Below are 72089 nucleotides of genomic sequence, written 5' to 3' on the forward strand. Positions count from 1 at the left end.
CATCTGAAAAATGACTGTTATCTAAAATATACAAAGAACTCTTAAAAATCAACAAGACAATGATTTAGTTAGAAATTGAGTAAGAGATCTGAACAGACACCTCTCCAAAGAAGATATACACATGGCAAGTAAGCATATGAAAAGATGACCCACATCATATGTTATCAGGGAAATGCAAATTAAAACAACAATGTTTAAATATCCATCAACTGCACTCATAGATAATTACCCAAATGAGTTGAAAATGTAAGTCTGCACAAAAACCTGCACACAAATGTTTATAACAGTTTGCTTATAATTGCCAAAATCTGGAAAAAACAACAATGTTCCTCAATAGTTGAATGGATAAAACAAACTGATGCTTCGGCACAATGCAATATTATTCAGTGACAAAAACAAAAAGCAAAAAACAAAAAACTGCCAAACTATGAAAAAATATGAAGAACCTTAAATGTAGATTGTTAAATGAAAGAAGTAAGTGTGAAATATCACCTACCATATGATTCCATTTATATGGCATTCTGGAAAAGGCAAAACTATAAAAACATTTAAAGTACATGCTAGAGGCTTGGGAAAGAAAGGGAGGATGAAAATGTGGAACACGGGATTTTTAACCTGGTAGAAGAATTCCGTATGATACTGTAACGATGGATATAAAACATATGCTTGTCAAAACTAATAGAATGGCACAGCACAAAAAGTGAACTCTGATGTGAACTATAGACTTCAATTAACTTAAAAAATTACATATAATTAAAATTCTACATGGAAAAATACTTATAATAATTTATGTGAAAGTAAATGTGTATGTACATGTGCATACATTAAACAGGATTCATGTATATATAGTTACTGTAATTATAAAGAGAGTTGGGATTATTTTCTTATACCCTTCCATATTGCTTAGTTCTTTTTTCCATTATTATTTCATTTTTATTTATTTATTTATTTATTTTTTAAAGATTTTATTTATTTATTTGACAGAGATAGAGACAGCCAGCGAGAGGGAACACAAGCAGGGGGAGCGGGAGAGGAAGAAGCAGGCTCACAGCAGAGGAGCCTGACGTGGGGCTCGATCCCATAACGCCAGGATCACGCCCTGAGCCGAAGGCAGACGCTTAACCGTTGTGCCACCCAGGCGCCCCTCATTTTTATTACCACAAAATAGGCTAACTTTATTAAACTACCAAAGTAAATGCTAATTTTTATAAAAGATTTGTCTATTTATTTTGAGTGACAGAGAGAGAGAGAGAGTGCATGTGAGTGGGGAAGAGGGGTAAAGGGAGAGGGACAGAGAAAATCTCAAGCAGACTCTGTGCTGAGCCCTACATGGTGCTCGATCTCACGACCCTGAGATCATGACCTGAGCCAAAATCTAGAGTCAGATGCTTGAGCCACCCAGATGCCCCCCAAAACCAAAATAAATGCTAATTTAATGATATTCAGTAAAATATACTGGGCATAGTGTCTGAATCAATTAATAGTTTATATGATGTGTTAACAGACACCTAATAGTGAATCTGTTATGGACTAATTCAAAATGTTTATTGCTCCTGCAATATTTTTCTTCTCCTTAAAGATAAATTTCACTCTATTAATAAATGGGCTTGTTCCTACGATCATGACTTTAAAAGGGAATCAAAAGTCATTCTTTTATATTTTCTCAGTTTGATATATTTATTTTCTGTGAATGGTCTTCATTTCACCTTTATGTAGCAGTTCAATTGAGATTAATAAAATTAATTTTTAGTCATTATTTAATGGTGTGTATCAGGTTACAAGCTCTTCTGGTATTTTCTGGGTTTCAGGATGTGAAATATTTCTGCATAATTTTTATGACTTGTAAGAAAGTGACCTGTTTTAAGAGAGTCAACACTGCCATATTTGTTCTATGCTATTATTCTTATAAGTTAATAGCTTTGTACTGATTTTACTTGACAAAACACCTTTTGTTTCTTTCACATGTAGGATATAATCCAGATAAAGCAATCTTTCAGTTTTAGCATTATTTAATTCCTAACAACAGTTAGTTCAAGTAATTCCATGTGCAGGTGTATTTGTTTTTCAAATTTTCATCACCCCTAAGGGAGGGGCACAAGTGAAGTCTTGTAACATTTCCACAGTGTGTTATTTATACTCCCACTGGGTACCATTCTTCCTCTTTTACTTTAGTCAACTATTTTCTAACACATTTAGAGAGTTTTATAATTATATTCTTACATGGTTTAGTACCTCTCTTTGACTGAATAGGGCCAATTTTCACTTCGGTATTGAAGAAGAACAAAATATTCCCTTTTTTTTGGCTAACCAGAACATATATGTTAGCTATTTAATGTAGCTGTTATGTTGTACGTGTTATGATATCTCCTAAAGAATATAATAATTAATTGTCTTAGGATGAGATATTACCATTGCTATGCTGGTAAATATTTAACAACCAGCCCTCTTAAAGAAAAAAAAAATATGGCCTTGATTTGTAGTATTGTTTTTTTCCCAAGATGTACATATCCCCGTCCTGGCCTATTTCGAACTAACAAAGTGACATCAACTGGTCTTCACAGTTCTCATTTAACAACTGTCACTCCAAGGCCAGTTTTGGCACACATTGGGGGTGCCTATGTTTCAAATGTAATATGAATGTTGGGGGGTGTTAGACTACCCCTATTTCAGCATGTCTCCTTCTTGAAGGAGCCATTTCAACTGGGCAAGGATCTTTCTGATAGTCTGGTTTTATGCTACTCAAACTAGCCAACCTCTTTCCCATTTTCTCTGTTATCTAGGTACTCTAACAAAATCAATGAGATAGGTTAATTATAGCTTTCTATTATGTAAGGAATTTGTTTGTTTTCCAAAAGCATGAGTAGAAACAGAATCTTCGTATATTAATTTGGATTTTGGCCCATGAAACAATTGCATGGGAATTATTATATTCTCATAGATATGATTACAAAAAATTTAAATTTATAGGATTATTGGATACTTATAGGACTAAGGATACTTTGAAAACAAATGAAAATGTTGGAATTTTTACCTATACTACATTTTACTATTACCCCTTAAGATTAAATATGATTATGCCCAAGTTGCTTTTCTTCATTTGAATATAACCAATAATGATTATTTTAGCTTTGCACACATTCAGAATTTTATCTTTTTGCTTGACCCGCTAAAATTAGAGACATTTGTCAGACTACAGGTCTTAGAGATCCATTCCTAATTTGTTCAGGTTCCATGAGACAGAACAAAGCTAATGTTTAACTGGGAATGGAAGGGATAGTAGCTGGACACCGAGTTCACTGATATCCTATCAGCTGGATATCTGGTTTTGCTTAGGGAGATGATTGCTTGTAGCAGCACAGCCTTCTTTATACCTATCTTGTCTAAGAACATTACTGCTGTCTGTCACCTTCTATCCGACATTTATCTTCTATTTCAGTTTTGTATTCCTTAGGGCAATGGTGTTGAAGTGTCCATTTAATAAAGCCCTATAGGTTTTTTAAAAACAGAAACCAGAAATAATTTGGAAGTGTCCCTGTTGGTTTCTGAGATTCTCACCTTCATTTCTGGGTCTAGGTTATTTCTATCAGTCCTTTTACTCTGCATGACATTTCTACTGCATGATATAAATCTACTCATGTGTGACTCTGAACTACAATGACAATCAAACAGCCATGTGAAGAATGGGCAAATAAATGCTGTCTTTCTAAATATAGTATTTCACCAAACTCTCTTAATAAAGTTACTATGATGTCTTAGGATAACAGAAAGTACAGCATACGGATGATATGAGCAATGGGAAGATATGTCCAAACAGATGCATAATAGCAAACCACAAGCCTGTAATACTTTTTTTTTTTTTTGAGGTAAAATGGATAACAAACATTTGTTTACTATAGTTACCAAGGCAGAAGAGAAAAGCAATAGGTTCAAATGTAAGAAACAATACTCAGGTTAAGCAGTAGGAGAAAAAATGGTAGATCTTCTCAAATATTAGAAAGACATTTATAGGAATATCTAGATTGAACTCTTTTAAATTCAGTTTGAGGAATGCTATCCCTCTCCCCTCACTTCAAGCTTATGAAGATGCTAGCTATGAGTTCTCCTTGGGGTATTCAAAAGAGAAAATTTTCTTGACTTTCCCTTGAACCCATGTTCTTACACCAATGTTAGAATAACATAGCAGCTGCTCTCTCAAATCATGCAAATCCCGGGAGATGTGGTTATACTTGGTGATTGTAGCTCACTCAGCTGCTCTGGGGTTAGAGTAGTTTCCTCTTCTTCCTACGTCTGCAAAAACTTTTTAAATAATGTGCTGGGAGAAAGCATAGCTAGGATCTATAGCTGTGTTAGGAACTCCATTCCTTCCTGGTCTGGGGTTAACAGAGCTTGTAAGACACCTTCCTGTAAGAGGACAATACTTACTTGTCACACGTGATGTTTCCTTTCACATAGAGGGATCTACAATTCTATAACACTCTTGGCTTCTCCCAGGGAAAGAAGAGTGACTTACCTCATAAATGAGTTTGAGAGATAAGCAGTGCACTTTTTCTTCCTCCTTTCAGCTCAAGGAATATACCTTCTGTGCTGCTGCACCGTAGCATGACTTCAGGAAGTTTTATTAACAAAAAGAATTAGGGAGGAATTTTATGGCGTTAGCTATGACTAAGAGTATAGTGGGATATAGGGCGCCTGGGTGGCACAGCGGTTGGGCGTCTGCCTTCAGCTCAGGGCGTGATCCCGGCGTTATGGGATCGAGCCCCACGTCGGGCTCCTCAGCTATGAGCCTGCTTCTTTCCTCTCCCACTCCCCTTGCTTGTGTTCCCTCTCTCGCTGGCTGTCTCTATCTCTGTCTAATAAATAAATAAAAAATCTTAAAAAAAAAAGTGTATAGTGGGATATAAAGTCTATCAAATGACGCCTTAATCATTAGGATGATCATTGTTGCAAAATATATCTTTGCCGTATTCTGTAACCTAGCCTTCATGGGTAATCAGTCCTATTTTGGTCTTTATCTACTTTAATTATTTTTCCTATTTAGCAAATGGTTTAGAACTCAGACTGGGAAAACAGTGTGTTATAATTGGACCCTGAGTTCCTTAGCATGAAACTAAAATTTTGGGGAAATTGAACAAATTATTCCTAAGCCTTCAACAAGCACCTAGTAGCACCCCAGGTAGATGTCACCCAACTATGTCATCAATCACCAAAGTTACAAAGGATCCTTTTATCTTGATTTAATATGATTTCTTTTCTAAAGTAATTTCCAAGGCTATTAATGTCCAGAAGTGTTTTAAGTGGTCACTGAGTATCACAATTTACATCCTACGCACACTATAACTGAATCTAACAATCAGTAATAAAGAACAGGAAATTAATATAATATAATATAATATAATATAATATAATATAATATCAATTATCCCTCAATAAAAAAAAAGAAATAACATAATAACATCAATATAGTTTCTGCAATCATTAAAATGCTATTTAGGAAATAATACGAGCCACTTCATATCAATACATTTTATAATTTAAATGAAATAGACAAATTCTTCAGAAACTACAGTTTTCCCAAACTGATACAATAAGAAATCAGAAATATAATTAGCCTCCTATCTATGAAAAAAGTTGAAAGTCTTATTAAAAACACCCATGCAAAGGAAATTCCAGGTCCCTGTGCTTTCTTCAGTGAATTCTTCTATATATATAAAGAAGAAATAATACCAATCTTACACACATTCTTCCTTAGCATATAAAATAGAGAAGAAAGGTCCTTACTTATTATGGATTCCGACAATATACAGAAAGCATGATACATAATGAACAATTGGACTTTACTTTGCTAACACAAGGGTGGTTGCCCATTAAAAAAATCAGTCAGTAATTCAGAACAATATTAAAGAAAGGGTGAGCTCAAAGATTTATTAATTTGGAAATATTCAGATTATTCATAGAAAATGTACAGAACTTGCCCTCAAGTAGCTCATGGTTATTTAAGCAGATAAATTACCATCAATATTATGAAAGGGATATTAAGAAGTGACATGAACAAAGAGCTGTGGAAGCTAATATTTCCTGGAGAAATCAAAGACCTTATCAGAAAACAGCATTTAAATCATGCCCCATTCTTTTACTCAGCCAATAATTATTTACTGAGCATTTTCTATGATTCAAAATGGACTAAGCAACAGGGAAAAATATAAATAAAACCTAGTTTTATAGTAATTCTCTTTAGCTATAATTATCACACATTTAGTATTTGTCTTTATCCATGGAATATAGCTTTGTGAAGACAAAAATTGTTTCTAACTTGTTCCTGCCACAAGTCAGTACCTATTATATGTCTAGTTCATCAAAGAAAATGCTATAAAGATGTTGTACTCCCCAAAATAGGTGTGAACACAAAGTATGGTGGTACACATAACTGAAGATTGGGGACAGGCTAGATGAAATAGTTTATAGATGCCATAATGACTGGTGTTAGAGGTACAGAGGTGGTAGGGAAATGAGAATGCAGTAGAAAAATTCATTCTATGTAGAAGGACCTGAGAAAACAAAATGGGGGTTAAAAAACATCCTATTAGGTACATATTTCCTTGTTTTATTGTTTAATGGTTGCTAGAGTTACAGTATTAAAAAAACAGGAAAAGAAGGGAAACTTCAAAATGAGTGTATGTATGTGTGTGTGAGAGAGAGATGGACAGTGCCTACCATCATTACATTTATTTTCTTTGCTACTCGGGCATGAAAGCCTGTGTTTACCCTCTGGATGATTTGCTATTGGACTACTGTGCCAGTCCTCCCATAATACTGCTCTTGACATATCCTGGATGTTAATGCAATGCTAGACCTTTGGAAAACTATGATGTGAATACACCTTGATAATTCCTAAAGTGGTGATTCTAAACTTCTTTTAGGAGAGTCAAGAATCTTCCCTCCAGGGACAAACAAATAAATAAAAAACAAAGCAAAACAAAAACCACCAAAAAGCAAACATATACATGGACACAAAGATAATCCTTACATACAATTTCAGGGAATTTATGAACCTCCTGAAATCTGTGGACCTGAGTTTTAAAATTAGGCACTTAGACATTGATTAAAGTGAATCCTGGATAAATAAACAGTTGCATTACATGTGTCATTGAAGCCACAATAGACTCTTGAATTAACACTTGGTTACTAAAACAGGACTGATGGCTCTGCTCTTTTCTCCTTTGTCCTTCCATATTTGACACTCCCAAATCATTGCAACTTGACTTCTGGGACTGATATTCCATAGAAAACCGTATCAGCATGTACAAAGGAGACATGTAGGAGATGTTTTTTAAAGTTATGCAGATGCATAGCTCGTGTTGAGATGTAAGGCAAACAAAAGAATGTGTTTACCATGCAAGAGAATATTCTAAAAACTATTGTATGATCATCTCACTAAGAAAAGGACATAGAAGATCTATTATTAATGTTTATATTCAGTGATAGTTTATGCGTCTTGAATTTTATAATCAGAAATTAATTTGTAGTACTTAGTTTTGGCTATAAAAGTTCCTTAATTTCTTTTTTTTAGATTGTTTATTTATTTACTTGTGAGAGAGAGCACACAAGCAGGGGAGGCAGTAGGCAGAGGGAGAAACAGGCTCCCCACTGAGCAAGAAGCCTGATGCGGGACTCGATCACTGGACCCTGGATTATGACCTGAGCTGAAGTCATCTGCTTAACCGACTGAGCCACCCAGGTATCCCAAAGTTTCTTAATTTCTACATATTTGTTACATTTTGTCATTACACAGTACATTACAGGAAACCACTGCTTCTCTCAGCTAATCTAAAGAGAAACTAAACCCACGCTTCATATATAATAGGTTTAATCATACAAGATATGTGGTGCCTTAAACACTATGGGACAAGCTACAGAAAAAATAGTCACACTGGGAATCAAGTTATGTTTTAAGAGAAGTCATTAACATTTCACCTGTACCTGGATATATTCCCCTCATTGAATACTCCTGATAACTTTCCTGCATTAACTGGAGGAGTTTGAATATATTTATTTAACTTGAAAAATTAACCTACCACACTAACCATGACAGTTATAGGAATGCCTCTTAAAAGTAAAACTGACAATACCAAGTGTTGACAAGGTACAAAGCAACTGAAACTCTAATATATTATCAATGGGATTGTAAAATAGTATAGTTACTTTGGGAAACAGTTTGATGATTTCTTGTAAAGTTACGCATACTTATTACATGAGCCAGCAATCCTATTCCTAAGTATTTATTCAAGTAAAACAAAAACCTACCAAAATGAATGGGTAAATAAGTAAATAGGAAATCTATATTCACATAAAAACCTTTAGGCAAATATTCATGTTGATTTTATTTGTAATTGCAAAAAAATGGAAGCAATCTAAATGCCCCTCAACTGGAGAACAGATCAACAAACTGCATGTGGTATACCCATACAATGGAATATGACTCAGCAATAAAAAGGAATGAGCTACTGATACACCTGACAGTACGGATGAATTTCAAATACGTTCTGCTAAGCAAAAGAAGCAGACTCAAAAGGCTCTAAGTGACTGGATCCATTTTTATGATATTCTTGCAAATACAAAATTATAGGAATAAAAACAAATCAGGGGCTGCAGCTGGGAAATAAGGGAGGGGGGTTGGCTATAAAGTTAATATTTTGGAGTAATGGCGCTATTTTATATCTTTATGTGTCAAAACATGGAGAAATATACACTAAAAAGGGTGACTTTAAGTCTATGCAAATTACCTTAATAAAACCAGTCATCTGTGTCCCTATCACATGACTAAAATAAATACTTAAACTCCACTCTGTGTTCTAAAAGAGAGAAGGGGAGGATAAAGAGCTACTTTCAAAACTTTTTGTTTTCTTGTTATAGGTATAATGTTTCTCATTGACAGTTTGATATGCTGAAATTTTCATGCAGTTTTCAAAAAATAATTCAAGGAGAGCATTAATGCTAACTATTATTTTATAATACAAATTTGGAATTTTACTGTATCTGTATTTATACTAAATTTTTAATACAAAAATAACATACATAATGAAATTTATTTGCAAAACATCTTTTAAGTAGGTTTTACCAACAGAAAGAGTACAGAGGTCAATTAATAAATTAGCTGTAAGCTTAAAATAAGCCTACAAGAAATTTTACTCTCGGTTTTTGTGAAGGTCTAGGTTATCCTGCAACATTTACCATAACCTTATGTAGTGGCTGAAGGGTGGATGTTTTCTTAATTTTACAGCTAAAGAACCTGAGGACAATGGGAGTTTAAATAAATGACTCAAGAATATAAAGCTCTGAATAGAATGAAATATGTAAAATGTCCTGGTGCTTTCTGTTCAAATTCCATGCTCTTCTCACTGTACAAATTCTCTTCTTCTTGTTATAGATTAACTTAAAAAAGACAAAACATAAATATACCTGGTTCAAATTTTGAAAACATTTTTCCTTTAAATAGCTTTATCATTTGTTTTTCTACCCTTTCCAATTATGCAGGAAGTTATAGTACCTAAATATTTACTCAGGCATTAACATTGAATCTATTACTTATACAAGGATAGATTTCTTTGAATATATTGTATTTTCTTTTGAAATATCAATGTGGTTTATTTTGTATAATTTTTTAACTTTTATTTATATCCCACTCCCATTCTTTTCAACACCTATTTTATATTTTTACTACTTATCTAAAGACTTCTAAAAATGACTTCTAGCTTTCTTCTTTTACCACTTGATTTTGCCTTTGATTTCTTAAAACATGAGACTGTCAAACTACATCTCTTCAATTGCTTAGTCTTTCCCTACTCCTAGCATTCTGTCCATAGTGCTTCTTCCCTCCTGGCCAGACAAGAAGTGTTCATTGTTCTGTTCAGGATCAATCATTCCAATGGATTTCTTTATGCTAATCTTCCCAGGTACATCGCTCCATCAATGATACCTTCTTTGTACTATATTTTCACCATCTTGCTCCTTTGCTTTGGGCTAAAATCGAGTTTGAGAATCTCTGCTCTTAAAAATAAAGAACAAGGATAACAGCAAGAAAATAACCACAAAACAAAATAAAACCTTTCCTTTCTTTTCTCTCTCTCCACCTATATCTATGTTCTCTTTTGCCACCTAAGCCCTCAGTCCAGTTTTCAATTTTGATGGCATATTAATACTATATAGAGATTAAAAATGTTATAAATTCATTTTTCTTTTCTCTCTTACTTTTCCCTTATCGTAGCATGATTCTTTTTAGCAAGCTCTCGTTATTTGTTGATATAAACTGGCCAATGAAAACAATAAGACTTAGATAGGTTTAAAATAACGATTTCATTGAGTTATGTTGTCATGTTGAAAATATATGAAAGTTTTATACAATAATTTTCTTAAAACCTTAGCATTTTCAGAATTATGAATTTAGTGCCCAACAACCTTTTTACCCCTCCATGTTAAATGAAGTGTGGTGATGAATCTCCTGTGTGTCAACGTTTCATGCGAACTCACTGAGGATATAGCTTGTTCGGGCCATATTTCATAGAAGAACATGCCAGATACTTGTTCATTCCTAGATGATGCATTTCTACCAGAATTCAGACCCCACCATGTTCTTTAGCCTTGCAGTCAACAATAGCAATAGCAGATCCAACATTCTAGCGCTGGGAATGAAGCGCCATGAAAATCAAATTAGAGTTTTGTTTGTACTGCTCTCAATATGTTCAACTGGAAAGATAGAGTTCTAAAGAGTGTAGGAGGAAGATAGCTGAAAGATGAATAGAAAACAAAAACACTTTGCTAGGCTCTTTACTTAATATGCCTTTAGAAATCGGTTATTATGACAATCCAAAAAAAATCCTATTGATCAACGTAATTTTGCTTTGCTTTTGTGATGACTGATATTCCACTTAAAGCGATCAAATTAGACCTGAACTGTTTGAATTTTGTAAGATACATCACATCTCCAAAACTGTGCAATGCATATTTGAATGGGTTTTGATTAAACTAGACAGTAGTGATTCACACCTATTGTGAGCTTGCAAAATAGGAAGGAAGGTGCCAGTACAATGTTGAGTATCTAGGGTACCAATTCACCTTTTTACTGCTTCGATGTATAATCAGCTATTTTCTCAGTTTCAAAAGCACATCAGAACCAGGCATTCATAGATAACAGTAGTAATAACGTTTATCAATTGATACCTATAAGATCTCATTTGGGAAGTATATTAGAATTAAAGCAGCATCCACAATAGGAAGACAAAGAGCATGTTGAAAAGGCTGAGAAACACAAGGCTCACCTTTCTCTCAAGAAGCATATTTCCCCGGGCAAGAGGGCACAGGAGGTCATTTCATTCTAGTGTCAAGCTAGAAAGGCAAGCTTAGGCCATGATGGTTTTAGCAGGACCCTCTGACTTGGGGTAACATGATTATGTAGAAGTTATCATAGGTGTAGTTTTGTTTTCAATAGCTATATCTTAATACCTGTTCTGAATCCATGTGTGTATCTTGATATCTATATCTATATAGATATGTAAATACACAGTTTTCTAGACCATACTAAATAATTTCATTTACCACAATTTAAATGAATTGAACTCACATTGGACTTTTGTTTCCCTATTTTTTGATGAGGTGTTCCAGCTGCAGGTAAATAAAACATGCTTTTTAATTCTTAATAAGACATTATTGCCCATGCACACTGGTATAACTTACCAGTTAATGCCTAGAATCACGAAGATTTTTTTTTTTCAGATATGTAAGTTGCATTTTTCCAATAAGGAAAGAAATCCTTTAGGAAGACATGCTTTTTTCCTGTATTTTGTAAAGGAAATGTATCATTTTCATTCATAGTAAATAATTTACAATGATTAAATTTGTTAAAGTTATTTCACTTATTGAAGCATTTAAATGATTTACAGACATTTAAAATTATTCACAGAAAAATTTAACAAAAATTATAGTGATTTTAGAAAATTTTTTAAAAAAATTTTGGCATATTGGAAGGTCAGAAGAAATGTTTCATTGACAAAATAGTTTATTGATTATTGGCATCAAGATTTTTTTCCTGAGAATTTTAAATTTATTTTAATGTGATAAGTTTATGTTTTCCAAGTGATCGATGTCTACTAATTTTTTCTTTAGACAGCTTTTCTAGATTGAAATTTAAAAAAAGAGTTATTCAAACTACCAATACATTTTAGTTTATTTAATGGTGAAAAACAAACAAAAAAATTAAAAATGGAAAACATGGGTTTGAATTCTCCACCCTATGACTTATTAGTAGAAAAACACATAATTTCTCCTTTTCTTCCACCTTTCTATAGCCTCAGAGCACTATTATAAAACCAAAGGAAGCTATGAATTATGTATTTTTTGGATTATAAATCTGAGGTTTCATTGACTTTTCTAAATCCCACAGCAGTCTACGTGGAGACAGACATGCTCCATGCTCAGACTGTCCTGACATCTGACTGCTGCTGGTTTTAAGAGAGTCCGGAGAGATCAAGCTTGGTTGGCATAGAATTTGGTATTTCCATGATGGGCACTGTGAACACGGGTATTGATAAGTCTTCCCCAAAGTCTTCTTCAGCTTCAAGGGTAGTTCTTATCACACATGGAGGAAAAAGTAGAAATATACCATGGATTTCATGTGGAAATCTTGAAAACCTGCCGGCCCAGCAGGCTTTTCTGAGGCATTCTTTTAGTTGTGCCCAGACATAACTCTGGGCATGATCCCAAATCTTGATTTCAAAGCATCCATTAGTGAGAGAGAGTAAATTGGAATATAGAGACTTGTTTGATCTGCCTTTAGAGGTAAAACTAGAGCTGCTTATAGTAATCAATCAGGAAAGTTGAGCTAAAACTGTGAAAAAGGCTTCAAGAGAAATAATGGCTTTTTTGCGTTTTAAGATATAGAGAAAATATAGAAATTTAGAAAAGTCATTTAAAGCTATGCTTTTATTAAGTTACATCAAATTAGGTTTGGTTCTGTTTTTGACAGGCATCATGGCTTTAGATTTGTTTGGCCAAATTACGTTAAAGAATGGAGGTAGAGGGGTGCCTGGGTGGCTCAGTTGGTTAAGTGGCTGTCTTTGGCTCAGGTCATGATCCCAGGGTCCTAGAATGGAGCCTGAGCAGGGCTCCCTGCTCAGCAGGGAGTCGTCTTCTCCCTCTCCCTCTGCCCCTCTGCCTAGCTTGTGCGTACCCTTTTTCTCTCAAATAAATAAATAAAATCTTTTTTAAAAAATGGAGGTAGAATTTTCTTGAGTTACTGTGAACAATATCATATTTTGGACTCTAAATCATCTCTCTTGGTGATGAGAGAATTTCAGGAATATTGCCTTGATAGTCTTTGAAAGGAAGGATTAAATTGAATTCTTTTATTTCTTTTACTTTAGGATTCCTCCTTCCTTTGTCTTCATGTTGCCTTGCATTTGGTCATTTTCCAAGCACTTATATTTTTGTTCACATGAAATTATTCTGTAACTAAGCAATGTATACAAATATTTAATGCTGGGAATTATTTTTCTTTAGAAGAAATGCAGAAATTAAGTAGCCTTTTACAAAATGTTTTGTTTCTTTTGTACATAGTGATTAAATATCCCATCAATATGGAACATAGATCAAGTGTTTGAATGCTTTGTACCTCAGTCATTTTTACAAACATGCATTATTAAATTTAAAGATAAGTTCTATTTTTTCAAACTAATTAGGATTGCTGGATACATTATTCACTCATATTATCTTTCCATGGCTTACTATTAATCTTTATCTCAGTTAGTGATTATATGATCAATGTAATTTAGGCATATAAAGAAATTTATTCCTGGATTCTGTTTTACTTATGGACAAAGTATTTTTACTGTGAGAGAAACAAATTTTTTTTCCATAAACAGTAAAGGGTTTAATTGATAAAAATATGAATATGTTGTCTTTCAGGCTTCAAAGAAATTGTTTAATGTTTGAAATTCAGGTGAATTTGTGGAATTCTGTTTTGTGTAAAATTTTTTTAATGATTGAAGCTAGCATTTGTTGAGTGCTTATTATGCCAAATCCTCAATATATATTATTATTTTAATTTAATAACTTCAATGATGGAAGTGTTAATTATTATCTCCTTTTAATAGTAAAGAAACTGCAGCTTAAAGAGATTTTGCTACCTTTCTAAATCGACCCAAGATAAATGGCCATTAAGTGATTTATCGACCTTCGTTTGAACCAATGAAGGCTGCTCATGAACCCAGAACTCCTAGCACAGTGCTATGGGATTCCTTCCTTAAACTCTTCTAAGACTCTTTTGATCATCATTAAGCCTATAAAAGTAAATATATTTAATATTCAGTTCTGTATGGTAAGAGATGGTAGTATTTTTGTATATAAATGCAAAAAATAGAGCAGCTAAAACATTCGGATTTGGAACACACAACTATTCTTGTTTATCTTTGGATTTAGATTTGTTTCCTCTGTTTGGACCATTAATAAAAATGACTCAAATTCCATTAGCACTTACAGGTGGGTATAAGCAGGCTGAGACTATGTTGAAGAATGAGAGGTCAGAGAGTGGTTAAAAAATTCTCTGTAAGATATCCACAAGACCCATTAACAAAAATATATCCATGGGTTTTTTTATTGACCATAATTACATATAATTGGATGCTTTTCCAATTGTAAAATCTTTTATAGAAGAGTCAAACATTCCCAGAAAGGACTCTTTGATTATTAAAATCAACACAGATTTGAGAGGAATTTGGTATTACATTATGTTGATTTATAAAGAAACAGTCAACTTGCAATGTAGAAAACCAAATTCAAAAAAGAAAATATTTTTATCCAACTGGAGACATTTGAATCAAAAGGATAAAAATATTGCTAGATAACTAGAAAGTTTGGATTGAGAGGACAAGAAAGTCTAATCAGATGTTTCCTTGATCTGGTCATTCACTTTTCCTCTGATTCCACATGCGGCAGGAGAAGGCACATGGAAAGATGTTCCGCATCAGTCGTCATCAGGAAAATGCAAATCAAAACTACAATGAGACATCACCTCACACCTGTCAGAACAGCTAAAAATAACAACACAAGAAATAACAGATGTCGGTGAGGATGTGGAGAAAGGGAAACCCTCTTACACTGTTGGTGGGAATGCAAACTGGTGCAGCCACTCTGGAAAACAGCGTGGTGTTTCCTCAAAAGTTAAAAATAGAACTACCTTATGACCCAGCAACTGCACTACTACTATTTACCCAAAGGATACAAATTACTAATTCAAAAGGATACATGCATCCTGATGTTTCTAGTAGCATTATCAACAACAGCCAAATTATGGAGGGAACCTAAATCACCATTGACTGATGAACGGATTAAGAAGATGTGATATAGATATATATATATAATGAAATATTACTTGGCTATAAAAAAGAAAGAGTGAAATCTTGTCATTTGCAATGATGTGGACAGAGCTAGAGAGTATTATGCTAAGTGAGATAAGTCAGTCAGAGAAAGACAAAAGATTTCACTCATATATGGAATTCCAAAAAGACAACAAATGAACATAGGGGGAAAAAAAATCCCACAAGAAAACCAAGAAACAGACTCTTAACTATGGAGAACAAACTGATGGTGACCAGAAGGGAGGTGGGTGCAGGATGGCTCAATAGGTGATGGCGATTAAGGAGTGCGCTTGTGATGAGCACCTGGTGCTCTATGGAAGTGTTGAATCACTAAATTCTACACCTGAAACTAATATTACATTGTACACTAACTGGTATTTAAATTAAAACTTACAAAATAGGGGCGCCTGGGTGGCACAGCGGATAAGCATCTGCCTTCCGCTCAGGGCGTGATCCCAGCGTTATGGGATGGAGCCCCACATCAGGCTCCTCTGCTATGAGCCTGCTTCTTCCTCTCCCTCCCCCCTGCTTGTGTTCCCTCTCTCGCTGGCTGTCTCTATCTCTGTCAAATAAATAAATAAAATCTTTAAAAAAATAAATAAAACTTACAAAACAGAACAAATAAATGAATACAAACTTAAAGAAAAAATCAAATAAAATTAAGAAAGAATGTGCCCTTGAGGAAAAGTTAATAATCCTGATCATTTAATCGCTTATTCTCTGTAAATTAGTGCATTCGACTCTTGGCTTTATACGTCAATCTCTTATCAGGCTGGCTAACATGACTTATTTTTCCCTAGGCCCAATATCCTCTGGACGTTAATTTAGGAATACGTTTGTAGATTTGAAAGGCAGAGTACCAGAAACTAGATCATTGTGAGTTCACCACCGGCTGCAATCTCCCAGCTTATCCTGGCATCTTTCCTCTGTCTCTCAGCAGTGACACTGAAATGGTGTGTTTTAACATCGGTGAAGCAAATCAGAAGTCATTTGTTATTAATAATAAAGTGTTGACATTTTGTGAGTGATTTCATTTCTACAAATTAACTTGGGTCCAAGTTTACTTATATAATAACACTACCTTATTTGTGTTTCAATAAGCCATCTTTGAGCTGGAAAGAAATCTGTGGAATTATAACCTATCTAAGATTTTGCAACTGCATGCAAACCTTGCTGTACCCCTGGAAGTATGTCTTTAATATGTACTGGGGCAGAAAACAAATCAGAATTATTATTCTAAGTCTTCATTGCCCTGTCACACTTCTGATCCACATGACAAGCCATTAAAAACATGGAAAATACTTGGGACCAATAACGTAGTGCAATATCATTATTGAATATTGATATCTCCTAATATCACTTTTATAGAAATATTTCTTTATAACATAAAAAAAGAGGGAATAAATTCAGAAAGAAGTCTGCATACAATCTAAATGGTTTCTCTGATTTTGGGTCTTCTGAGTAAGTTTAGAGGACAGGTTCTGTGGGTGAGATAGTGGTGCAGGGTACAGCTCGCCCATAGCAACAACTTCTTTTTTTTCTCATTAGTTGGTTTGTTTCTGTTAGTGTTTTGATCAGACCTCAGATTCTTCAGTGATTCCTCAAGGTGGTATAGATAATGTACTAAAAGACTTTGAGGGTAAATCAAAATAAATTTCTCATCCATTATGAAGCCTTCTTTAATTTCCCTTTGCAAAAACATCCACAAGATGTTTTCTCCTTTTCTTGTGCTACCAACCACATGCTGTGCTGCAAATCAGCCATTGATGAAATTGTTTCATCTGTCCTTTGAACTGTAAAATCCTCAGGTGTAGAGACTGTTATTATTTCTATTGTCTCATATTGTCTTACAAAGAATTTTTCACACAGTAGGCAAACATTAAATCTATTGAGGGAATGGTGTTGTTCATATTAATTTAAATTAAGATAATTATTAAAGCCTGAGGAGAAATAATATAACTGAGTATTTTGGATTTTTCTGATGAATAACCAGAATCTTGAAGAAAGTACATTTTCATTTGTTTGTTTTATTGACTAGATAGTGACTTTCTAATATAAAGTAATGCTTTGCAACACGCACTTTAAATAACTTATTATTAATTTTTAAATTAAATACATTAAAATATATATTAAACCAAATTTAAAATAACCAAAAAAGAAGGAGAGTGTTAATACAGATAATTAAATTTTTTAGAACAGATTTGGCTTTATTGATTTTAAAATTCAGAAATATTCAGAAAATCTTAGCCAATATCTTCAGATGTTTTTCTTTTCAATTTTTTTACTTGGATTGTAATGTGTATACATACATACAGTATATCATATATATGGTACATATACATACATATACATATATGTATGTGTGTGTGTGTCTATTCATCTATCAGTGGACACTCAGGTTGTTTTTATGTCTTGGCTATTGTAAATAATCCTGCAATGAACATGGAGGTTCAGATATCTCTTCAAGATAGTAATTTCATAGTATATAATATATATCATATATATTATAGACATATCATATATAGTATATATATCACAGTTAATGGACTATTGATCAGCCATTTAAAAAAAAAGGAAATTTTGCCATTTGTGATAACACGGATGCATCTTGAGGGCATTATGCTGAGTAGAATAAGTCAGACAGATAAGGCAAATACTCTGTGATCTCACTAATACAGTGGAATTAAATAAAGGGCTAGTATCCAAAATCTATAAAGCACTTATCAAACTCAACACTCAAAGAACAAATAATCCAATCAAGAAATGGGCAGAAGACATGAACAGATATTTCTCCAAAGAAGGCATACAAATGCCCAACAGACACATGAAATAATGTTCAACATCACTTGGCATCAGGGAACTAAAAAGCAAAACAACAATGAGATACCACCTCACATCAGTCAGAATGACTAAAATTAACAAGTCAAGAAATGACAGATGTTGGCGAGGATGCAGAGAAAGGGGAACCCTCTTACACTATTGGTGGGAATGCAAGCTGGTGCAGCCACTGTGGAAAACAGTATGGAGGTTCCTCAAAAGGTTGAAAATAGAGCTACACTATAACCCAGCAATTGCACTACTAGGTATTTACCCCAAAGATAGAAATGTAGTGATCCAAAGGGGCACCTGCAACCCAATTTTTATAGGAGCAATGTCCACAATAGCCAAACTATGGAAAGAACCCAGATGTCCATCAAGAGATGAATGGATAAAGAAGATTGGTATATATCTATAATGTAATACTATTCAGCCATCAAAAAAATAAGCTTGTCATTTGCAATGATGTGGATGGAACTAGAAGATATTATGCTAAGCAAGTCAATCAAAGAAAGACAATTATCACATTATCTCACTCACATGTTGAATTTAGGAAACAAAACAGAGGATCATAGAGGAAGGGAGGAAGGGCATATGATATAATGAGCACTGGGTATCATATAAGACTGATGAATCACTGAAGTCTACCTCTGAAACTAATAATACACTATATGTTAATTAATTGAATTTAAATTTTAAAAAATAAAAAAAATACAAATGAAGCTATAAAAACATTTAGAAAATAAAAACACCAAACTCATAGAAACAGAAAGTAGATTTGTGGCTACCACGGGCTGAGGTGGGGGGGATGTGGTGAGATGTTGGTCAAAGAGTACAAGCTTCCAGTTGTGAGATGAGTAAGTTCTGGGGGTCTAATGTACAGCACGGTGACTATAGGTAATACTGAAAGTTGCCAAAAGAGTAGACCACACACACAAAAAAACACCCTAATTATGTGCAGGTGATGTATGTATTAATTAACTTTCTTGTGGTAATCATTTCACAATATATGCATTTATCGAATTACCATATTATAAGCCTTAAATGTACAGTGTTATATGTTAATTATATCTCAATAAAAATGGTGGAAAACAAAAAGAGAGACTATACTATTTCTAAGTGTCTTATTACACTATTATACTTGGCTTTTCATCTTTATTTTATAATTAATTGACTGATTTCAGGCAGTTTAACATCTCTGAGACACAATATTTTTCTAACATGGATAGACTGTCAATCAATAGTATGTGGTTCTGCAAATTGTGGATGTTTATAAGTGAGGAAGAAGAGCTGTCTGTGATACTAGCTCTAATCTGATGAATATAATAATAGAATAAAGAATTAGAAAAAGATGCAGGAAACAAAGAGATATTTTGCAAAGTTATTGACTTTAAATTTAAATGGAAAAGATATAATCATTACTATGTTTTATTCTAAAAATGACCTAAAATTAGTGTTTTGAACTTAGGATGAAACACCCATATGTAGCAGTGATTGCATATGTACTTTTTTTGCAAATTCAAATTCCTCTAACATAGACTTCTCCATGGTCTTCTCTGGAAGGAACACAGATTTTCTTGACAATTCTTAGCTCTATGTACAATTTACTAAATGGAAGAGAAATCTTCTTCCAAGAGTTTCTGTAATATGAATGTACCACAAATAATATTGTCCTTACTTTCCATTATAAGTTTTGAATCACCAGAAAAGGTTTTTCTATTGTCTTTCAACAAATGTTGCTTGAATAATTCCATGTCCACATGCAAAAAGATGGACTTCACGTTATACTTTGCACCATATTCAAAGATGAACTAAAATAATCATGAGCCTAACTATAAAATTTAAAATTAAAAGCTTCTAAAACTGAAGGTATGATCTTGAGTTAGGTAAAGATTTCTTAGATATGGTACCAAAAATGTGATGCATAAAAGAACAAATTACTAAACCTGATATCACTGAAATTAAAAACTTCTGCTCTTTGAAAGACACTTTTAAGAGAATAGAGAGAGAAGCCAGAGCATGGGATGAAATATTTATATGGTAAAGGACTTACTACAGCATATATAAAGAAATCTCTCAAATTTAATAATAAGAAAAACAATCTAATAAGAAATGAGTATCTTGGGGGTAAAAAGTTAGTAGTGTGATTACGGATCATAATGTAGTTCTATCTTTAACTCTTGAGGAACAGCGGCTACACCAGTTTGCATTCCCACCAACAGTTCCGTTTTCTCCACATTCTTTCCAACATTTGTTGTTGATTTTGGCCATTCTGACAGGTGTGAGGTGATATCTCACTGTAGTTTTGATTTGCATTTCCCTGATGGTGAATGATGTTGAACATCTTTTTATGTGTCTGTGGAGGTGTTGAGTTGTATAATCACCTTATATACTTTGGACACTAACCCTTTATCACATATGTCATTCACAAATATCTTCTCCAATTCAGTAGGTTACCTTTTAGTTTTGTTGATTGTTTCCTTCACTGTGCAGAAGCTTTTTATTTTGAAGTAATCCCAATAGATTATTCTTGCTTTTATTTCTCTTGCCTCAGGAGACATATCTAGAAAAATGTCATTATGGTCAATGTCAGAGAAATGACTGCCTGTGTTCTCTTCTACATATACATACCCAATGGAATATGAGTCACCATAAAAAAGAATGAAATCTTGCCATTTGCAATAACATGGATGGAGCTAGAGAGTATAATGGTAGGTGAAATAAGTCAGTCGAAGAAAGACAAATACCATGTGATTTTCCTCAGATGTGGAATTTAAGAAATAACAACAAAAGAAACAAGCAAAGGAAAAAAAAAGAGAGAGAGAGAGAGACAAAGCAAGAAATGGACTCTTAACTATAGAAAAAAAACTGACGGCTATCAGCGAGGAGGGGGTGCAAGATGAGATGTGGGTTAGGAGTGCGCTTGTGATGAGCACTGGGTGGCATATGGAACTATTGCATCACTAGACTGTACACCTGAAACTAATATAACACTGTATGTTAACTATACTGGAATTTAAAACAAAATTAAAAAAAAAAGAAATGAGTAAAAAGACTTAGACACTTGACCGAAGAAGACATACCCATGGCAAATGCGTAGTATGATAAAGAGCTCAACCTCATTGATCATTAGGAAACGGAAATTAAAACTACAAAGAGCCACACCCACATATCGATTACAACGGTTCCGTGCCAAGTGTTCCCTAGGCAGTGAAGTCATCAGAAGTCTCAGATTCTTCTGACAGGAATGAAATTGACAAAAACCAGTCTGAAAACAGTTTGACAGCCTTTTATGATGTTAAATGCACACGTGCCATATGGTCTAGCCATTCTTCTCCTTAATATTTATCCAGGATACATAAAAGTGTGTCTCCATATGCTACATGTATCTTCATAGCAGCTTTATTTCTAAGAGCCTAAAGCTGGAAACAACCAAAATGTCTGTCAGCAAGGGAAGTGTTAAACAACTAGTGTTATGTTCCTATGGTGGTGTCCTACTCAGCACAAACATGAAGAAGTTGACCCACACTACGACGCAGAGGAAACTCAAAATAATTATGCCGAATAAATGAAGCCAGACAAAAGAAGATTACATACAGGAGGATTCAATTTATCTAAAACCAATATATAAGGACAGAAAAGAGATCAGTGTTGGCCTAGGGATGGGTGGGTGATAATGAGAAGCTAGAATTATAAAAGGACACAAGGAAACTTTGAGGTGTGGTAAATATGTTCATTATCCAAATTGCAATTACGGTTTCATGAAGGTGTATATATGTCAAGACTTATCAAATTAAACATTTTAAATAAGTACGTTGTTTATAGGTAAGTGATACCACAATAAAGCTGCTAAAATGTTTCTAAAATGAATTTTAAAAGATGATAAAACTTTTCTAAAATGAATTTTAAGACATAATAAAAAATGTTAAAAATTTCTTTATATATTTCAACTCATTTTGATTTTACCTTGTGGTCCACATTACTAGAAATATTACTAAAAAAAAATAAAATGAAACAAAATACTGTCCCCCACTTTGGGGAGCTCTTCTAGTTTTGGCTGCAGAGCAAGCTAGATTCTTTAAAAATGTTCTCATGCTGCACCTATAAATAGATTCAGGATAATGTTTTAATTCGCTGCTGTGGTAGGAACAATATATCGGCACTCAATAGAGACCAAAACAAACAAGAGAGCACACAAATAAAAAATTAAGAAGCAGGTGAAATTAGAGCCATGAACTATAGATGACTTTGAAAGCATGAGAAACTGGAGACCAAGCCTTGCAGCCCCTGCAAAGTTGGGAATTCAAGCCTGAGGATCCTCAATTAGGGCGGGACCCCCCAAGGCGCTATCCCTGTAGTGAAGGGGTGGGCTAGAAAAAAAAATTCCATCAAGAAACTAGATCCTAACAGGAAATTTGTCATTTCCAAGGTTGCTACAGGGGAAAATATTATTAATAACACTCTTTACAGACAATTTATAGTCATTAGCCTGCTCTCCTATGAGTCTGGTGTTCAAATGTACACTAACTGTTTAGTCAGGGAAACCTCAAGCTGAGAAATTAAATTAACACGGTGTTAGGCTGGGGACACTATCTGCCATTCAGCAGAGGCCAGCACAAATCCTGTCTGGTGGAAGGGCTCTCCGGATTCCCACAGGTTGTGTTCCACCAAATATGGGTTCCCAGTGAGACAAACAATTACCAAACCCAGAATGAAAGTTAGCCTGATTGAGTTTCAGCAGAACAACACATGAGTTCTCATAATGAAATTATAAGATAAACCATTAAGTACTATTTTTCAAATGTGTACAAAGAAACAACAGAATGAAAGATAACCAGGGCACCGAGAGACTATCTAAAATGATCAGATAAATTTTTTTTAAAGAAACATATACATTTTATGTGTAAAATCTGTAATTCCCAAATTTAAAAAAATCAATGGGTGTGGTGAACATAAGATTAGCCATCTCTAAAGAAAGGAAGAGTAAACTGAAAGATAAAGTTGAAGAGATAGCTCAGAAAAGAAGGCAGAGATAAGGAGATAGAAAATATGAAAAGGAGATTAAAAGACAGAAAGGTTAGATTGGCAAAAGTCATCACATATCTAATTGGAATTCCAAAACAGAGTCAGGGATGAGAGAATAGGGAGGAGCTAATATTCAAAGTGATAATTCCAGGGAATATTATAGAACAAATAGAGATATAGACCAAACATAAAAAGCACAATGTTTGCCAAAAAGTAAAAGCAATTCGTATGTAAGTACAGGAGGTGAAACTTGAAAATATGAGATAGAACAAGAATATTAAAAGAGAGAGAAGAAGATAATGGGCATATTATATAAAAAAGAAATAAGGTATTTGAGTGATGGCTGGCTTTTCAACAGCCACGAGCCAAGGTAGTAATGTTCAAGTTCCAGTGTCCCTAGAAAAAAAAAAGTGCTAGACAAGTTTATAACCCCCATAATCTATCTTTCAGAAATCAGGACAAAATGCAACCATTTTAAGATAAGCGCACCCTAAGAGATCTGACTGTGAAGAAAGAAGTAGGGAGTGATGTGGTCTGTGCCCAGGAGTTAACCCTCTACCATCCGGAAGGATTCTAGTCTACTTCAATGGTAATGCTTTCTCTTTTCTATAAATTCTGGAACAAGACTGCCTGGAATTGGAGAACTGAATTTATATCTATTTGATTCTGAACAAGTTATTCAAACTTTTAATACTTTATATTCCTTATCTTTAAAATTGGAGTAATAGTAATAATAATAATATCTATGACATAGGATTTTTACAAGGATTGAATGAATTAATTAATACATGTAAAGAGCTTACAATAATGTTTGGCACATAGAGCTAGGAAATTATTATTGTGGTGGATATTGTTGTTGTTAATGTTATATATTTCTAAAAAATTTATAGGCCAAATATCCGCAGTTACTCTTATGAGGCTACATTGTTACCAGAAACAGGGAGAAAGTGCAAGAAAGGAAAATTATAGGCCAATCAGACTCATAAAGGTTCAGAAATCTTAAATAATAAAAATAGAGTGAAATTTTTGGCAAATTAAATCTCCCAATATATAAAATATATATTTATATCCTGATGAAGTGGCATCTGTTCCATTAATACAAGGATGGTTTAGCATCTTTTAATGCACTTTATTTATGTAGATTAAAAGAGGAAAAAGTATGATCATCTCCATTGACTAAAAAACTTATTTGAGGTAGTAGAACACACATTCATGCAAAAAGCCATTTAGAAAAATAGAAAAAGGCAGAAATTTCCTTAACCGTATGAAGACTTTTAATAAAAAATACCTAGCAATTCATCATAGGTAGTGGTGAATCCCTAGAAGTGACCTGTTTAATGACAAGACCAAGACAATAGCATCTAGTATCACTAATTCTAATTTATCACTGTAAAACAAAACAAAAGAACAAAGAAATTAAAAAGAGTTATAATCAGTATTGCCACAATGAATAACTATGGCATATCATGTGTAATATGGAATTATGCCTCTGGAAAACAGGCCTGATTTTAATATAGGAAAGAATGAGGTAAAATTGCCATCATTCACAAATAGAGGATTGTCTGTTTAACAATCCAAGCTATCCAGTGCCTGGGTGGCTCAGTCGTTAAGTGTCTGCCTTCAGCTCAGGGTGTGATCCTGGAGTCCTGGGATCAACCCCTTCATGGAGCCCCGCATCAGGCTCCCTGCTCTGCTGGGAGCCTGCTTCTTCCTCTCCCACTCCCCCAGCTTGTGTTCCCTCCCTTGCTGGCTGTCTTTCTCTCTGTCAAATAAATAAATAAAATCTTAAACAACAACAACAACAACAACAAGCTAGCCTTGCTGTTAGCACTAATAATAGACTTTAGCCAAATCAATATGCAAAAATGAATAGCATTACTAGCAGGAACGGTAATTAGACAATTTTAGATAATAGCAATTATAAAACATTCCATTACTCAAAAAATAAGTTTTTTCAGAATATTTCTACCAAAAAAACACAAAATCATCTGGAAGGAGGAAACCATAAAACTTGGTTGAAGGATACTTATTAAATGGAAAGATAAGCCATGCTTACAGATGGGAAGTCTCAATACTACAAATATGTCAGTTCTCCTTAAAATAATGTTTATATTTAATGCAATTATTTAAAAAAATTAACCGAGTTCTTTTTCTAAATAGGCAGAGATAACTTAATCCTGAAATTCATAAGAAAAAGAACGGTACAGTTATTTTTGAAGAATAAAAGAATATTTGCACTACCAGATAGCAAAACTTAGGATAAAGATATAGTAGTATTAGTATAAAGATACACACATACATATATACAGAAATATGCATATATACAGAAATGTGTATTTGTATATATCTGTACTACACATAAGAATGCATATCACATGATAATATATATTCATGCAGTGTATATGCACATATAATGTGTATATATGTCTATACATACTGTATGTGCATATATGTCTCTATATATTTATGAAAGAAAGAGAAAGAGAGAAGCTCATAGAACAAAGAAGCAGAATAGAGTCTATGAAACACAAAAATAAATTAATTTTTGAACTGAAACCTTAAAACATTTTGATATTAGCTGTAATAGAATAACTCTGTTACCTCTGCCTAAGGATAGTTAACAAGCCACAAAATATATAATCCTTAAAGGAATAAAGTTGTATACTTTACTATTGTTAATTTGATTTAATGGCAGAAAAGATATCACAAACTTAAAACATGAAAAGAAGATACTTATATTTTTCTCATTCTCAAAGCATATGAAATAAAATATATGAAGATTCCTATTAATCAATGAATGATAAACAGCTATCTAATAACAATAAAGAGTAGCAACTTAAAGGAAAGGACACATACATAGAGGAGATTATATGAAAAGATTCACATGCATAATCAGAGACATGTCGATTTTGGTAGTTTTAAAATGTAACTACAACTTTTTTGGACATTCCCTCCACCTAGATTTTCAGTCTATGTCCCCTCCCTTGAATCTGGGTGGGCTTATGACAGCTTCAATCAATTAAAAAAATATGAAAGAGTTGTTTTGTTACTTCTGAGCCTAGGTCTTAAAATGCCATTCCATTGGCCCCCCCATGGATCTTCACTGGAGAAGACTGGAGATCTTGGGATTTCTCAGCCTCCAAAAACAGATGAGCCAATTCCTTATAATCTCTCTCTTTCTTTCTCACATCCATCTTGGGTATATCTATCTATCATCTATCTATCTATCTATCTATCTATCTATCTATCATCTATCCATCTATATATTTACCTATCTACTTATTCATCCTATCAGTTTTGTTTCTCTAGAAACCTAGATGAATAAAAGTCATGAAAGGATACAGCAAAATATTGAAGTTTAAGTGGTCTGGTTTTGGCTCAGGAAGATTATATTCTTTTTACTTTTCCTTACATGTTAAAATTAAATCATAACATACTTTAAAACTTTTTAATTACAAATAAATGCAATGTGATCAGTGTTACCGTAGAAGTATATAGAGCAGTGTCATACATGATGGGATAGATTCTAGGCAAAGAGACATGGTGTGCAAAGCAACAGCACTCCGATGTCTTGGGGCATTCAGATCATGGAGGCTTCATAGAATCCTCTAGATCTTGCACAACCACCAAAGCATTTCACCAGGTGAATAACTTGATCAAGTTTACATTTTGGAAAGATTATTCTGGCAGGGCAGTTTGCAAAATAATGAACACCATTAAATTTTAGGAGGCAATCACAGATACCAGGCTTGAACCAACATAGTCAGTGCAGATGGAGAGAAAAATACCTAATTAGAGCTATTTTTAGGAGGTAAAATTAAAATAATTTGATAACCCATGTTTTGGCAAGATAAAGGAGAGGGAGGACCCTGGGAAGATTACCTGGCTTTTTGCTTCGATTCAGAATGAATTTAAGTGTTCTTCACTAGTATATGGCATACCAGGGAAGGATCAGGATTGGAGTAATAGATGATGAGCCCAGGTTTTAGACCTGTCAAGTGGGACATTCAGGAGGCTACATGTGGCTTACAAAGGTACCCATGGCTCAGTGTAGGGGAAACAAATGAGAGGGGGGTTTGGGAATCCAGGGCAGAACAGAGTGATGGTGATTTAAAAGTGTCCATATAACTTACCTGGTATTTTTTTTTTAATAGAAAGTCTCACAATTTAGTTCAAACATTTTCCTTGAGGACCTACTTTATAATATAATCCTTGCTCTGCGCTGCAGTAGAAGCAAAAGCACAAGATTTTGTCCCGTCAACTCTGTTTTCAAGGTGCGTCCAATTTTCTGTGGCGGGAATCATGCTGTCTCAGCTCTGGGAAATTGTACACTTCATTTGCCCTTCCTCTGCCCTGCCATGAACACCCTTTATTTTTCTGATCTCTCTCTTCCCCACCTAGGGTCCCAATGTGTGTGTCACCTCCACAGGGAAGCTTCCTGTTGACTCAGGATTCTCTCCACTAAGGTTAGGTAAGTTCTTCAATAAGAAGGACTTTACCTTGGTTGCTGGCATAACATCAGTGCCCAATACGGTGCCTGATAATCAGTATTTAATAAATATTTGTTAAATATTAAATGCTGTTTATTTAAGACATAGGTCATGCACACTGGGGGCTTATAATCAAATGTTAGTGTAGCACAGTTTGCTTGAAATTCTCTGTTGCTTTATGCATGTCTCTCCAGTGAAATATAAATAACTCAAGGTTAAGGACTATATCTTTTCCTTTTTTGGCATTGTCCATCCTGCCTGGCATAGTGATCATGTAATTTTTACAGCTTTCACTTGAGCAATATTTTAGTCTACAGATGAGATTATCCATCTTGTACTCTGTGCCCATATTAAATATTCTACTTCAAACCTAATGATTTGTTTATTTAACTGAAAGACTGATTTCCCCGATAGGGCCTATTAGCACCTCAAAATTGGCTTTGTAAACCTCATAAAACCTGATGATGAACAGCTAGTAGTAATTTGTTAGATCCTTTAAATAAAATTTATTTTTTTAAAGATTATTTATTTATTTGATAGAGATCGAAAAAGAGAGAGAGAGAGAGCATGAGTGGGGGAGGGGAAGAAGGAGAGGGAGAAGCAGACTTCGCTTTGAGCAGGGACCCCCAGTGAGGGGCTCGATCCCAGGACCCTGGGATCATGACCTAAGCCAAAGGCAGACGCTTAACTGACTGAGCCACCCAGGCACCCCTAAAATTTAAATAGAGGAGAACACTTCAAGTTAATGGCTTTATCTGGTTATGATTTTAGAAAGAGTATAGAAGTTACCAACCTTATTTCTCAAATTTTTGTGGTTGAAAGAGGGCCCTTGTTCATTAGTTCCTTAATTTTGGAATTATTTTAAGTGAATTTTCGTTAAATAAAAAAGATTTGTTTTATCCAAAATGCACGTGGAACTTGAATTTTGAAACCGCTAAAAATGTAACCCTAATTTGTGTTTTGTTGTTAGAACTAGGGATGGCTTGACTTTGTTGATTTATTTTTTTTTTCTGATATATGCCTCTGTGCTTGAGAAAGAGATGGAGAAAAATGGGAGGGAGAGAGAAAGAAACAGAACATTTGACTAATGACCTTTTAAATGGATCAAAACAACAATCTATTTATATCCTCTGGGAAATGTTTATCCCTTTGAAGGCATCTCACAGTCTCTTTATCCTATGTGGCCTTTTTAGGTGTTCCTTTTTAATCCTGATCTAAATAAAGAAAGTAAATGTCTCACAGGATCAAATTTACAGTCTAGCTAAATGAGAAATCCATTAGGTTGGAAACTCTGTAGAAGTTGTATTGCTGTGACATTGATTTCTCTTTCCCGGTATCAACCTTGCCTTATATTCATGGAGCACACCCTCCTTCCTGTCCATCTGTCAATTTTACTCACCTATCATCCCCTCCTGGAGAGCCGGTGTCCCCTGTAGCAGGTGTCCCCTGTAGCACATCTCTAAGTAGAATCATGACGTGGATGGTGAAAGCCTCATTGTGACTCCAACAGAGTCCTGAAGATTCCCGTGTGCTCACCATTTTCATCACTGATAGAACCCCTGTAGATAGAACATAAAACCAGAGCAAAATGTAATCAATATTAGTAAACAGTGCTAAGATTTCATTACATCACCATCTTAGACATTAAAGTTATATTAGGACTGTTCAGATCAAATAAACAAAATCATGCAGCTTTCCTTTTTAAAAATTCACTCACAAGGATCATCGTTGTTTCTGCTATTGTCAGAAGGACAAAAACCAAACAACAACAAAAACCCACAAGCAAACAGAAAACTCAACTTTTTATTTTTCAAATGGAGTCCTTGAAATAAAGAGCGTGGAGAGCAGCCCAGCAGCAAAATTTTACCTTGCCAGGCTCCTCTTTTCGAGGATTCAGACATGTGGTAGAGCTGAGAAAAGATCCTTCTCCATGCGGGAGTGGAAATATCAGATTTGTTAAGTTGTGGTCTTTTTATACATTTGGTCACACGGATCTTAAAGAAGAATTTTAGCTTAATCAGCCCTAAAGAAACAGGGAATGACAAAAGCAGTTATGAGCATGGTGGCCACATACCTTTTCTTTCAAAGCAGGACACTTCAGAAAATGGAGAGTCTCTTAAAATTATGCCGGTGCAAAGAGCATAAACAAGAACCATGACCATGCCTGGAAAACTGGGACCTACGGTCATCTGAATTATGAGCGGACGGCAATTAAAAATGGAATGCTAATAGAATCTATTAGAACTGAAGGACTAGGGTTTAGTTTGGCCCACAGTGATATTTATTTGACAAATCTGATTAATAAATATGAAGCCAACCTCCTATATTAATGTGGAAGGTGAATAATTTGATTGGAGTTATTAAGACCATTAAAACTGATTGCTTTAAGATTTGTTGTTATTCTGTTAGGTTAAAAGATAAATCAATGTCAGCGTTTTACTGGGACCCTCCCAACTAAATCAATCAATGACTAACTTAGTGTGTGTCTTCTGTTTCCAGTCATTTTGGTTTCATCTTCACAGGCTGATTTTGCCCTTGAAAGTTCTATTCGTTGTTTTTATGTAGAATGTGAACCATGTCACTTCTTCCGTTATAACTGTTGAAAATTTTCATTGAAAAATATGCAGTTACTTTGCTTGGTGGAATTGAGACCTTGCACATTTTTAAGCCACTTAGAAGAAATGTATGCATGATTTATAGAACAAGCAAACAAAGCATGACCTTTCCTGAACTGATTAACAGTGCTATTCTTCAGAATGGCAGTTTACTATAGATTCACTCACACTGAACGATTCTATAAATGTGTATAAGGTATAATACAAATATGTAACATGAAAATATAATGGGCTTGAAATAAAATTTGAACCAAACATTTATATTGTACTACTATAAGAAAGGAAGCTCAAATTATTTTCCCCAGCCCTATTTTCTAGGCATTAAAAAACCCACTTTATATAAAATTTGAGAATGGCATGTAAGAAATTATTTTATTTTTAATTTTAATATCAAAATAGCTTTCATTTTTAGTTATAAATTATTTCCACGCACCATAAATTGGTACCTGCCTTAAAATGGAGTAGAATTTAATTTACCTAAAACTAAATATGGATAGATTGATTTTTAAAATTTCTTCTGACAAATTTTATTTCCTTTCCTGTGACCCAGAACATTGTGCGAACAAAAGAAGAATAAAATATGAAGTCATTTGGAAATCAATTCTAACTTCTCAGGTTGGCACGATTGCAGTCACAGAAAGCACTTTGAAACAGTATAAAATTACAGTTCTTTTTTATTTCTGTCTTGCTAGGTCAGGCTCTTTCAAATCAAGTAGGATAGGTTTAGAATGCTTTAGTTATCACACTTTTAAAAGATGCATCCCAGAGTTCACAACATAATCATAAAAGCCTTACACATGGAAGATGAGCTTATGTACCTGAAAATAACAGTCTTTTATTGTCCATGTGGCCATGGCTGTTGTTATGGTTTACTTGAAGTTCCTTGAGGGAAAGGACTACCATCTCTGTATATCTCTATTCCCTGACTCCATATGTTGAACAACAGCGTTGGTGAGTGTTTTCTAAATGGAATGGAAATATATAAAACTAAAATTTCAATATTTTCAAGTTAAGAGAGTATTACTGTAGTTACATAATTTTACTTGTTTCCTTTGGTTAAAAAGCAGAATTATGTGAGGTTCCTCCTTTCAAGGAAATTCTTCAGAAAACCATGCTAAATACGTTCTTCCCTTCCTCTTCCCCCACACAATATTTAACTTACCACAGCTTCATGCTCATGGGGACATTGAATAAATATTTCTGGTCAATAGTCACAAACCAAGTATTTTAAAGTCAACTTGTCTCTCGTCCAGCACATTCATGGTCCTATTTCCTTGAATATGGAGTTAATTTTCAGGTTGGACTTTGTTTCAGCCATTCTTTGTTGTGTGAATCTCAACTTATTTACATGTAAGTATATATAAGGAAACACTGTTAACGTGGAGAGAACTATTCCTGAAAAGAATTGAGAAGTAGGCAAAATCTCCTTTTGTGTCCTCCCTGCACATCCTTTTGGGCACTTCCTCTGGTTCCCGAGGAAGTCACTCTTTCCTCATTGCCTAGGCTTCTTCCTATAGCAGCCAGGAATGCAGGAAATGCATATTGGAGTTTCCTAACTGATGTTTTATATTTTAAACAAAACCATGGCATTGCAATTTTGAAACAATGAATACTATTTAGCCATGCATATGGATGGCTCCCAAATGAAAACACGACTGTCTCTTAAAATAACAAAACTATTCAGACAAATAGACAACCTGACCTTTGAAGAAGGCTCAGTTAATATGATCATCTTTTATTTAATACCTTCCACAATAACCATCTGAAATAAGAAAGCAAAGGTCAAGCCAAGGCCGTATTTTAAATTTTTATTTTTAACCTAAGGCTATTAAAGCCAAATGAAATTTAGAAAATGATCCAATTTTGTTTCAATATTCATATATGAGGACAATTTATCTTTTAAAATAATCCAACCCAGTTTTTCCCTCATGAGTGAGGTGGGATGCTGTAGAGTTTTACAAATTAATAGGATCCATATATGGAGTAGAAAGTTGGAGCTGTTGCAGTAGAAAAGATTTCCCTTCCTAATCTGTCTATATGTTGTTGCTACTGATCTACTTTCTCTATTTCCCGTAACCTTAAATGAGAAACCATGGAAGAATGCAGTGGTCTTTCTTTATCTCATCTAGGGCATGTCCTAGCAGGTTTTCTTGGGTGCACAGATAGTTGAATGTAACATTATGGCAGCAGAACAATGAGAAATAAAGTAATTTCTTTTTTTTTTTTAAAGACTTTTTATTTATTTGACAGAGATAGAGACAGCCAGCAAGAGAGGGAACACAAGCAGGGGGAGTGGGAGAGAAAGAAGCGCTCATAGCAGAAGAGCCCGATGTGGGGGCTCGATCCCAGAACGCTGGGATCACGCCCTGAGCCGAAGGCAGACGCTTAACCGCTGTGCCACCCAGGCGCCCCCCAGAAATAAAGTAATTTCTAATAGGGTAATGGGAATTTTTTAAAAGGTGGGCTGAGAATCATTTCATACTTGAAAGGCATGAAGTCATTTTACCACTAGCAAAGGACTCCAGGAAATAGGACAGAAAGAAGAAAGAGTGAGTGGTAATGTTTTTCAAATCACTCTGCCCCAAAATACTTCAAATAAATAAATACAAAGAAAATCCCTAAGAAGGTAAATACAAATAAGAGGGAAAAATATCTGCTTCATGTCAGACAACACACCACCAAAATCACCAGAAGAAAATAATCAAGTTTTCTGTCCTTGATAACAATGACATACTGACTTTAAACTGTCCTAAGGCTCAGAAAAGAATGTGTAGGGTTTATTCTTATAAGCACAGAGAAGAGTCCTCTTTTTTCATTTGTCTGGCTTTTTGATATTTTGCTGATGTGTCTCCTGTGAACATTCTTTCTTTCAGATATTTTTATTTTCAGAACTAACTACTTTTCTTTAAGTAAAATGACTGTAATAAAATGTGTAGAATTGATTACTTTGAAGATTGATATTGTTAAGACTGATGTTCTTTCTGTAGCTACATAGAATCATAAAAAACAAATATAAGAAAAGGCAAGAAAAAAAGATCTCACATGCTTCTTTACTGATGATATACTGGCTTTTACTAGAGGGTACTTCCCGGGATAATCTTAGGATTCTTTAAATATGACTTGTTCTATTTTCTCTTCTGAGTTAAGATATCTTATTTCTCCTTGCCCCAAACAACATGACCCTGTTTTACTAGGGAAAGGATGCAAATAATTTGTAGCCAAATTTCCTATAAAAATTTAGAGGTGATATTAATAAAGTACTTGTATTAGTCAGGGTAGGCTAGGTTCCACTGAGATCACAAACTACTCCCTCATCTCAGTGGCTAAGCAGGACAAAATGTATTTCCTTCTAATTCTACATGTCCCACAAGGGTCAGTGGGGGCACTTTGCTCCACAGCTTTACTCATGGATGCAGGCTGGCCGAGATACTACCATTGTGAAGCTGGGCTATGTAGAATTGGTGTCTTTTCACACAGTCTCTGCAGCAAGAGAGAGAGAGAGAGAATGGAAAGATACTGCCCTGGCAATTTGATGCTTGGCCTACAGTGATATACATCACTCCTACCTACAGCTCATTGGCCGCAACTTCTTGCAATGACCTGCCTATTTGCAAGACACTGGGAAGCTTAATCTTCCAAGATATCAAGAAAGAAAGGACAGCTGGTTATGGATGTGTGCTAGACTTTTCTATCCTGCAGACATCTACAACTGCCTAGAGAGAGGAGTCTGTGCTATGTCACTGTGGAAATACACACTGAAAAGTTAGACTGTGCCAGATTGTGGTGAACTTTGGTTGTGGGGCATAGGGGTCTTTACTTGACCTTATCAGCAATGAAGCCCAACTATTTTTAAGCCTCAGAGCTGCTCTTGGTACCATGGTAAAACCCTGGGGATGGAAGCACTCTGTCTCTTCTTAAAGTGATTTTACTCCTCACCTAAAGCCCACACCTGCCTTCCTTCCACAGGCCAAATTTGAAAAGCCGTCTGTGACATTTATAGGGAAATCGCCTATTCAGTAGCTGCGCTAATAAAGTTAGTCTAGCTCAGATGTACAATATGGACAGAGGTTGAAATTGGGATTTTTTTCAATCATTTCTTTTTTAAAGATAGTGAGAGCTTGAAGGGTGTGACAGCAGTGGGACTGGCAAGTATCTGGTAAATGCAGGAGAATCCAGACATAAAGTGACTGAGAGAATGGTTTAGTTAGCATTTGAAAAAGATGAATTAGTAGTTTATATGAACATGTGTAAGGAGAAGTGTAGAATACTGCCTTTAGTGATGTACATATCTTTTATATAACATCAAGTCCATTCTTCATGTCACTGCCAGTTGTCTTTCTAAAACACAATTCTATTCCTGTCTCTCCCCTGCTAAAATATTTATAGATCCTCATTATATGGAGTGGCATCTCCCAACATGTGCTAATAATATTACTTCACCATAAAGTAGGATGGCCAAATCCATTGGGAAATACTAGGTCACACAAAATAAGTAGTGCCTCTTCTAGAACTAACAGATGGTAAATCTCTAAGAAAGGGAATAGTATACATTGTTTTCCAAAGTTACTTGACCGTAAAACCCTTTGTTTTTCTTTGTAAGTACATGTTTTATGTATGGAAATGACATACTGCAAATAAATTTGAACTACTTAAGTACAGTTTTGAATTGAAGCGTTCATTTAGTTTCATAGTGAAGTAAAAACTAAACAGATTTTATTTCCTCCAGAAAGATTCTAATATGGAAAATGCAAACTCTGGTTTGGCAATAGTGGGAAAGAATAAAGTGACTTATAGTGATGGTCTGTACTGCACTAGAACTGATAGAGACTGAGGTGGACACTTCTGAGAGTTCTTTAGGACATTAAACACTGAGGCTTGGTGGTAGAATCAGTACAGAAGTAAGTGTTGGCACATTTCAAGCATGACTCTCAGATTTCTCTCTCATGTAACTAGCAAAGAGGTATGGGAATGGTGAAATAGGAACTAAAAATAGGTAATATTTATTAAGTATACACTAGGCCAGGTAATGTTCTCAGTTGTACTTATTTAAGTCACTTAATTTTGAAAATGAATTTGAAGTTTTTTTATAGGAGAGAACCAAGACAGAGAATAGATGATTTGTCCAAATTTTTAGCTTTTTAAGTGGTAAAACAAGCACTTGAACTCAGATATTTGACTAAGAGCTCATGTTCTTAAATGCTATGCTATAAAAAATAAATATATAAGTACCTAAATAAGCAGAAATTTAAAAAATTAATGGAGTGATGGAGCGGAGAGGGGCATCATTAATTTGGACTTGTACAGGTTGTGGCACCTTTGGGGTATTTAAAGAGAGAAAGTAATTGAACATATTAGGTCTATAATTCAAATGAGAAATTTGGAGATACAGATTTGGAACTATCTGACAAAGAGATGGTTAAAGAGGCCAAATGTAATAGTTACAAAAATTCAAGGAAATGTGTGCCAATAGCATAGTTTCATGTATTAAGTGGAGAATAAAAGGTCATTGGTTTCAGGGACCTGGAGGTCATTGGTGATCTTAACAAGAGCTATGATGGGTGGGAAAAGAAAGATAAGGGTGAATGGGATGAATAATGGGAGCTAAGGAAACAAAGATATTTTCAAAAAAGACTTTTCAAGAATTTATGAATACAAAGAGAAAATAGAAAAAAGTGAGAACAAAGTTTGTTTTAGTAGGAAGAATTCAGTGTTTTTAAAGCTAAGGGGAAACGTCTTTTTGAGAGGGAATTAAGAGAAAGAATATCCAATAGTAAAGCTTCCTGAAAAGACAGGAGAGAACAAAATCTACTAAAAAAGGGGAGGAGAGACAACTTTGTCAGGGAAGAACTCCCCCTATAATATAAAAGGAGAAGGATGGAAGGATAATGGGCGCCCATGAACATATGCTCACAAGGTAAGTTGTGTGGTACAGAGGAGTAGCTATCTGAATTATTAAGGCAACTAAAATCAATAATATTGAAAAGCATTGATTATTCATTTATACCATGGATCATCTCCACTTAATTTGCCTATATTGATTCAAGTATTTTTTATGCCTCTTAGTAAATTTAGTAAGTTTCTCACTACTAGTCTTATACAAAATATTTGAAGGCCCTTTTCTTCATGGCTACCCCTGCAGTTTAATTCTAGGTTTGCTCACTACACTCACTCCATTCTTAAAAGCTTATCTGTTCTTTCCCTTCCTCAACTTTCTTAAACCACATTTATTGAAAGTTCTGGGGAGCAGGTAAAATTTCTTCATTCCACAGAGGAAACATCTTAATTTTTGTTAGCCTATTTGCCTCTGTTGGTGGGGTTTAATCCTGAGGTGGCAAGGAAATATATAAACATGGCTATGACTATTTATTTGCTTTATTATGGAGACATTTCATAATTAGCAAGTCTGTCCTACATAATGCCTTCCATATTGAGAGTACTCTATGATGCTAATTTGTCATCATCAAATTGCTTATGTAGCTTCTTTCTCAAGCCCTTTGGGAAATAATACCCTGATAGTGGTAGAGTATTAATGAAGAGTTACAAACTGTATTGCAGTGTTATGAAGAAAGAAAGACGATTTTGAATTTTTAGATTAATGTTTCTAAATAATGCCTCCCCTCTTTATGAACTCTTAAATTAGCTCATCATCAAAAATATGTTTGTGTAGAAAACTAAATGATATGTTATTTAAATAATTCTAAGGCCTGCAAAAACTTTAAGCTTGCTATCTTTAACGTGATGTTGAAAGGGAAGAAATATAAGAGTGAAATAGATAGAAAAATAAAAGGTAACGAAAATAAAAATAACAAATTTAAACTTCCAGCAAATAAAATTGAAGTCAAGTTTTTGTTAACTCAGCAAACAACATTTATCGGATTCTGTGTTCCAAATATAAAAAAGCATGCAAGCACTCTCCCCAAGAGAACCTACTAGGATCCTGGGGCAAACCTTTCAGTGTGATTTTAAAATCTTGGATATTAGTGTTTGTTTGTTTGTTTGCTTGTACTCCTTTTTCTCCTTCACACTCCTGGTAAGTAGTGATTACCATCTTTCTTGAAGTCTTCCTGTGATGTGATATCCATATTTCTTATATATTCTGTATCTTCATGGACATCTAAAAGAGCTTGAATAAATACATATTTCTAAGATTACCATGGTTTTGTTTTGTTCTTGTTAAGAAGAATTGTTGTTCTTGAATAAATTTCTGGAAAGTTACTGACACAAGTGGTTTTTTTAAATTGCTTACACTGAAAGTTATGACTATTTCTCCTACTTTAATTATTTTACTATTTTCAAAAGTTATAGCTTAATTGGAGTAGTAATAAATGAATTATGGGAGTGAGGAAATTGAATACATAAAATCTCATATGACATGAGAATAATTAGCTCTGAATGAAAAGCAAGTCAAATGTTGTTGGTAGATCTTTCATCTTTTACTAATAATCTCCTAAAATCACTGAGTGTTTTAAAGTTAGGATACTTTCTAGAATATATTCACGTCACAATGTATGTAATATATTCAAATTAAGAGCGTCCCTAGTTTTTGAAGTCAGGAATGACTACTTATCCATCTGTCCCAAAGGAGAAAATCAATTTTGTGAAAAGCGTTTGGATCTGTGCTTTTGCAAAGTGACAATACAGTATGGAGGATAGGGGCCGACAAGCATGAGACCCTTCAAGGGATATGAGAACATACCAAAGTTACTGTTTCCTAATCGAAGGAGTTCTTGTATATTCTGTATGTGTTCCTCACATATTTTCAGATGTCATCTTTTTTTTTTTTATCCTTAACATAGATGATCTTACGCTGCTTCATCTATTTTCTGGTTTCTGTGATCATCAAAAGACTGTAAAGATTAGTGCACAGTGTGTAGTCATAGAGTGGTATTAATTAATCCATGTGCTCATTCATTCCAATGTTAATACTTATTGATAGCATGGATGTTGGATGTTCTAAGCAAGGTCTTAAAATGCAAAAATGAATAGGCTTTTCCTTTCAGAAGATTACAATTGGTGAAATAAGTAGAAGCAGACATATATAAATTAAAGTTATAGGAACTAGATATTAGAGTATTTGTATGGACAAAGCTCTTTCAGAAATCAGAGGAAGATAAAATTCTAAGAGATCCAGGCATACCAAAAGGTAAAAATTGAGCTCATCCTTACAGAGAAAATAGATTTGCCGTGTGCAAGAGAAATGAGAGTTAGTTCAGGAACAGTATTCCATGCTATTTGCTATCTGCAACTGAGCCACGGATGGGTATATTCCACATGTGGAATTGTATCGGCTAGCTGGAGTTTCATGTCTGTGCACCAGGAAGGAAGGACAAAGGTGGAAATGCATTCTTGGGGATAATCTTTGTGAAGGTAAGAAATGTTGATTTTATTTTATTTATTTTTTTAAAAGATTTTATTTGTTTATTTGACAGAGCGAGAGAGCACAAACAGGGGGAACAGTAGAGGGAGAAACAGGCTCCCCACTGAACAGGGAGCGGGATTCGGGCTGGATCCCAGGACCCTGGGATCATGACCTGAGCCGAAGGCAGACACTTAATGATCTGAGCCATGCAGGTGCCCCGAAATGTTGATTTTCATCTGTAGTTGATAAAGTGCCAACAATAGGTTTTTGAGCAGAAAGCGACATGAACAAGTGTTGGTCTTTGGGAAATAACTTAGGTAGCAGTGTGACGGTGGACTTCCGTAGAAAGAGACAGCAGCCAGTTGGGTTTGGAAATGCCTCAGTGAGACATATGAGGACCTCAGTTAAATTCTGGATGAGAAGGAGTTTGCAGAAGGGGGTGCTTTAATAAAGAGTCGTTCGTGTAATAGCTAAGAAGGCCATTTCCTGTTGAAAGACAGATTTTGATTCCTTAATGTAAATGTAATTTGAGAAAACATAGCAAATAGACACAAGTCTTTGAATAAAATTGATGGTAAAGGAAAGAAGAAAATAGGGAAATAATACAAGCAGAAGGGGAGGCAGATATGAGAAGATTCCTTAGTGTGTCTGTGTGCTTAATAAAGAAGCTGGCTGGGGGCCCCTGGGTGGCTCAGTCAGTTAAGTATCTGTGTGTGGCTCAGCTCCTGATCCCAGGGTCCTGGGGTCTAGCCCCACTCTAGGCTTCCTGCTCAGCGGGGAGTCTGCTTCTCCCTCCCCTTCTCCCTCTTTCCCTTTCCTTGCTCCTGCTCTCTCTCTCTTTCTCTTTTTCTCTCAAATAAGTAAAATCTTAAAAAAAAAAAAAAAACTACCTGGCATATAGAAGAATTCAATCTGCATTTTCATCTATGAAGCAAGAAGGTAACTGTTGTGAAGTTTAGGCGTAAAGTGGATGATATCATTATTTGGACTGTCCCTCTGAGACTGTTTTAAGAAGCCACTAAATAAAATGAATTTATTTTCTGTATTTTAAAACTTAACGGGGAAGAATCTCCAGTTAACACTGGAGAGGAGCATTTTCAGGAGTATGAAGTCCTATTTATGCTTTACTGTTGAATTTTTCTGTAGGCAGTAAAACCTAGAGAGGTTAACGCTCACCTTCCTTGGATCTGGATGGTTGTTGAACAGAAGGGGCGCACAGAGTAAGCATACACACAGAACAGCACATTTACATAACATCACGTTTGTTTCTTGAGAATGAGGTTTGCTAACTTTTCCATTGCCTCAGTATCCTTGAGTGAACTGCAGCGAGGGTGAGCCAGAAGAAAAATGCCTCTCAAATGAGCCTTACTGTTGGTATGCCGGTAGGTAATGCCAAAGGTAATGTATGGCGAGTCTGACCATGACATAATTAAATGTTATTTATTATTTTTCATATTCAAGATGTTTGGGTATTGCTGTCAACAAAAACACATGACTAGATAAATCTAGTGAGAAACAGATGACGCTTTTCAATTCCAGGTACTCCTGGAACTCTTACATCAGGGGAAGGGAGAAGATACAAAAATAAATTTGTTTAAAAACCTTAGGTAAGGGGCACCTCCGTGGCTCAATTGATTAAGCCTCTGCCTTTGGCTTAGGTCCCGGGATCAGGCCCCCATCGGGCTCCCTGCTCAGTGGGAAGTCTGCTTCTCTCTCTTCCCCTGTCCCTCCATCCCGTTCATGCTCTCTCTCTTGCTCACCCTTTCTCTCTCAAATAAATAAATAAAATCTTAAAACAAATCCTTAGGGAAGTCCTTTAAACAACTGGATATCAAGCTACTATTTTTATATGTATTCTTTGGTTGTTATTGTTAACATACAATGGAATATTAATTTCAAGTGCACAGTATAGTGATTCGACACTTCCATACTCTACCTGTGCTCATCATAGGTGCCCCCCCCATCCGCATCACCTGTTCCACCCAACCTCCCACCCGCCTCCCCTCAGGTAACCATCAGTATGTTCTAGAGTTAAGAGTCTGTTTCTTGCTTTACCTCTTCCTCTCTTTTTTCCCTTTGCTGTCTGCTTTGTTTCTTAAATTCCACATATGCATCCATCTCCTTACAGCTCTTTGTGTTGTGAGGTCTTGCTGGGAAAAACGCGATTCCTATTATGGAATACAGAACTACTAAATGCCTAGAACTACACAGTTACCACTCGCGATTGTCTAATTTTACTCTCCGTACACAGTCGGTCCCTCCAGTTCCAGGCTGTCTTTATATCTCTAGATGGATATAACCAGAACTCAGTACCTGTTTAAAGGTAGGGTTCTTTAGTCCTTGTTTTTTTAAGGCTACTTTATTTGAAAGTGAAGATGCTGATTTTTATGTACTGTATTTTCCTTTTATTGAGGAATCTCAGCTCCCTTTCGGTTACTTAAATCTGACTGTTTCGTATCGCATATCATTGAGGAATTAGTCTTCAGTATAATGTAGGCCATTTCGCCCAGAAAGACCTGATGGCAACAGTTTTGCTTTATAAGATTCTGCAGTCAAGATTTCTTGACACACTTGCCACTGAGCCTGGCACACAGAGTTCGAACTCTTAATGTGATGTGTTGCATCATTTTGCACCTTTTTAAATTTCCTCAATGACTCAGATCCTTTGGCCTTTGAAATGTGTTTTAACTGGAAAGATGTAAACAGCTCATTTAACTTGACCTTCAAATGTTCCCTCCATTCTCATTCCTTTGGTGTGAATATAGCACAGCCTGTTAGTATCCGCTCTAGCTGTGAAGAGGCATCCACCTTCCCCCAGCTCTTCCCCCTCACGATGCCAGTCATGCTTCGTCAATACTGACAAGCAATTATTAGCCTTTGTTTCCTTTACACTGTATATTGGCAAAACAATCATTGAAAGGAATTGTAGAGGTAGAAACCATTATCTTTCCACTATTGTGGTAACATAGCTTTTAGGCTTGCTGAGAATATCCATTAGTTTTGTCCTCTTATCTAAAAATGATTTCTTCTTTGCTTTGTATTGCTCCAGGAGTTGAATATTTCACCAACTTCTGCCACATTAGAGATGGATACTTTTCTTTCTTCAATAGCTGGGATCTTTCTTTTTTTTTACTGGCCTTTGTTCCAGGCTTAAAGGTATTCTTGGTTCATTTCAATTCCAGTTGTATTAGCTGTAATTTGGATTTTCCTTTTTTAAAAAAGCCCATTTGACTCTCAAGAGCTTTATTTTCATCTTTTTTTTTTTCCTTTTAGTATTAGTCTGACCTCAGTCTACTGAGGCAAACTCATCTGGAAGTGTATTCACATAGACCATGCATATATATAGACAGAATAAGAACACTTAGCTAGGTGCTTTACTCAAATTACAGCTAAGAGAATTTGCCTTTGAAGTTTTGATTATATTAGGCCTTGGAAGTCAAGCAAGTTTTTCTAAGTAAAATTATTCTTTCAAATTTTATGATAGACTCTCAGGTTAGGTCATTTCTTTAAGGTTTACCTGGTGGAAATAAATTAAGACCACCCAAATGAGAACAAACAAAGGCTAGTTATTCAGAGCTTGCTACTGCAAGTGAATCAGCCACCAACACTTGGGTTTTTCAGAGACTCAAAGACAGGCAGGGGAGAGAAGAGCTTTATAGCAATAAAAAGAGAAGGCTTTAAGTATGGTCTGATTGAGGTCATTGTCCTGCGGAAGCTGCAGGCGAGCTATCCAGTGTGATTGTTTGAAGAGCATATTTGGCTTTCTCTGGTTGATCCCGAATTAAGAACTAGGTAACAATTAGAGAAGTTGGCACTCATGGACCAAGTCCTGACCCTTCTGGGCCAATTGCTACAGGAATTATGGTTTGTTGTCTTCACTGGATTGCTGACAAGGCTGTGGGTTAGTGTTCTATTGCCATACCTGGTCTTGCTATAACCATTCTCTCAATCTCTAGAATACATCTTTTCTAGACATAGATTATTATTTTTTGAATATCAAAGCCTAGCAATAGCAATGCTTTGTACTCTACTTAAAAGTGACTGGGAATTATTTGTATCTAATGGTTGGGGTTACAATCTATTCTTTTTTTTTTTTCAACCACAGTCTGTGAAAAAATAAAAGTACTCGATTGAGAAAGTATATTTTATAAATGGTTTCTGTGAAGAGGCTTCTCTTATTTGAGCCATGGCTTTGTAGTCTGCATGACCTTGAAAATGTCATTCAGTCTCTCCAAAATGTATATTATTAATCAAATTGGGGGATATATAATCATGTTATTTATGGGCTCTCAGTTTTTAAGATTGTTAGGTCATTGTAATCTCATAAAAATAGAAGTGAGAAAAAACATCTAGGAAAAAAAGACACAATTAAAAGTCATCAGGGTTTTCAAAATAGTGTAGAATTTTCAGGAAATTAATGAAGCTGTCTTTCCCAGACAAGTAATTCTGTATCATTTATACCACAGGAACAAGAAAAGGAGAGTCTCAGTGAACTAAGAGATGTTGGGTAAGTAGGCAGGAACTGACAAGGGTTTGCTTCTATCTGTCACTTACATATGTAGATAGAATACCATTCATTTTTTAAAAAATATTTTTTATCTATTCATTTGAGAGGGAGAGGGAGAAAGAGAGTGAGAGCACAAACAGGGGGTTGGGTCAGAGGGAGAGGGAGAAATGGATCTCCACTGAGCAGGGGGCCCATTGTGGGGCTCAATCCCAAGACCTGACCTGAAGGCAGATGCTTAACCCACTGAATCACCCAGGCACCCCAGAATGCCGTTCAATTTAAGAAGAAAGTGTGCCTAAGTTATAGGGGTCATCAGTGAGAAATGGAGAGGTAATTACCAAGGAGAAAAACTGCCTGTTGTACAGTATCTTAGATTCCTTTTTTGTCCTGCATGTTTCTACTGCCTTCAAGTTGTTATAAAGGTATATTCAAAATCATTACATAAATCATTCCTCAGCTTCCTTAATCATAGCTTAGATATGACAATTGATTAATGTGTTTCTAAGGATTGACTGAACCCCATAGTTGTTCTCAACTTCTTATCTTCTCCCTCCTTCCTTACATAAGCAATTACATTTTACTATTACAAATAACAAAGTATCAGTGGAGTTTTTTAAATTAAAGTTATAAACATTGTAGTGATCACTTCTGGATTATTCTTTGCAGATTTACACATGAAGGAAGAAATCGTGATTAGTCAGTATTTCATAGGGAATGAAAATTGTTATCCAAAAATTATTTTTCTACTGGAAAAATTATTCTCGGCAGATAACTAAATTTAGCATGGATTATGTATAGTATGTAGATTTGTCACTTAAATTTGAGTGTAGGCATAGATTTATTCTGAATTTTTGGACAGTAAGAATATAATTGTACATGCTTACATATATGTATATTTTCTATTGACAAATTGACTTTACTCATCAGACAATGATAAATATTAAGGAATGAACAGTTGAAGATAAGTTATGTTATAGGGATGTTTTCAGTCACTGTGCTATTCCGAATCTCAAATAAAATAGATTGAATCTTGGTCATAGTGCCCACTGTCATTCTTTCCAATGTGTTTGATTACAATACTAGGTAGGAAAGAAAGACATCCCTCTTTGTTGACTGAAATGCCCTGCAGGTATAAAATAAAGGTGCCAAACTTAAGGCCTTTTAGAGCAGAAAAAGTTCCAGAGTGAATTCTCCAAAGATGTGTAGCCCATTGTACTCAGTGTAAGGATCTAACATTCACGGTATTTTTGCACTTGGATTGAACTATTGATGAAAAAGATGCAGAAAGAGAGAGTGAGCGAGAGAGAGAAGATACCTGTAGAGTGGGAAAGGTAGCCACAAAAATGAATAAAATGACAGAAAGAGGCTTGATTTTGAAAATTTCAAGGAACAGAATGAGTCAGGTTCATGAAGTGATACTTAATCTGGGCTCTTCTTCTCTGTTCCCCGGTCCTTTCTGGTTCAGTCATTTTGGTAAAAATCTTTTTCACTTCTTTTATCTTCCACGGATTAATGGACAGTTGGCAGAGCTAGACATGCACAATGAGCATGATAATTGTTGCTCTCTATTTAAATGGAAGTAATTTTCAGCTCGAACACAGAGCATACTCCTTTTCCTACAACCTCCAAAACACACCCAGAGATTAATTGTGCATGCTTAGGGGTCTTAGACATTCGAGTTTTAATCTCTGGCTGTATAGTTGACCTTTTCTTATTTTAAGTGTAAAAACAGAGTTTGCAACCAGACCAGATTAAACTGAGCAGCTTGCAAAAACAAAAACCAAACTGTACATCAGTTGTTCATGGTAATAGTTCATGCAATCGCATTATTACTCACTAGTTAATCTTCTTGGCTAAACTGCCTTCTTTATCCACTATTATGTAAGTGCCAAATAAACCTGGCCCCTGAGTTCTTTCAATGAATACAAACTGATAAGCACCTTGGCCAATAATGTCTGATAGGCCTCTCTGCAACACCGTCTCTACTTCTCACTGACTTTCATATTTGTGATAAAATACCACATCCATAAAGAAGAAATTGGGTCCCTTCATGCTAGCTCTGTCTTCACTTACTCATTTATTCACTCATTAAATCAGTCAGTTTCATTTATTAAGTGCCTTCTACGTGCTAGGTTCTGTTCTAGAAACTTGAAGACATCAGTGAACAAAACAGATGAAGATATCTGCCTTCGTGGAGTTTATAATCCAGGTGGGGTTGCAAAAGAAATAGGTAAAAAGCTATAAACATTTTAAACATCATCAAGAATGTCAGAAAGTGGGATGCCTGGGTGGCTTAGTCTGTTAAACATCTGCCTTCAGCTCAGGTCATGATCCCAGTGTCCTGGGATTGAGTCCCACATCCAGCTCCTTCCTCAGCAAGGGAGCCTGCTTCTCCTTCTGCCTTCTCTGTCACTTCCCCTTCTTGGGCTCTCTCTCTCTTTCTCTGTCTGACAAATAAATGAATAAATCTTAAAAAAAAAAAAAAGGAATGTCAGAAAGTGAATTATATGATAAAAAAAGTAGATCAAGGGGAGTGAGTAAGGACATGCCCTGAGGGGCTGCTCATCAATGCTTTCAACAGTTTAACTCACACAGGCCTGGGTGAAAACGGGAGATTGTAGAAACACAGGAAAAAGGCGGGGAAGTGGAACTGATGAGAGAATAGGCAGAAGGAACAGAGTAGAAACTCTAAGTTGGGAACATGACTGGCATCATCACAGGAATAGAGGAAGCCAGATGGAGTGTGTCAGAGACAAGAGTTGAAAAGAAAGGAAATCATGAAGTGAAAGTAATCAGCTCATGGACAGCCTTGTGGGTCATTGTCCAGACTTTGGCTTTTTCTCTGAAAGAGTTAGGGAATCATTAGAGAGCTTTGACCTGAGGCTTGACATGCTCTAACTTAGATTTTAAAAGGCTTGCTCTGGTTACTGCTTGAGAATTGGTTCTAGTGATCTAGTGAGACAAGGGAGATGCAGGAGGGCTATGAGGAAATCATGGTGAACTCCAGAGGAGACTGAGTGTGGGACCAAGGAATTAGCATTCAAAAGGGGTGAAAGTGATAAGATTCTGCAAGTATCTGAAAGTAGATTCAAGAGTATTTCCTAATACATAGGACAAGAAGTGTGAGAGAAAGAATAGAATCAAAGGATCCCAAGGGTGTCTACCTCTCATTAACTTCAATCCTCTGTCAACCATCACCGGAGATGTCGGAAAGATACTACCTGCTCTCCCTGCTTCCACTTCTACTTTGCTACGTTTTATTCTTACTACAGCAGGAAGAGTTATATTTTCAAAATAAAAATTACTAAAAATTTGCATTGAATTTTTTTTATACTTAGTAAAAATTGTGATATTCTTAACATGAAGTTTAAGGTGTAAAGGACAAGTAGGATCTATTTACCATTCTCTCTGACCTTTTATCTAATCTCTCCCCTCCTTGCTTACTATGCTTCAGTCACCAGTTGCCTTCTTACTATTTCTAGAACAGGTCAAACTTACTGCTTCCTTGGGATCAGTGCTGTTCTCTTTGATGGAAAGTTCTGTCAGAGTTTTCTGTGGCTCATTCCTTCATGTATGTGTTATTTCCTATGTCACTTCCACTTCTGAACCTGTGATATCAACTCCCCAAAATTCATGCTCTCTTTTTATTGGACCCAAGACTTTCCTGATTTAAAAAGGTTGTGATTCCAGACCAATGGATCATGAGAGGAAGTGGAAAGTACCATTTTCCACTAATACTCTCATATGGGGGTTCTTCACTGTCTTTTTACTTTGTGGCCAGTTGGAATGCAAATAGCCCCATTGCGAATTTGCATAATACATTGAAGATGAAAGAGAGTGAGCCAGTCTTTTCTTTGAATAACATGGAGGAGTGTACCTTACCCAACCATTTATTGCACAGTACTATTATGTGAGCAAGAAACACATTTTACTGTGTTAAGAAATTATGTTTATAGGGTCTTCAGTATACTTTTCAGAGTCTATTTGCCTACAGTTGGCCTGCCAAAGTAATGCACAATTCAAAATAGCACTTATTTGTCAGATTACTAATTGGTATCTGACTTTATCTGTTTATTTCTCTATTGTGTAAGTATTAGTCTTTGTCTTCCTCTGAGAAATATAAGCTTCATAGAGGCAGAGACTAAAATGTCAGGACTGAAACATTCTGAATATATAAAAATCCATGAGTTCACAATGAATTTATCATTATTGGAAGTGCCTAGTTTTCAATTTCTTTTTAAGAAATTTGAAAAAAAACATAAAGAGTTAAGCATTTTTACTATATTCCACTAACAGCCACATTTCAAGATAACAAAAAAGCTTCAACTGATGAGGAAAAGTTCTTCTTTATAGAAGATAAATACAGAGGAAATGTTAACATCAGAAAATCTCCATTATGTGATCTTAGGGAAAAAAACTGATTCAGGCAGAGACTGTTAATTTATGCCAAAATATTAAATGAAAGGTTTATAAGAAATTTACCAATATATGTAATGATAACAGAGTATCAGTTTACTTGCTAGTAGAAGCGCAAGCATGTACTACTTTACAATGAAAATATCAGGCTCTCACTACTTTAAATCTGTGATCAAAATTAACTTCATTTCTCTTTCAATGTAATGAACTGTGAGGAATATAGAATCACTTCTGAAGTTTTTTTACCCAAATCTTTAATCTGATTGTCATAAGTCCTTTAGACGTAAATTTAGATGAAATATGTTGTGTAGATCAACTAAATAAATGCCATCAGAAGGAAATAATTAGACAATTCCAGAAGGAAACATTCACAAATCAAGAAGTTAGGGCATCCTAAAAGACATCTGGCTTAATAATCTCTTCAGTAAGTCAATGTCATGAAAAAATGATATAGTTATGACAAACTAAATGGTAACTAGGATAGGATTTCCACTTATATCAGTGAGACCTATCATTCAGATTAAACCAATCACAAAGACCAACTAGAAAATATGGGCAACATGCTAAAAAGATAGTTGCAGATGTCACAGAGCTGCCAAGATGATGAGGATGAAAAGACGTATTATCATCGTAGGAACAACAATAAAACTGAAAGCTGACCTCTTAATAAAGACAATGAAACCAAAAGACAATATAATGATATCTTCCAAGTGATGAAAAAAATAAATGACTACCTAGGATTCTATCCTTAATGAATGTATCTTTAAAAAATAAAGGAATACTGAGGGCATTTCAGACAAGCAACACTGAGAAAATTTGCTACAAGCAAAGCTGCCTGGAAAGAATTATTAAGAGAAGTTTTTCAGACTGATGGAGAATGACCCCAAAAGGAAGACTGACAACTCAAGAAGTAACCAACAGTGGAGGAAAGAATGTTTATGTGAATAAATCTGAATGAATACTGACTACAAAATAATGATTATGTTTTAAAATAGACATATAAAATTAAATTATGCAGCAAAAATAGCACATAGTTGGGGGAGTAAAAGGACTTAAAATGTTCTAACGTCTGTATCTCTAAGAAGTGAATATGCAAACTAATAATTTATATTAGAATGTAAAAACTCAAGGATGTATGTTGAATAAATCTCTAATAATGGAAAAATGTTTAAGTTAAAACTCTAATTGAAAGAAAAATTGAAAATATAATGAAACTATAAGCAAACAGAATCCTTAAACCTAATGCATTAGTATTTTCATTAAATGTAAATGAACTAAATGTATTAAAAGAATAACATCATACTGTGCTTGTTTTTTAATATACTGCTTCTGAGACTAAACTTAAAGCTACATAAAAAGATGGAAAATAAAGGAATGAAAGCATATATTCTATGCAAGTAGTGATCCAGTAAAAGCTGCTGTAGCTGCAATTAATATAAAGCATTATTAGAGATAAAGAAGAACTTTATTGTGCTAAAAGTTCAAAAGATAAAATTTTTCTACATTTTTATGAAAAATATGAGTAAAGCAAAATCTACAGAAGTAAAAAGATAAACATAAAAAAATCCATAGCTGTGATTGGAAATTTGAAATTTCCTTAGTAACTGACAGAATAAGCACATAAAAATCCGTGAAGATATGGAAAATTTGAAAACAGTTAATAAACTTAACTGACTAATCTATTACTACATCCCAAACCTTGAGATTATATATTCTTTAGCAGGGTACATGGGGGATCTAAAATTGACCACATGGTAGGAAAAAGCAAGCTTCAAAATGTCATATATTCAAAAAAAAGTATACAATCTATCCTCAACACAATTGAAATAAGTTAGAAACCCATAATAAAAAGATAAGGAGAAACTACCCATATTTTGGAAACTTAAGCAGTATACTTTTAAATAACCTATGGGTTAATGCATAAATCATAATAAAAATTTGAAAATATTTGACCTTCATGGTAATGAAATCACTATTGATCAAACTTATAGAATGAAGCTATTGTCATGCTTAGAGGAAAATTTATAGCTTAAATGCAAATGTTTAATAAAGAAGATAGACTGAAATGCAATTATCTAAGGAGCCATTTCCAAAAGGTAGAAAAAGAATAATTAAACCTAAAGTAAAAAGAAAATGGGAAATATAAGAACAGAAATTAGTAAAATAAAGAAAGTGGTCTGTGGAGATGACAATCAGAACCAAATGTTATTTCTTTGATAAAGCTTATAAAATTGATAATACTTTGTGAGACTCATCAAGAAAAAGGAAGATGGAAAAAATCGTTAATTTTGGAAATGAATAAAGGGGGGAGAACAACTACAGGTCTTACAAACCTACAATGAGAATATCATGAACATTTTCAGGCCAATTGGTTTGAAAATTATATAAAATGGACAATTTTTTTTTTTTACCAAAATGTATACAAATGAAATTTAACAATTTGTAGTTCCCTGTTAATTAAACTTAATCTGCAATTACAAGACTTCCTACAAAGAAATCTCCAGATCCAGGTGGCTTCTTTAGGCCCAGATGTTTATTGACTAGGAATAAACATTTCAACTTTTCATGAATGCTCCCAGAGAATGGAAAAAAGAGGGAACAATTTCCACTCTAGTTTATGAATCTGGTGTAAACTTGATAATAAAATGTGGCATGAAATCCATAAAAAAGAAATAGTAAGGACCTATCTATCCATGAGCATAGATACAAAAATACTAAATAGAATATTAGCAAAGTGAATAAAACACAGATGAAGGGTAACTTATTACAAAAAAGTGAGTCTATTCTAAGAGTGTAAGTAATTACATAATATTTGAAAATATCTAAATATAATAATTCACTGTATTAATGGAATAAAAAAGAAAAAGATAATAATCTGATTATCCTAATACTTACAGCAATAGTATTTGCTTAAACAATATCTATAAAATGTGTCAGCAGACAAAAAAATAAATATTTAATCTAATAAAAAGATAACTATAAAACACAGTTAACATTGCAATTAGTGATAAATTTTGAGATATTTCATCTGACATCAGGATGAAAACAGGATGACTACATCCCTTTAACATTGTATTGGTGGTCATAGCCAGTGCAAAAAAGACAACTGAGGAAATAGAAGATCTAAGAATTGAAAACGGAACTATAAAATATTCATTTAGTGGTAAGTTATATATAATGGTTAAAAATTCAGGAGAATCTATAAATATACTATTTGTACAAATAATATAGCAGAGCTTTTAAATTTCAGGTAATTATACAAAAAATAATTTGTATTTTCATACACAGATCAAACATGATTAGGAAATGAAATGATGCTAACTTTTTAAATAACATAAAAATAATCAAATATCTAGGGATAAATCTAACTAAAAATATCTATGACTTCCACACCGAAAACTACAAAACATTATTTACATAAGTTTATTTTTTTTAAGATTTTATTTATTAATTTGAGACAGAGAGAGAGGGGGTGAGAGAGACAGCAGGAGAACGGTCTCCTGGGTGGCTCAGTCGGTTGAGCATCTGACTCTTGGTTGCGGCTCAGGTCATGATCTCAGGGTCAGAACATTGAGACCCTGGTTGGGCTCCCACTCAGTGGGGAGTCTGCTTGAGATTCTCTCTGTCTCCCTCTGCCCCTACCCCCTGGTCTCTCTCTCTCTCAAAATAAAATAGATAAATCTTTTTAAAAATTTACAGTGTCGGGGCGCCTGGGTGGCTCAGTCGTTAAGCGTCTGCCTTCGGCTCAGGGCGTGATCCCGGCGTTCTGGGATCGAGCCCCACATCAGTCTCCTCTGCTGGAAGCCTGCTTCTTCCTCTCCCATTCCCCCTGCTTGTGCTCCCTCTCTCGCTGGCTATCTCTATCTCTGTCAAATAAATAAATAAAATCTTTAAAAAAAAAATTTACAGTGTCAGTTTGTTCCGGGTTGATCTATGCATACAATACCAGTATATATGTCCACAGACTTACTTTTTTTTTTTTTTAATGTGAAAGACAAAGGAAGAGCTGTTTCTGAAATACATATGGTTATTCAAAGGACCAAGGAAAGCCAAGATGCTTTGTAGAAGATTAAGGATGAAACTCTCAACGTGGTCTTCAAAGATAGGATAGCAGCAGTTTCATTTTAGGGGGAAGGTTGGGATATCGATCGAGACAGGGACGGACAGGGATTCTGGCACTTCTGAAATGCTAATTTATTCCTTGACAAAAATGGCAGTTAAATAGCCGAGGTCAATGAGTGGTAATCATTGGTTCTATGCTTGTAATTCACGTGCTATTCTGCATGTATATTTCAATCTAAAAAATGTTTAAGTCATTAAGAGACACTACAGATGGGTGTTATGTGTATTCCTTGATTTAGTCCTTGTTTGAAAAAGGAGTTGCAAAAGGATTTTGATTGCTATTGGGGGAATTTGAATACAGACTTTTTAAAAACAATTTTATTTATTGGAGAGAAAGAGCATGAGCGGTGGGAAAGGAAAGAGGGAGAAGGAGAGGGAGAGGCAGACTCCCTGCTGAGCAGGGACCCTGAAGCTGAGCTTGATCCCAGGACTCTGGGATCATGATGCTGAGGGAGCAGAAGGATAGCTGAGGAGAAGCAGAAGCTGACATCCCACAACCCCTCCCCTCACCCATAGGATATTTGTGACATTCCTCAGGCATTCCCGGCTGCCTTAAAGGAAAAACAAATAGTTAACTTATAGAGATTACAATCCTGCAAGACATGCGTCTCCCTCAGTTTTCAAAAGTTTTAGCAATTTACAAGAACAAAGTACTTCTATCAATGGCCTAGCTTCCAGAAGCGAAAGTAGATAAAATTAAATGTCCTTACAATCTGTAGCCCATTGACAGATTACTTGAAATGGGTAAGGTGTAATGTTCCTCCAGGGAGCTCCCACCTATCTTACTGTTAATGCCTTACTGGAAGGAAAAATAATCTTAACTCGACAAGACAGTAGCAAGGCCTCAGTTATCCTGTGAATCTTCTTGAACTTACAAAAATCCTTTTGAAACCTCCCTTTTCCTTACCTTCCCCGACCCCATAGTATATAATCAGCCACCCTTCACAACCCTGGTACAGCAGCTCTTTCTGCCCACGGGTCCTGTCCCATGCTTTTATAAAACCACCATATTGCACCAAAGACGTCTCAAGAATTCTTTCTTGGTTGTTGGCTCTGGACCTCACCCCACCAAACCTGACCTATAATTCAAAACCCCATCAATGACCTGAGCCGAAGACAGATGCTTAACTGACAGAGCCACCCAGAAGCCCTGAATACAGATTTTTGCACTCAATGATAATAAGGAATTGCTATTAATTTTGTTAAGTATAATGATGACATTGTCTCTCAATTGAAAGTGTTTTTATTTTTTATAGTAATATGTTTTAAAATATTTAGAGTTAGAAACACACAATGTAACTTACTTTAGAATACTTGTGCAGAATAACTTTTGATACAGAAAATATGCAAAATATTAATCACTGCTGAAATTCATTTCTGGTTATTATGCTATTCGGTGTACTTTTCAAAATGCTTGAAAACTTTCATTATAACAATAAAAACTAAGAATGTAGACTAGATTAGTTCTTTGTTGAATATTTGCCTCATTTGGATGATTATTATTTATTGAATGGATGTGTGAATGAATGAATGAAGGAGGGACTGAATTAAAGCCAAATCAGCAACAAAAGGGGAGTTATTTCTGAAATTCAAAATAAAATTTTACTAATCAGTAAATAGGATTGAGTATTACTATAGCAAAACTTTTTAACCAACATGTTGATGAAAAAGAAATGATCCATCTGAATTTTCACCCCGACTAAAGGGTTTATAGTAGCTTCTTTAATCTCATAAATTTGATTTTATTAAATACATATTTTTTTTATGACTGAAGTTGTTTTTCCTTGGAGTGAGGGGCTGTTCATCATCCAAGAGTAGTTATCAGACTTCACATGTACACAGAGACACTATCTACAGTTGAGTATTGCCTGAACAGTTGCTGGGTTATAGCCTAGAAGTTAGTACAATTTTTCTTTATGACTCCTGATATTTGGTTACTTTTGTTTGTCTTTTGATGTAAACTGCAGCATAGTAGATACTGGTGTAGAGTGGGGCAGGAAAATACATCAATTAATTATTGGTTTGTAGTTACTTGGGATAATCATGTCTGTAGTAAAGGGAGCTCTTAGAACGTTAGAGGCACTTTGAGTGAAGGCACCCTGGTTGGAAAAAATTGTTTAAATCCTCCCGTTCTGACTAATGAGATGCCTTTTATTGAACTGTAAATTCAATTTCAAAACTTTTCTAAATGTTCTCTCTCTCTCTCTCTTTTTTTTTTTATTGTTGTTGTTGTTGTTGAAAGAAATGGAAACTGGAAGAGAAAATCTTTTTGTAACAAAGTCTGGCATGAGGCCAACTTGGATGTAACTCTTATAAATGCTTAGTAAATAAGAGCAAGACAAACAGACACCTAGTTCTTCCAAAGCTTGTAGATGTAGCAGATGCCTTGAAATCTATAATTATAATTCACACTAGAGTTTAGGAATTGTTTTAAATTAACATTAACCTCTTTCTCCAATAAGGATAAGTGTCTATTAGAATATGATGTTTTCTGCAGGCTGCTCTTGTTTCCAGCCAAGAAGCTTTATACAATATTTACATTCAGCCCCATTCTTGTAATTACACCTTTCCTTGAAGCCATTAGCAGTATTGAGAAAATGATTCTTTCATTTGGAATTTGTCTTCCAGCTAAGTCCCAAATTGTTACCACAGAATAGCCTACATTCTCTCCCCTCCACAAGTAGCACATTTAGATCTAAGAATTTAAAGCCTAAGAAATTTTAAAGGCTACACCAAGTAAACAGAATCTCAATTTAGAAACTCTTAATTGTCTGTACTAATGGAGGTTTGCATAGCCCAGATAAATTGAAGCCAGGGAAAACCTGAAGCTTCACTTAGCATCTGATTTTAACCCTCATTTTCTCTTTTTTTCCCTTCTCCCTCTGGCTAGATCTCAAGAGTTTAAATTGAGCACTAGAATTCAGCTGAATTGGCCTTGTCTTCCTTGCTTTCAGCATCCTCTTCTTGAGTTGAAAGTCATAACAGAGTGGTGGTTGAGGAGAAGGGGAAATAGGAAGGGATGAAATGGGGCCTGGTTGTTTCATACTGTGGATAATTCCTTATTGGATAATGGAGATTTCCTTATTTAACTTATTTTTTTAAGATTTTATTTATTTATTTGACAGAGGGACACAGCCAGTGAGAGGGGGAACCCAAGCAGGGGGAGTGGGAGAAGAAGAAGCAGGCTCCTAGCAGAGCAGGGAGCCTGATCCGGGGCTCGATCCCAGGACTCTGGGATGACGCCCTGAGCCGAAGGCAGACGCCCAACGATTGAGCCACCCAGGAGCCCCCCCTTATTTAACTTATAACAGCATAAAACAATTTTTAAAAAATCTTTTATGGTGATAAAATACACAGACCAATGACACTGACACATGTGTGTGTGTATGTGTGTGTATATGTGTGTGTGTTTGTGTGTGTGCATATACATGTGTGTGTGATTTGCCTTCAATATTCTGTCTGGTCAGAGAAAAAATGGGTAGAACACAGAGTGGCTAGTGAACACTGTGTACTTAGCTTCAAGAGCCTTATCCAAACAATGCAATGACATTTAGTTCCATAATAGATACCAAGAATCATTTATCAGTTATTACTCACCAAGATGATGAGTAGTCTTAATGCCTCATTCATAGCCTTCCAAACAAATGTTTATACTGCACTATTTACATCATAAGGCAATAGGTGGCATATTGGATTGATTTTTCTGTCTTAATAGCAGAACATTTGCAAAGATGAGCCAGGAAAATTATCCTGAAATAGCTGATTTATAGTATGTTATTAAAGGCTACCAAGGCACTTACTGTAAAGAGTCTATGAATAAATTTATGTTTTTCAAGACTCTTCACTCATAGCTGAAGTCATTTTCAAGTTTGTGGACAAAGATAGTTACTCTTTGAGTGACAAGTACATGTGTTTATTTTTGTCTCTGGACCATTTTCTATTCTCACGCAAAAGGCCATATACAAGTCAGCGGGGATACCTTAGTGAACAATATAGATAAGATCCAAGCTTAGATGGAGTCAGCTACATTTTTAGAACCCTTAAAATGTGCCTGACATTGATTTAAATGCCGTAAATGTGTTAACTCTGCCATTCTCAGAACTACCCTATGAGGTAAGTTAGTCTTATTTTACAGATGATGAAACAAATGTAGCAAGTGGTAACATATTGTCCCTCAGGGCTACACAAGTGATGAAGACTGAAACCAAATCCTAATAAAGTGGATAGTCTACACTCTTTATCATGCTATTTCTCAGTGTGAGCACAATGGAGCTTACATTCTAGTGTGCTGTTGACAAGAAATAAGAAAATAAGTGAAGAAGAAAAATAATTGTTTGAAAGAAAAAAAAATCCTAATTTGGATCCTTTGCAATGTTACCAACTTTCCAAACCATTATAACGAGCAAGAGTAATGGCCATTTGGGAAAAAAAAACAACAACAACAAAATTTTAAGTATTGCTTTAAACAATATAGGAAGACAAACCAGGCAATCTCTGCATACTTCCTATGATTGGATGAAACAGTTCTCTGCTGATCATAAAAGGGGGAGTTCTGGCTTCCTCAAGATGAATGTATTTTATCTCTCCCTCTGTTTTGTATCATGTGACATTGGCCAGTTTCTCAGACTATGTAAACTTTGCAAATAAAGGTAGTTTCTTTCTCTCTTTTCTTTAAGATATCTATGATAAATCTACATTTACCTTCATCTCATCCCCCACACCTCTTGGGCCAGGGAGAGGATTGGGTTCCAAACATCTTAGAAAAAATACTTTCTTGGGAATACTTGAAGAACTGCTAGACAGAGTGCTAGGTTTCATGAGAGACACATCTCGTACTGCATTTGTGTTAGAAATAACAGGCTGCGTTGTATTAGGGCGACATCTGACTCCCAAATCCCATTGTTTCAACAAAATAAAAAATTATACTGCATATAGTTCCTCAGGGATACCTTAAATAGTATTCCCAAGCTGACAGAAGTTCCATCATTCCATAATTACAGCATATAAAATAGAATTTACTGGGTCACCTCAGCAATGGAAAAGATACCAAGTTTTTTATGGGCTTAGAAGCAGCACATGTCACTACTACAAGCCATTGGCCAAACCTAGGTGTATGGCTCCTTTGAAAGGGATAAAGAAATTGGGACATCAGATGGCAAATTTGATGAGAGTGACTGTCTCTGGCACCATACACTCTCTAGTCACCAAACATTCCTTTGCTCCTTTCTTCCACACTTACAACACACTCAGTCCTCTACAAAGGAATTCAGTCAATCCAAACTCAATCCAGTTAACATTCTGAGCTCAAAGTCTAGGATCTCTGGGTGTTGTGTATTATTTTATACGTCAAGTTTGGATGTCGCCTAGCTAGCTCTAGAGAACAGTGAATTCTAAAGATAAGTTACCTTTCTTGTATAGTATAGCGGATACTACAAAGTAGTAATACAAACACAATATCCACAGTAAACACTTTCATGTGGGAAGAGGAAGGATGAGTGCCACAAAGTAGTCACTGGTACATATTATTTCCAAAATTCCACTGGACAAATAGTAGGAGGACTCTTATTCCAAGGGTGGGAAATGTCCCTTAAAGAGAACCTAATTTTGCTCACTTGTCCACTTTTCTTAATGGTCTCTGATTCTACTGCAGGATATTGTTTCATTTCCTTGGCCCCATCTAAGATAAGCAGTGAGGAAAATGAGCTAATTGAAGAAAGTGAGGTAATTAGGAGCTGAGCAATTTTCTCAACTCACTGTCTGTTGTATGAAGGTTAAGTTTTGAGGAGTTATAGAACATTTTGGTCCAGACTTCTGTTTTGTATGACAGGTCAATTATCTCAGTTATATAACATGTTCCTTATTTTTATGATTCCAGTGCATTCCAAGTAACAACAGTTACTGAAGTACTAACAGTACTGTCCTAGCTGTAATTCTTAGATCAATTTTATTCTTCTGCCTTCCTGTCTTTGTATCTCTTTCTCTTGATATAAAGAGTTACCATGAGAGTTTCAGCCTTTTTCTTAATCATATTTTGCCCTGAGCTAAAAATTTCAAAACAGACTAAACTGTGACATTTAAAATTAGGACAGTGGTTACCTTGGTGAGTAGGAACACAGGGAATATAAGGCAAATTACTCAAGTGAAGGAAACATTTTATTTATTGATCTGATTATTCAGATCTATTCACCTTATGAATATTAATTGGGACCTATATGATTTGTACACCTGATGTAGGTCAAGCTTCAATAAAAAAATTTACTTTAAAAAAGATACTAAAATGAGTTAATCTTCATTTATTGATAAACTAGCTATCTCAGACCAATACTCCAACTTAAAGCAACTAGAATATTTAGTCCCAACAGTGGTGGAAGGGGTAGAATCTTCCATCCTGATTCATGAGAATGTTGACAGGGAACAGCTAAGGAGACAGGAATGGATATATGCTTTCATTTCTCTTGTGTAAATGCTTAGAAATGGAACGACTGGGAACCGTTGTAGATGTGCATCACTTTTTCAGAAACTTCCAAGAGGTTTTCTAAATTGACTTTCTCCTTTTACATTTCAGAAAATTGTGTATGAAGTTCTAGGTTGTCCAAATTCATGATAGTTTGCATTCTCTCTCTTTTTAATTTTAGCTATTCTGATAGGGTAGAGTAGTATCTCTTTGTGATCTTAATTTGCATTTCCTTAATGACAGAAAATATTGAGCTCTTTTTATGCACTTATTTGATATCCATATATCTTTTTACTGAAATGACTGTTCAAATAATTGCTTATTTTTCATTTTTTTTATTGTTGAGTTTTGTGAGTCTTTATGTATTCTGGATATAAGATCTCTATCAGGTTTTATTTGCAAATATTTCTGTGCTCATGAAGACTATTACCTGTATGGCGAGAGTTTCAGTTGTCTTGGAAGGCTGCCTCTAGTAATATGCTATAAGAATACAGAAACAAAATAATATGAGTAATTTGGGCAACATGGAGACTGCATGGAGCTCTACTATGAAATGTTCACAATGTCCTTAAAAGTGCCCTGGAAGACTTCAAAGACAAAATGGTACCCAAAGTTATGCTTTATTGGATGGGTAAAATTTTTCGATAAAATTAATGCTCCCATGCATTCATTTGTGTCACTATTTTCTTAAGGCCTAAGGATTTTTTAAGGAGGGGACAGGTCATCAGGAAAGGGACCCTAACCCCTTCTTTTTTGGTGTTCAAAGCTATTATGACATGTCTGATAGACAGAGGTAACCCAGATTGAGGGACTTCTGGAAAAAGACAGTGATGGTCTCCAAGTACAAGTCCCTCTTAAACAAAATGGAGGTAGGACTGGTAACCAAGAGGCAATACTAGAACTGAGACAACTCAAGAAAGACCTGGTTGTGGGCACAGTTTGTGACTGATGGTAAATTCTCTCCTAACTGGTGTTCCTTCAGATCAGGGATGAATAGTCATTTTCTATAAAAGGACCTATAGTAAATACTGAGGTTTTGGTGGTTGTATATGTTCTCTGTCACATACTTTTGTTCACCGGCTTTTTTTAAAAAAAATTAACAACGCTTTAAAAATGTAAAAAACATTCTTAGAGAATGAGCCATAGAAAAACAGGCTGCAGACTGATTGGCAAATAGTCTGTCATTTGTCCATTCCTGCTTTTGACCATCTCTGTTGAATTAGAAATCACATGTCACCCAAAGAGTGTAATATTGGGGACCAAGGCAATTTTGGCAAGGAGCATAGCTGAGTGGGCTTTACCCTGAAGAAATGTTATCTCTTCTTACTTCCGGAGGGACCACTCTATCACATACAGCCTCACCAGAGGAGGGTACTACACAAAGCTATCAAGTGGCTTTGGTACCTTCAGAGCTCCACAGCAGTTCCTTCAGCAATCAGAGTGTTGTTGTTGATCTTAGAATATCCAAGGGCAGGGGCGCCTGGGTGGCACAGAAGTTAAGCGTCTGCCTTCGGCTCAGGGCGTGATCCCAGCGTTATGGGATCGAGCCCCACATCAGGCTTCTCTGCTATGAGCCTGCTTCTTCCTCTCCCACTCCCCCTGCTTGTGTTCCCTCTCTCGCTGGCTGTCAAATAAATAAAATAAAAAATCTTAAAAAAAAAAAAAATCCAAGGGCAAAACGATGGATCCACTTAAGAATAACAAAGGATATTGCTGATAGAAACCGAAAGTATAGAGGTGTCCGGCAGTCAGTGATGGCAGGAAAGAAACCAAAAAAACCTGAGTTCTTGCTCTTGCCCAGCAAGTAGAAGCGTAACATCAAGGAGGACTGATTCAATGAACCACTTTAATCAGTCACAAGAATCCTGGGAACACTTGGATAGAAGAACTCGGGGTAAGCCAATTAGATTCCTTGCCATGCTGGTTTTGGCGTTGCTGGGGTAGTTATATCAGTCACATGTAAATCTATATTTGTAGGAGAGGTTCTATAGTAAAATATTTTTATGGGATTTCAAATCCAAGCTTCACCACATAATAATTTTATGTCCTTGGGACATTACCAAGAGTTACAAATTCTCTGCGCCCTAGCTCACCCATATGCAAAATCATCATCATCCTCATAGTACCTGTTTCATAGAGTCGTTGTGACATCGAAATAAGAAAAGATACGTAAAGTGCTTAGAGGAGTGGCTGGCACACTCTAAGCCCTCAATCAGGCTTAGATATTTCTGTAAGACGAAAATTGTTTTAAAAAGCTCTGAAAACTTATATACCAAAATTTTGACATGGTATTTCTTTAGTTTGTGGCTATCAAAAATTCTAATTTTCACCTGTGATCTCTTCTGTACTTTCCGAATGTTTTACAACGGCACATAAAAGCAGAGTGACAGTATTTTTCATGGAGTACATTATCATCATAATAATCCGATTCACCTAGTTAGATATTCCTGAGTGTAGTTCTTGTGTGGTGTGATTGGAGTGAACCTCACTAGTATTGGATTATGTCCTCTATCGTAAAGGCAGGACTGCTGGAAAGTTCTGATATCCTATTCCATCACGGCGCAAGTAGGAGTCTCAAAAACTCACACCTCCACCATCAAGGGAAGTTCAGCTCCTGTTCGGGCAAATTAGAAAACACATCTGGCAAGTGCAAACATAACCCATCAGTCAGTAAAGTAAGATCGGGTTCTTATTTATTAAACAATCCAAGCACCAGTTCCAAACCACAGTCCCCTCACAATTTCGGTAATCCGCTCTCTCCGCCTTGTTCAACAGTTGGAGCTGCTGCCATGGCTACTGTCACGGGCGCTCTGCGCCAATCCAGTTGATTCGAAGCAGAAGCGGCAGCTCTGTATGATGTCAGGCCACTTAATGATTAATTAGTGCTCCTCTCATGCAGCACATTAGGGGGGTGCTCTTGCTGGAGTCATGATTAACTTTAGAGCTGCAGATGTTGGAACAACTCCCTCGTAGCAATGCTATATTGTCAAATGGTGTGTTTAGGTATCACCATGTTTGGTGATTTAATTGCATTGCTGGAAAGTGTTTGCTTCCTATTATCCTTAAAACAACATCATTATGGAAATATGATAGGTGCTTATGGAAAAAAGTAAATGTAAACACATGCAACATAAATGTACCAGTGTTCTGGTGTTATTTATATTCATGTATATGTATATATTCATGCAATTTTCTAGCTTTTGCTAGAAATCCATTTGTGAAACCTATTTGAAGAAATGCAAGACGTATGCATATATATTATATCTCAATTTTTTGTGGCAACGATATTCCAAAAGTATAGATAAATTGAAAAATCAGAGGCAAGGTTGAAATCTTACAACCAAAGTAGCTGAGAATAACTAAAAAATGACTTTTTATAATGAAAAATGATAAAGACCTCTCTTCACTCTTCTTAAATTATTTCCTTCAGTATGTTCTCAAATGTTTGGATTGCTGCCGACACAAATTTTAATAACCCATATGATATTGAAAATCTGACATTGGGAAATATATTACAATGCATAGGGCTTCGGGGAATAGGTCACTCAAAGGTTAGCTCATACGTACAGATTTTAAAAAACCTAATAGTTCTTTATTTTCCACCTAGATTTAATCATGGCATTATTTCCCAAGTTTAATGCTTGTTTAGGACAGAATTAATAAACCTGGTGCTTTGTATATGCGACTTTTTGTATTCAATCAAAGTGCAGAAATTACTTATTCTCCATGCAAGCTAAGGTGCATGGTTGTGCAGTGAGAGAATAAAAAATATTGTTATTATCAATTAGTTTCATGTTTATTGCTACCATTACAATGAATCATTGTTGATGACCTGAGATTCTACTAGGTGATGGATTGCAGTGATACACAATGGAAATGAGGCAGTGGAGGCAACTTTTTACTTAGAGCAGAATTTTGTTGAAGCACAAATGATTCGGATATACACACGAATTCCCAGAGGTGTGAGGAGTAAATGAGGTAATGAAAATAAAATTCCTTTTGAAATCATACAGAGCTACATAAATCTAAAGTATTATTATTGTCATCATTATTATTTGTTTTCATTATTATTACTTTGATTTTACCTTATAAAATCATGTCTCCAGAGCTAGAGTTAATATGTGTAATTTTCTATTTGCCCTTTCCAGAATGTCCTATAAAAGAAATCACAGGGGAGAGTGAGGGATAAATAAGCAGAGCACAGAGGACGTTGAGGTCAGTGAAAATACTCCGTTTGATAACATAATGTTGGATACATATAATTATACATTTTTCAAAACCTGTAGAGTGTACAACACCGAGAGTGAATTCTAATGTAAACTATGGGCTCTGGGTGATTCTGTGTCTGTATAGGTTCATTAATCATAACCCATATGCCACCCTGGTGGGGCATGTGATAATGGGGAAGGGGTATGCATGTGTGGAGACAGGAGGGTATATGAGAAATCTCTGTACATTCTTCTCAATTTTACTGTGAACTAAAAACTGCTCTACGAAAAATAAAGTCTTAATTTAAAATAAAAAAATACAATAAAAGGAATCATAGACTCTGTATCTTTCTGAGACTGTATTGCCTCACATAGAATGGTGCATTTGAGTTCCATCCATGTTGTTGGTGTGTGAATCACTTGTTCACTTCTTTGTAATTCCTGGGTAGTAGTCCATTGTTTGGCTATACCACGGTTTATTCATTTGCCAAGGGAAGGGTATTTGGGGTGTTTTCAGCTTTGGTGATAACAAATAAAGCTATTAGACATATTTGCCTGCAGGTTTTTGAGTGCACATAGGGCTTCATTTCACTAGGATAGTGCCTAAGGGTCAGATTGTTGACTTGCATGGTAAACATATGTTTAATTTCACAAAAACCAACCAAAAATTTTTCAAAGTGACTATCATTTTGCATTCCCACCAGCAGTGTCTAAGAATTCCACTTGCTGTTTATCCTACTCAATATTTATTATTGACATTTTCTTTGATTTTAACTATTCTAATAGTTGTGTGGTGATTTCTGACTATGATTTAAGTTTGCATTATTCTAATGAAATAAAGATATGGAACACTTTTCATGTGCATATTTGCCATTTCGTATCTACTTTATTGATGAAATGCATATTTAAATTTTTGCCCGCTTTTAAATATTTATATATGTATATATAAATAAAGAGCTCACTGTGTTTAAATATTTAAATTAGGAAAGAGTTCACAAAATCAGTTTCTAAAAGTTTTTCAGTGAGATTTATAAGAAGAGGAATAAAGCAATAAAACATTTATTGTCTCCTTTAAACTTTGAAAATAACAGAAATCTCAAAAGAAGGAAGTAGCAGAACAACCAAAGAAATAGAAACTAAATTTAGTGGTTTTATTTATTCCAGCAAAGTATGACCCAAAGCTACTAGGAAGAATGCTGCAAAAAGGATAAGTAGAAAGATACTTAGCTTAATATTAATTTCATAGAGGTATAAAAGAGTAACATGTGGAGGCCCTGTGGCTAAACAAACAAAAACAAAATCTTTGGTTTACTTCTTATCTAAGATGTTACCTTCTAAGTGTTGAAACTACCTACAGTTTTTCAGAATTTCATGTAATTTTCTAGACCAACAGTGCTATGAATGCCTTTCTTTGACAGTGCCATGTATTATAATCAAAAGGAGTGACAACTGAGGATATATATATATATATATACATATGAATTTTATTTATTTGAGAGAGAGAGAGAGCACAGCCAGGGGGAGCTGCAGGCAGAGGCAGAGGGAGAAGCAGGCTCTCCGCTGAGCAGGGAGCCCAGCATGGGGCTCCATCCCAGGACTCTGGGAACATGACCTGAGACAAAGGCAAATGCTTAACCCACTGAGTCACCCAGGTGCCCTGAGGAGATATTTTCTAACCTAGTTAAATTGAAATCCAGTCTTTCAGAACTATCATTCCTCATGTAGAAATTCAGCCTCTGTAAATTGTATTTTAGAGGTTTTACAAATAAATTATGATAGCTTAATATGTTGTTTTGCTGATAAATGCTGATGGGAATGTTGAAAATACAGACAGCTTTAACATGACATACTCTAAGACTCATCTCAGGGAGAATCTCAGGGAGTTCTCTACTGTACCTGATATGCAAGTGCTTGTTAATCATGTTTTGTTGGAGCGCCTGGGTGGCTCAGTAGGTTAAGTGTTTGCCTTCGGCTCGGGTCATGATCCCAGGGTCCTGGGATGGAGCCCTGAATCAAGCCCCGAATTGGACTCCCTTTCTGTTCAGTGGGGAGCCTGCTTCTTCCTCTCCCTCTGCCTGCCTCTCTGCCTACTTGTGCTCTTTCTCCCTCTTTCTCTGTCAAATAAATAAATAAATAAATAAATAAATAAATATCTTTAGAAAGAGCGTATGTTTTGTTTTTAAAATGCTATATTAATGGTTGTGCTGTAAGCCTGGAACCTATTTTGGTTTCCACTAACTTTACAGGAAAAGTTGTAGTATCCTTAGCATTCTATTCCTTCCGGAAAACAAAACTTTCCCAAGACTTTCCCTCCTGAGTGGTGTTTGATACAGTTAACAATGATGTTATTTCCCAGGACTTACACTGTCAGAAATAAAAATGTGTGAATTTCCAACAAGTCACACTGAAAATACACTTGAATGAGTCAGATTAATGATGGAAAATAAACATACATGGGGAGCTGAACAATGAAAATGGTTAACTGATTTTTTTTAATTTAATGGATTTGTCTATGAATTATGTAATATTTACTACCATTATTCAGAAGAATCTTCTTTCCTGTTTTTAATGGATGTATAATATCTAATGATCAAAAATCCTATCTGGATTATATTTGATTACTTTTAAAATGAATTAATCTCATCTATTTCTCCCCATAAAATGGGAAGCCGTCAATATATCTGGAAATAAGTTCATGCTAATGTGCTTGATAATTAATGTGCTACAATACTACAATGTTGCAGGAAAATACAATGTTCAAAAATAGGAATAATTTCAGGTGTTTCCTCATAAGACCCATGGATATTTCAGTCATTTGCAGAGGGTTTGCTTGCAATCAACAGGATAAAAAAAGATAGTCATTGCTCTTTAACATAATTTTGTGGCTCTCTAAAAAGAAAATACCTCTGTTATATTTATCAGTCACTGTTCTGTGCAAACTGAAGTTAAACCTACAAGATTACAACACACACGAGCACACACACACACACACACAAACTTGCATGCATGCATGCATGTGTGCACACATACTCAAAACAAAACATTTAGGAGAGAGGGAGAGTACATAGATCCCCACTTCCCCTTAGCACTAAAGCACTCAGCTCATAAACAAAAGCTCTGGGAATAGTCTGTCTCTCTTGAATCAAATTTCTATTTTTAAAACCTTCCTTCACATAGATCATATGATGTTCGTGAACTCTAAGAACATTCTGACTTATTGCCTCACTGATCATTTAATTGGAACCACTTCTATTTTTAGGAAATAGCTTAGTCACATATTTGGGATTCTACTAGGCTGCAGGAAAGTTTTTTGCTTCACAGGAACTTGATCTGACCTGAGTAAACCATTTTGATCTTATGTGGGTGGGTTTTTCTTTCCTACACTCAATATCTCCATTGTGAAATCATGGGATTTTCTAAAAATCTCTTTTAGTGTTGTTTAAAAGTGCTTCTGCATTATCATAACAATTCCTCGTTAAGAGTAAATCTAGGAATAGGCTAAAGATAAGTGTAGGGAATTTTTTTTAAAAAGACATGTCAGCAAATGAATCAGAATGGTTTTTCCATTGTTCTGAAAGTTGTGATGACTGTGGCCTTTAAAGAAAGACTGAAAGATGCCGTGCATTTTCCCCTTAAAAATTAGTTGTTCTGTGAGGGGAACTAAAACTATTTCTAACAAATCACATATCTGGAGTATTTAGCTTTACCCATCTGGTACGATCTTTTACACCTCTAAAAATCAACTATTTTTTGTCATAGATAAGCTGATGACTTCCTTGGGACTGCTGTCTGGCTGAGATGGAGGAAGTGATCACTTGAGAAAGAGGATGACACCATTCAGGGGCACCACAGCTACTGCTTGCTCTGAGTTTTCAGTCTGGGACATAGTTATGCACACTTCCAAAGTGAGTGCTGACTATCACTTGACACTGTGAAAACTGGTTACAACACAAAACTTCTTGCGGTAATAAAGAGAACTGGAAGTTCTGTCACCCACCTGTCTACCCCTAGAAATGTGCACACATGAGTGCAGTTTGTTTTTTAAAGATTTTATTTATTTATTTGAAGAAGAGAGACAGAGATAGTGACAGAGATAGCGAGAGAGAGAGAGCAGGAGCAAGGAGGAGAAGGAGAAGCAAGCTCCCTGCTGAGCAGGGAGCCTGACAACCTGAGCTGAATGCAGGCACTTAACCGACTGAGCTACCTAGGCCCTACAGTTCAGTTTTTATTTAACATCTACATCCATTGCTCCGATCAACACACCAGAAAGCCGTCAAATATCAAAATCACGATGTATCTCCCATCCACATCTGCCCCCCCTACAGGTGCACAGGCTTGCAAAACTACTATGTTAATATTTTATAAGAAAATCACTTAGTAGGTTTTCTGACCAGACATTTTAAGATTCATGGATCTTAAGTGTCTATTAGAAATCACTATTCTAGAGGAATTAAGGGGATGGCTTTTTCCATTCTGACAAGGTTTTCATAAATTCACTATATAATTTGGAAAAAGACTGGATATATTTGCATATTTTGTAAAGACAGGAATAGAAATGGAAAGCAATTATTATCATTTAAACTATTCTTTTCATTCTAAACATTGATCATTAGTTGAAAAGTGTAATGGACCTGTTGTACACTTTTGTTTTCCTATATTAAGACTTGTGCAAACATTTTAGTGTAGTGAGCAAATTAACTGAGTGGTACTCAATTTGACCATAGATCTAGAGACTTCAAGTTCTTCTGCCTGGGGACCCCTACTAATTTATTTTATGAGTAGAAGTTCTTCAGTGTAGTGACTTCATTCCCTTTAATCAAAATAATATTCTTCTTCCAATTCATGATTGAAATTTAATCAATATGTTTGAGAGGTAGTAGGATACACTTTTTGGAGTTTGATTATCTCACGAAGACAATCTTATTTCCTTTGCTAGAGCCTTTGACTCCTTCCAACATAGCCACATTCTTCAAGTCAAAGTGTTTTTCTACCTTGTGTAAATACAGCAGTAAAGCCTTCAATGTACATTGTTGGAGGACTTTGCAGATTTCATTTGTAAGGAGTCTGCTTTTCTAACTGAACTGTGTAGAATAAATACATATATATGCAGACTGACTAGTAGAGAAGAGAGCATGGCCTGATTCAACATAGCATTGCCTTCAGATTCCAGGAAGCAAGCAGAATGGTGTCTCGGTCAGTTTGGGCAGCTATAACAAATTACCATAGATTGGATAGCTTATAAACAACAGAACTTTATTTCTCATAGTTTTGCAGACTAAGAAATATAAGATCAAGATGCTAACAGATTTAGTGCTTGGTGGAGAGCTTGCTTCCCGGCTCATAAACAGCTGTCTTCTCTCGGTATCCACACAGGGCAGCAGGAGTGAAAGGGGTCTCTTTGATAAGGCACTGATCCCATTCCTTAGGTCTCATCGCCTTCCTGATCGAATCTTTCCCCAAAAGACCCCACCTTCTATTACCATCCCATTGGAGATTAGGTTTTAAACTATTATCTGAGGAGATACATTTACCATTTTCTTCCTTTTTATTTACATAGTATCTATAATAACTGTTCTACAAAATGAAAGTAAGAACAAAACATAATATTTTAATCATTGATAATCTGAGTTCCTGATGTAATAGACTGTGGCCTGGATGAAGTTTGTTTCTGTTGTTATAAATCTATCCCGATTGTCTTTTACTTAGATAAACATATAAAATGTGAGCCACAGTGGTATTACTTATCATTCTTGAGATAAGTTCTCACCATTTTATTTTTTTGTTTTATTTTATTTTTTTTTAAATATTTTAGTTATTTATTCAACAGAGATAGAGACAGCCAGCGAGAGAGGGAACACAAGCAGGAGGAGTGGGAGAGGAAGAAGCAGGCTCATAGCGGAGGAGCCTGATGTGGGGCTCGATCCCACAACGCCGGGATCACGCCCTGAGCGGAAAGGCAGACGCTTAACCGCTGTGCCACCCAGGCGCCCCCTCACCATTTTAATTTATACATTTGTAAAGATACATTGTTGCTTTTCATCAGGTATAGATTCCTCACCTATGACTCATTTCTTCAGTAATGGCTTTTTAAATTTACCCTTTCCAAATATTTAGGGATCACTTTTATTATTTTACAAAAGTTTAAAAGCATAAACGTATTACTATTGTATCCTTTTGAGTCACAACATATGCCTCAAACCCAACAAACCTCCCCCCTTCAAAGACCAAACCAAGCCATCCCCCAAATTATCAAAGTCCCTGAGGAAACCTATCAGACTACATAAAAACAAAACAAAACAAGAAACAACAGTGACTGCATCAGTTAAAGTACCTGAAATGAATATTGCAATAGGAAAATTTTATTGAAGATCAAAAGGTGAAAGACATCTTTAGGGCAAGTGTCTGAGAGTAAGAAGAAGGGATGAGAATTAGCAATATGGATGAAAAAATAATTTTAAAACTTAGGAATCTGTCCCAAAAGGCCCTGCCATAAGGAAGTATAAAAGTGAAACTAAATTGTGTGCTAAAGGCTTAGAGAAGAAATGTTCTCTATTTCCATGAGGGCCTAAGATCCAGTTGACTAGAGAGAACTGTAAACAGAGTTAAATCTTAACTTGTGATACAAACGGAAATGAGAATATCTTATTAAAACAAAAGCAAGACAGCTAAATTGCATGAAAGCAAAGTAAAAAAATGAGAAGTGATTTGTAGAACATATATAAGTACATGGGAAGTGATGTTAATTTTGTGATAAGTACAGTTGTATGATGCCCTAATCTTTGATTAAAATAATACACTGACAAAACCGATGTCAAATGACAGAAGCATTAGAACAATTTTTATACCTTCACCTCTTTTTCATATTTTTTCTACTGTCCCTATTATGAAGCCCAACCAGTGGTATTAAAGCATCATTTCTGAGCAAAATCAGATTTGCTTATTATATTATCCACCAAATATTAGATATTAAATTATTTAAATGTTGCCACTTTAATGAATATAAAGTTGGTGTTAAACTTTTAAGTTTATATTTATATTATAGATGTAAATCCTTAATCTGTCATACATATTATGAATCTGCTTCTTAAATTCAAATTATATCTATTGACATTAGTCAAGGTGACTTCTGGTATAAAATGTTAAAAATGTTAAAAATTTGCTCAATTTCCAAGGTTAGTTAAAAATTCATAACCTTGGGGCTCCTGGATGGCTCAGTCGGTTGAGCGTCTGCCTTCAGCTCAGGTCATGATCCCAGGGTCCTGAGATCAAGCCCTGCATCAGGCTCTCTACTGAGCCTGCTTCTCCCTCTCCCCCTGCACCTCTGCCTACTTGTGCTCTCTCTCTCTGTCAAATAAATAAATAAAATCTTTTAAAAAAATTATAAAAGATATTTTTTAAAAAAATGCATAACCTTTATCTAGGTTGTACATTCTCATAAAATGTCTTACAACTTTTTAAATTTAAAAATGGATTTCAATTTTCAGTTATGCTAGCATATAAATCTGAGTAAATCTTTAACAAGTTTAATCTTAGTTTCATTGTTTACAAAATAGAAATGATGATAATATCTCATTCTCTTGTAAAAATCAGCTTTATTATAAAGGTCACATATCCCAGTATATGTAAACAAATCCCGTGGTAGACTATAAACACCACTGCAAAATGCCAGTAATTTTAATAAAGTAATAGGAAGATAATCAGGAATCATAAATAAACAACTTCCAAAGATGTTTTTTCAATCTTTATGGAAAAGCTATTAAATTATAGTATAATTTCAGGAGGCAATTTAGTGCTTGATATATTTGCTAATCAATTTGGATATTGCCGCCTAAGGATTTATGTTTTGTTTGAGTTGTTATAAAGTTATAACTTTAAAATCTAGTTTACTTTATATGAATTTATGACCTCATTTAAAAATATTCTAAGCCACTTCAATGTTCTCAGGCAGTGGTGAATTTCATGAGTTAATGATACATTGGGTTAAGAAGAATTTCCTGTTTTCTGTTTTGGGTGCTTTGCTGTTTTGCAGTGTGCCTCCAATTTTATGAGAAAGTCACATGGAAAAAAAAAATGTGACAGTGTGAGGCTGTGCACCAAAATACCTTTGGGATAAACTGTCTAGCTTGTAAATAATTAATTTTTTTTTTCAAGAAGCAAATATTTAAGAGGAGAAGCGAGCAGAGTCTTGTTTGAATGAATAAATAAAGATCAATGCTTTTAGTCATAAAAGCAGCAACACTTCTGTTCCTGCTTAGACTTCATTCATATTTTCTTTCTGACTAATCAAAATCAGAAAAGAAAACCTATGAAAATTATGTTTGTCTTGAAGTTTTAGTCTCTCTGAGTAGGTCGTTATAATTTGGCCTCAACCTGCTCCATCTTCAGCTACCTGACTCCCTCCTGCCTGGAGCCCCCGGGAATCGGATTCCAGATTCCGACAGGGACTCTTAACATCCATCATAGCAAGACGCATGCCATTTCCTGGGACTGGAATTCCCTGTCCTGCACTTCTGAGCTTGAAAATTCCTTTTCTGTTTTCTTCTGATCCCTCATGCGGCATTGGCTTTTCTGAGACATCTTCAAGACTTGCTTACTTGTAAGCATGACTGGTACCTCTCTGTCCCATTCTTCTCTGCCTTTTATATTTAGCTAAGTTATTGTCTTTAGCTATGTCTGGTGAATGATATTTATTTATTTATTATTTATTTATTTATTTAGGTTTTAGAAATAAAACTTGTACAGGTTATTTTTCTTCTCAGTGAGTGAACTTTATACAGAAGCAGAGACACACATAGAATGAAATAAAAATAGGTACATCTTAATACCCTTTCATTTTCTCTTGCAAATCAGTGGCATGAAATTGGGAATTTCAATTCCTGACCACCCTATGCACAGTAGGGAAAGAATATCTGAGAAGGGGCAGGATGTGTTGTCCTGACAGTGATTGTTCTGGAAAAAAAGAGAATCTCTTCATTAAACAAATGAAGTGCGGGAACTTCTCTCTGTGGGACTCAGAATGGACAATGGTAGCAACATGGCCAATGGTGAGACCTGTTTTCTCAGGCTGTCCTGGAAAGAGGCCTTAACTAACCTTCTTTCCCTTCAGAGTATGACTCTTACTGAAAGCGAGCAGACTGGCAGAGGCCAGGCTGCCTGCTCACTTCAAGGGTGGCCAGAGGGGTGCCCAGAAATTTACATGTTGAGACTCTCCAAGTGAAAATACTAATTCTTTTAAAAGTCAAAATGAAAGCCAAAACATATTTAGATTTTAAACTATCAGCAAAGAAATCTACATCCAAACTATAGTATTACGAGCGAGTTTCATGAGCTACTTAACTTCATCTACTTTAGAAGACATTCTACAGATTAAAGAAAATTATTTTAGGTGATATTTCTGGGTTTATAGGATCTCAGAGAAAGATGATATTCTCAGGTACCTTACAGCAAAACACGTTCTTATGCTGTATTTTAAATTATTTATTTGGCTGTACATTTCCCCCCACTAAACCGGGAGCTCCTTGAAGTCAGCAGGATGGAATGAAAAACACATGGACTTTGGTATGACCTGACCATGTGTTTAACTACTGGCTATGTGACCTTGGGCAAGTTATTTAACTTTTTGAGCTTTGTTTTTGTTTAATCTCAAAAACCTCCCGGAAATTATTTTGCACA

The sequence above is a fragment of the Ailuropoda melanoleuca genome, chromosome 10 (assembly GCF_002007445.2).
Source record: "Ailuropoda melanoleuca isolate Jingjing chromosome 10, ASM200744v2, whole genome shotgun sequence".
In the NCBI taxonomy this organism is placed as follows: Eukaryota; Metazoa; Chordata; class Mammalia; order Carnivora; family Ursidae; genus Ailuropoda; species Ailuropoda melanoleuca.